Source organism: Jaculus jaculus, chromosome 2 (genome assembly GCF_020740685.1).
Source record: "Jaculus jaculus isolate mJacJac1 chromosome 2, mJacJac1.mat.Y.cur, whole genome shotgun sequence".
In the NCBI taxonomy this organism is placed as follows: domain Eukaryota; kingdom Metazoa; phylum Chordata; class Mammalia; order Rodentia; family Dipodidae; genus Jaculus; species Jaculus jaculus.
Window position 1 is genome coordinate 143,557,353 of NC_059103.1, and position 72,089 is coordinate 143,629,441.

The window sequence follows — 72,089 nt, forward strand, 5'->3', positions numbered from 1 at the left end:
TTTCACAAGACACTTTCTACATACACTTTTGAAAACAAGTCTAATGATTTTTTTGAGTAAATCATTATAGAGTGTCTGCAAAAAGTACCCTATACTAAGTGACACATTAGAAAACAATAACAATAAATCTTTAAATGTTTTGATTTCTAGCTTTGAAAATAACAACTTTTGATTCTTCATTAATCACTTGTACTATATTTTTCTGTTCTGAAAGGTTACATAGGGACTTTATACAATTAATAGCAAACTTTTCAAAACTGTTATTAAGCTGGGTGTGGTGGTATAATCCCAGCATTTGGAAGACAGAGGTAGGAGGATCACTGTGAATTTGAGGCCAGCCTGAGACAACATAGTGAATTCCAGGTCAGCCTGGGTAGAGCGAGACCCTACCTCAAAAATAAAAGAAATTTAAAAATTATTATTAAGTAGTTAAATCTTCTAGCCTATAAAATTTTCTCAAGAAAAGAAATATCAAAATACAACATCCACATGAAAGTAATCTGTGGTTATACACAAAAATGTCAAGGTTGACTCAACTATGTTATACAATTTAAAATTATAAATGTATTATAATTGTTTTGTTTTAGTTCTCATGGTACTTATATCTGTTAATTCTGAAGGATTTTTTTTTCATTTCAGTCTTCATTCTCTGAACAGTCTAGAAATTTTGGGTTATTTTCTACTCAAAAATGAAGAAATTGTGCTGGAGAGATGGCTTCATGGTTAAGTACTTGCCTGTGAAGCTGAAGGACCCTGGTTCGAGGCTCGATTTCCCAGGACGCACGTTAGCCAGATGCACAAGGGGGTGCATGTCTGGAGTTCATTTGCAGTGGCTGGAGGCCCTGGCATGAACATTCTCTCTCTCTCTCTCTCTCTCTCTCTCTCTGCCTCTTTCTCTGTCACTTTCAAATAAATAATTAAAAATAAACAAAAATATTTTAAAAATGAAGAAATTGTTATAAATATGACAGAAAGCTCATTTACATGTATAAAAAGTTAAGTAACATTGGAAAATATGCAGACACATCTTCAAAAATATTGCAAAATAATTGTTTAAATAGTTTTAAGTTGTTAATACAGAACTCATAGTTGAAGTTGCTAGCTTTGATGAAATTCATTTTTATTATTAATCTTCTATCAAAACAACTTTGACAGTTAAATGAATATATAGTCAGAAATACTGTTATTCTCAGTGTTAACAATCAGAGATGTTCTCAACCCTTGATGTTGTCATTCTGTCATTACATACTAAATTCTGTCATTACATAAGTACCAAGAAATATGTATGTTAGTTAACCATTTGTTAGTGAATTACTCTGTAATCTAACTGAAACCACAGGAAGTATAGATTAAATCTCAAGACACAATTCTCCAAAGAAAATCTTCTGAATTTGAAACCTGCTTCAAAACTAAACTATGCTAAGCTCATACTGTGGAGTCTTTGGTGTAATCAGAGTGACTTTCATTGAAGCTGACCATATAGGGCCTGACATGGCCTGACATCCCAGATTCTCAAACATACCATGTCATTCTGCCTCAAATTCATTGATCTTACAATAAAATAAGATTTATATTTTTCACCATGTGTGTGAGATAACAGCATTTGCAATGAAATTCTATGCTTCTTGTCATTAAAACATCTGCCTTTCACCCCAAACATAAGAAAATATATGCTTCAGAAAAATGAAATAAGTGTATTTTAATTAAACTCACAGTTGTATTCTAAAAGATTGTTTACTCTACTATAGGCTTTAACCTTTGTCAATAATTTTAGATACAAATGGTGGTAGAAATCTCATAACTACAACATTTGATAAGTTGGTATGAAAATTATAATACTTCATGGAATTTTTATGATCTAGAATGGGTGTTTGAACTTTTCAACTAACTAAAGAAAACTTCTTATTCAAAAATATTTTTAGCAATATTGTTGGCTTTTCATTACAAAATTCCTACTGAAATTTTAACAACTTTTCATATAGAAAACTATTTTATAAGAATATGTTTGAAATTATTATGGTACAATTTGTGGGACTAGTATATGGTAAGGATATATATGAGAGTTTATACATATTAATATACATTTTTAAGTTAGAAGCTTTTAAGAGATAAGGAATAGAGAAAAAATATATTGATGCCTTTAAATAACAACTTATTAAACACTGGACTTCGGGCTGGAGAGATGGCTTAGCGGTTAAGTGCTTGCCTGTGAAGCCTAAGGACCCCAGTTCGAGGTTCGGTTCCCCAGGTCCCACGTTAGCCAGATGCACAAGGGGGCGCACGCGTCTGGAGTTCGTTTGCAGAGGCTGGAAGCCCTGGCGTGCCCATTCTCTCTCTCTCCCTCTATCTGTCTTTCTCTCTGTGTCTGTCGCTCTCAAATAAATAAATTAAAAAAAAATTTAAAAACTGGATTTCGTGGTAATAACACTAAAGTAAACAGATAGACATGTATTGTGTGACTGGATGGAACGTGAAGGGCACAAAACCAAAGGAACTTCGAGTGTGAATACCCGAGTTAGTAAACATAAAAACATAGCTACCATGGTTCTTTGAGAATGAGCCCATAAATTGTCTTTTTCAGCAGCCAAGTGTGGCAATACCTCATGCCCAGAAATTTTGGCCAGACTTGTAAGTTTATGAAGGCTTAAAACAACTTATCAGTGTTTAGTATGTTTATAAGCACATTTTGAAGTATTTGCTCAGCAATCTATATAAAAATGAAACTGTGAACAGATGGACAAGAACACTGGTTAACTCGACGCACTTTTTTCCAGGTTCCTTGGCATCGAGGATTGTCAATGGCTTGCCAGTGGAGAGTCTGATTTCTGAAATGATAATTTTAGAAATGTTAATTAATGCAAAGCAAACCAAAGAAATTCTTACAGAATAAGAAATTAACGTGTTTTGAAAAATAGTGATCACAGTTTTTTTCAAATTCTTCAAATCAATCCTTTAAAATTAATTAATTAATTCAGAAAAGACAGTGAGGCAGATAGAGAAGAAGACAGTAAGCATACCAGGATCTCTAACCCCTGCAAATGACTCCAGATGAATGCACTGCCTTGTGCACCTACCTGGGGAATCAAACCTGGGTCCTTTGGCTTTACCAGCAAGTGCCTCAATCAGTAAGCAATCTCTTAAGCCCAAATCAAACTTCTTAAATCAAAGTAACTACCAATTAATCCCTCCTTAAGGACATCCTCTTGTTGAGATAATCCTTTGGGGTTACTGTGTCAATTTCTCTTTATTGATCCCAATACAAGGATCTAAACCAAATGGCCTTCTTTCATTCATTTCCAACTTTTGATTGTATAATGAGAAAAAAAATAGGAGAGGTAGAAAGAAAGCAAAGCCATATCATTAAAATTATTATTTGTTAAGTCACTTGTATTTTAGCTAGGGTTGAAGTGCTTTCTTTATTAAGTACAAATTGAATTATAAACACATTTAAGGCCAAAACATAGATGAGGTATTCAGAAAAATATTGAGACTGAATATTAAGTTTTATTTGATATGAATTCCTTACCCACTTTATTGTTCATGTGGTGAACTCAATACAACCTATTGGGCACAAGTGACTAATAAACATACATTCAAATTATTAAATATTAAAACATGCTATGGGCACAATGATTAACTGGAAAGGCTGATATTTTACTTTTTAATCTATTTCTACAAGCTCCATCTGACATGCCAAAAATCACAATTTAGGTGTGACTAAGTTGGTGCTTGTCCAACAGCTATTTCAGTGCCCCCTCTCTTAGGAGTTAGGTTATCAGATTTAACTGACAAGTAAGTACAGAACTAGGATAGGTTTGCCAGGTGGAAAAATGTCTTTGGAGTTAATTCTTTTGACAAACCTGCTCTATAATGAGGTGGTTCTAAAACATCACTGGGGGATTGAATCACCTGGCAGGGTCAGCAAGCTATGACCGCTTCTGGGCCTACCCCATCTTTTTGTATGCATTTGTGAGTAAAGGATGAATTTAGTATTTTTAAGAGTTAAAAGAAGCTGAGAATGGTATCTCAAGAGTGCCATGAGTTCCAAGCCAGCTTGACCTACATAGTAAGTTCCAGACCAGCCTTGGCTAAACTGAGACTTGTCTTAAATAATATTAATACAGCAAGGAGTTAAAAGAAAAATCAAAAGAATAATAATATTTTTGACAGACGAAAATTCTATGAAATTTTAATTTTAGTACCTATAAATAAAGTTTTGTTAGAACAAAGCCAAGATATCTTCGGCTCTCATGTCCCAGTGTCAGAGTTGAATTGTTATGACAGAATATGTGGGATGAAAAGCAGGAAACACCTACCCTCTGGAATTTTTTTAATGTTATTTAATTATTTGGGGGAGAGAAAGAAGCAGAGAGAGAGAGAGAGAGAGAGAGAGAGAGGAGGCGCTTCAGACCTCTAGCCACTGCAAACAAATTCCAGACACATGCAGCACCTTGTGCATCTGGGTTATGTGAGTACGGGGGAATTGAACCTGGGTCCTTAGGCTTCATAGGCAAGAATTTTAACCACTAAGCAATCCCTCCAGTCCTTAGCCTCTGGAATTTTATAGGAAAAAATTTCTAGCTCCTAACTAAAAAGAAGATTAAAATGTCACCCCCAAAGAGTCTAGATTCACTATGTCCAAAGTGGGGCCAATAATATTCATATTTTAAATTTCTATCCCAGAAGATTCAGATTCAAGTGGTCTTAAGAAGACCACTTTGTAGCAACTAGGCATTTTGTGGCTGTTTGAAAGCTTCACCTGAACCCCAGTATCCTAATTAGCCCAAGAATTTCTGGTCCAGAAAGCCTCTGATTGAATACTGGGGACTGAATCCCTGAGCTTGGTTTGCTGAAGGAAGGTTTTTTTCTCACTGTCCACATCGTGCTGATGTTACACGCAAGGACACAGAGGACAGATGGTTGGAATAAGACAATAGGAAAGCCACATGATCAGTTGCCCTCCCTTACCCACTGGAGTCCAAGCCATCTCCAAAACAACGCAGGCTCACAGAATTCATAGCAGGAGGTTGACAGTCCACACACACTGTGTATCCCTCTCGGAGATAGTGCATCCACCGGGTCAGGGGCCGGTTGTCCAGAGCACAATGAGGAGTCAGGGACTCTGTCTTGAACTCCATACAGTATCTAGGGAAAAAGAAGTAAAAATTTCACTTGGTGAAAATAAGTAGTAGCCTGAAAATGCTGTAGAGAGTCTTAGGAAGCCACACCAAACCCATGCAATAAATATTAATGCTCTTGTCATTGTTATTTTTTAAAGTCACTGTTATTTTTCATATAGGGTTTCACTGTGTAGCCCAGGCTGGCCTTGTAGCAATCTTCCTTCATCATTTTCCTGAGTGCTAGGATTCTGGGACTACAGGTGTAGCCACTATGACCAACTAATATTGTCATATTCTCTCTCTTTATCTCTATATCTCTCTGTCTCTCTTCTGACAGGGTCTCATGTAGCATAGGCTGACCTCAAGTTCACTACATAGCTGAGACTTATCTTGAACTCCTGATCCTCTTGACTTCCTCCTAAGTGTTGTGATTACAGGTAGGTACCATCATACCAGTTTGTTATTATTATTACTATTACTATGATGATGATATGATGTGTGTGGATGTGTACAATGCATGATTATGTGGTATGGTACACATTCCTGTAGGACATTAGGATCACAGACACATGTGTCATTTTTTTTATCTAAATTTTTGTGGGTGCTGGGGAATTGGGCTCAGGCAGGCAGGCTTGCAAGTAACTGCTTTCAACTGCTGAGCCATCTCCCCAGTGCCTACAATGCCAATTTCATATTCTCACTTTTAGGAATAAAAAAATTGTGATCTGCAACAACCCACAGATGGGAATGGGGATCTGCATATATGGCCATCTGTTCTCACTAGGCTGATAGCAGAAGGGACCTCAAGTGACCACGACAGCACCTTCCAGCCTATGCCATGAAGTGTCAATAAGAAATCCTCTGAGTGAAAGTGTGTGCCACTTTCAAAAGCAGAGATGATATAGGACCCCATGGTTTCATAAAGACTCTCAGAGGAGCATCTTTAGTGTGATTAAACAAATCATACTATCTCCTGTTTAAATAGATTGTTCCTTCTTGAAGATCAAACTTTTGAGTGGGATAATCATAGTCCCACATACTGAGGAGAGAATAAGTACTTCCCCATCTCTGTGGTGAAGTCATGTTTCACTCAAAGGTAACCAACATGTAACGGGAGAGTTGAGCCAAAACCAATACATCCTTTGAGGATATACTGGGAAAACATAATATTTTTAAAACAATACCAAGTTACCCAGCATCCTGCATGTGTGTAGACCACTGGGGAGATGAAGCTTGTCTTGTTCTTTCCTTGTTGAATGCAGAAGTAGTTATAAAGGCAGGAACTGGAAAAAGGAAAATCATATTGAATTCATGCAGCCAAAGTATTCAGAACAAATTTCCCAAACAGGGTCCTATACCTGTCTAAGGTCTCCAGTTCTAAATCCTAAGACCTTGGCACACTACTAAGACACATTGCAAGGCTGTCACAAGGTCCATGGGATCAAACTGAGTAAATATTTGTGAGCATACAGATATTTACAGAGGGGATTGCAGACATCAGATTAGCTGTCTGTAGTCATACAACTATGTGAAAGGAAGATGAGAGGATAAAAAGAAAATCAGCAGGAAACTGAAGAAAACTGAGAAGGGAGTGGTAAGGTAATAAAGATTGCAAAATGAGAAAGAGAAAGAATCTTATTTTCTAAAAATGAAAGAAAAGGAGGGCTGGGGAGATTGCTCAATAGTTAAAGGCGCTTGCTTGCAAATCCTGAAGGCCTAGGTTGGATTCCCCAGGACCCATCTAAAGCCAGATTCACAAAGTGGCACAAGCACCTAAAGTTCCTTTGCAGCTCCTGGGGGCCCTGCCATTCCCATTCTCTTGGTCTGTCTGTCTTCTCTCTATCCCTCTCTGTTTGCAAATATATAAATAAAAATATATTGAAAAGAAAAACAAAAACATTTTTTAAAAAATGAAAGGAAAGGGATAGGGTATCTCTCAGTTGGTAGAGTGCTTGTCTTGCTTACAAAAAAATCCTGAGAATAATCCCAGTACTGCATTAACCTGGACTGATGGCACATAGTTGTTATATTATGTTGTTTAGGGACCAGCTACTTAAACTACAGGTCATGATCCTATATGGAGTCACATAAATGAATAAATCAAATATGAAATGAATGTGAGGTGTTTCTGGCTGCACTTACCCATTTTGCATCACATAATTTCACTGTAGCCTTGATTCTGAACACACACCATGCACATTCGCACTGTGCACATCACATAACTCATTGTCCCAGCCCAGATTTGAGACTGGTGTATTTTATGACGTGTGGTGTTTTTTTAAATCAATAAGTGTTATTATTTATTTATTTATTTAAGAGAGACAGGCAGATAGATAGAGAGAGAATGGGCATGCCAGGGCCACCAGCCACTGGAAATGAACTCCAGATGTGTGTGCCTCCTTGTGCATCTGGCTAACGTGGGTCCTGGGGAATCAAGCCCTGAACCAGTGTCCTTAGGCTTCACAGGCAAGCACTTAACCACTAAGCCATCTCTCCAGCCCCTACCTGTGGTGTTTTTACAGTATATACAAAGTTTTCTGCTTTCATAGACACATAATGGATTAATTAAAAAAAATACCATTTAGTATTTTTCTATCATCATTCCTCAGCACATGTGCTGGTTTGAATGAGAAGTCCCCCAGTGACTCCCACATTTTTAATGATTGATTGCTAGGTGGTGGCAATTTAGGAGGTGGAGTTTACTGGAAGAAGTGTGCTTCTAGGGGCTGACTTAGGGGTTATAATAACCACCTTCCCCTTGCCAGAGCTCAGCTCACTCTTGCTGCTTCCTGCCAGTAGCTGTGGCAAGGGTTAGATGCCCCTGCCTCTGCTTTACCATCGTTTCTGGTGAAACTTTCCCTCTAGTCAGACCAGCTGCCCTTGGGCATGTGTTTTATCCCAGCAATGCCAAAGTAACTACAACAGAAAATTAGCACTAGCCAAGTAGGAATGTTGCTGTTAGAAACCTGAGCATATGCCTTTTGTACTTTTATAACTGATTTAAGAGAAGAGCGTGGAAGGCTTTTAAACTTTACGCTGAGAGACACCTCTCAGTGCTACAGAGAGCATGATGGACCATTCTTGAGAGACTTGAAAGACTTAAATGCAGAAAGAATTGTGTGGGACTTGGAGGCTTGGCTAATGAGGGGAGGAAGAATTTTGTCAGAACTGGGCTAAGCAGTTTGTGCAAAGAGGCTGGCTGTGCTCTGCCCATGTCTTGAGAACTTGTATGAAGCTGAATTTAAAAATAATGGACTGGCATGTTTACCAGACAAAGCAACTAAAGGATATGAAAGAGTTACAGTTGTCACAGAAAGAAATGAAAACTTCGGGCCATAAATTGTAGTCCAGTTCTGCTGTAATTTACTGAGAGATTACCAACATTGAGATGGACTGGCTTTTCTGCATTGGAACTCTGGGTAAGATGCTGACTCTTTTGAAGGGAGGGTACCTGAAGAAAGAATGCTGAAGAAGTTTTCCTCCTCTTCATAGTTGGCTTTATTCTCCTCTGTATTGACAATCCTTTTAGTCCACCTGGTACTGGTTTTGGAAGTATAAAATATGCAGGAAATAGAGGATCATTGGATTTGCAGTGTGGTCATTTGAAGGTGGCCAGAGGACAACATGAGGCAGGCCTCGAGGCCCTGGAAGGCCATGGCATGGAGTCACGAGGATGAAATATGGGAAGCAATGGGGACCCCAGGATTTTGAAAATGTCAGGACTATGGACTGCTTGCTAAGAATAGCTGCTGTCTTACAATGGATTTTACTTTGAGCCACCAGTAACCCAGCTGGTGGGACCAAATGTGGAACCCAGAGATTTCATTATGGGTTCTAGATGCTGGGCTTAAAGCTGTAGGATTTGATGTTTACCCTGTTGGTTTTTGATCTTACACTGATTTAATCTTTCTTTGCTAAGCCTTGTTTTGGCAGTGGGAATGTTTGCCCTGTGTCATTAGGTGCTGAAAGTATTTCTCTTGCCTTTAATTTTATAGGCCTCATAGTTAAGAGACTGTCTCAAGTTTCAGATTAGTACTGGTATTGTTAAAAGATTACAAAGATTTTAAAAAAGATGGACTGAGGGCTGAAGAGATGGCTTAGCAGTTAAGGAACTTGCCTATAAAGCCAAAAGACCCAGGTTTGATTCCCCAATACCCATGTAAGCCAGATGTACATGGTGGTGAATATGTCTGGGTGAATATGTCTAGAGGCCCTCCAAGCCCATTCTCTCTCTCTCTCTCTCTCTCTCTCTCTCTCTCTCTCTCTCTCTCTCTCTCTTTCCCACTCATTTACTTTTTTTCTTTATGTATCTCTCTCTTTCAAGTAAATTTTAAAAATTGGGTTGAATGCATTTCACATCATGAGGTAGATATGAGTCTGTGGCGGCCACTGGAGGAATGTGATTTGAATCAGTTGTTCACTGTATTGTGTTTTGAATGCTTGGGCCCAGGTGGTGGTAATTTGGGCAGTGGGGTAGAACCCTGCTAGAGGGGATGTGTTTCTAGGAGTCGTCTTAGTAGTGTTAGATCCATCTTTTCCCTTGCCAGAGCTCAGCACTCGCTCTCTCTCTCAATCTTAATCAATCTCTCTCTTTCTCTCTCTGTCTGTCTGTCTCTCTCTCTCCTGCTGCTTTCTGCCAGCTGCTGTGGCTAGAAGTTATGTCCAGATTTGGCTCTACTGTAATTGCCCTGTCATACTAAAACTTCTCCTTGATACTATACACCAAAATAATCTCTTTCCTCCTATCAGATAATTTTGTTTAGATATTTTGTTCTAGCAATGAGAAGTTTACTTCAATAGCATATAAATTTCAAATTAAGTATATCTCTGGATTATATTTTTTAAATTGCTGTTTGAGGGCTGGGGAGATCATTCATTTGTGAAATACACTTGCTTGCAATGCCTACTTGCCCAGGTTCAATTCTCCAGTACCAAATGTAAGTCCAGATGCAAGAAGTGATACATGCATTTGGAGTTCATTAGAAGTGGCAAGATGCCTGGGAGTACACATATCCAGGCATGCATGCAAATAAATGAGTAAATGATTTTTGAATGTTGTTTGAATTGCTGAGTTGAGTATCATAAAAAAATCATTCATTGAATTTTGACTTTGGATTAGAACAAAATTGCCATCAATTTCTGAAATTACCCTAATCGTACTTGTGCCATTTTGTACTGTGTTTATACAAAGCAGTGTTCTCAGCACTGGCTATTATAAAATCAAAATATCAAGCAATTTGAAAAAGTTGAAGATGCTCTATATCCTACAGTATCAAATATTTAAGTTTTCATTCTTTATATAAAAGTAAGCACATCTCATTAGTATGCCAATTTTTTTTCATGCTTAAAGATAATATAAAAACTTAAATAAATTTTTTTATGACTTACTATCAAGAAAAGTTCATTTTGTATGCATTTTATACACCTATTTATCTGGAGTCAAGTCAATTTTCAGAGTTTGTGAGTGTAAAAAGTTTAAGATGTCCTGGTTTACAGATTAATGAAGAAGGAAAACGTCAGCCCCTCACTCCCAGCCTCAAATATGTTCAATCATTGGCTGGCTGAATCTGTAGATGTGGGATCTGTGGATGTGGAAGGTTGATGAGCTTATAGATGTCTCAACAGCCCTTCCTACCCATAGCTTCAGAATTTGGACTATCCTGAGAAGGGAAGATACAAGTTGATATTAGATTTTGAGATGCCAAAATTATCATTAACATGAGTAAAACTGCATGAATGTACTAGTTGCTAAAATAAATAAATAAATAAATAAATAAATGCTGATTTTACATGGTACCTTACTGCCACAAGATGGCAGGCCTTTAATTCTTTTCTACATTTTTAGGTATCCTTAGTGAATTGTGTTTATCTTTTTTTTTTTTAGAAGTGTCTCACTCTGGAGCCTAGAATGACCTCAAATTCATGACAATTCTGCCTCAACCTCCTGAACACTGTGATTACAGGGGTAAGCCACCACAGACAGTGAAGGAAGAAAAGATAAGGGTAGCCTAGCCCTTGATTCCAAGGGTTGATTCTTGTTGGGTGGTCTGGTGCCTAGTCTTCCCAGTATGAAATGGATCTGCACCTGGAGGACAGGCTAGAATCCCAGTTTTGGAGGCGGTTCCTTGCTGCAGTGACATGACTCATAGTTTTCCACAGAGATATGTAAAACCTTCTAAAGGTGACTGCTGCTTTTCATGGAAAAAGAGCAAGTGAGTGCACGTATCCAGATCCCTCTCTGTTTCTATCAGACTCAATGATTAGAAACAAAACACGCATTTGAATTTCATATAAGTGGTAGTTAGAATGTATGCCCCCCATTGATTCAAGTGTTTTATTAAAGCTTGTAGCTTGGGTCTCCAGCCACCTTGCTGGAACAGGTATCACTGTGGAGCTGATCCTGGGGTCCAGCCCAAAGGTGTGTTTGAGGAAGGTCTGAATTCCAGCTCAAAGGTATGGAGAGCATGAATCTGGAGTTCATTTGCAGTTACTAGAGGTCCTAGCATGCCCATTTTCTCTCCCTCTCTCTCTCTCTCTCTCTCTCTCTCTCTCTCTCTTTTGTTTCTCTCTGCTTGAAAATAAAGAAATTAAAATCAAATACTTTAAAAAAAATGTGTTCAAGGCTCATGTTTAGCAATGGCAGAGCCAGGCAATGCCTCTCACAGCATGCTCCTGAGAACCACAAGTGACAGAGAGTTCCATGTTCAATGAAGCATGTTCCCCATTAAGTACTTAAAATCTGCCTTAGCTTCTTTTTCTGTCACAAATCACTATGTATAATGTGAAGTCAGATTACAGAAAGAAAGAGGGGGCAGTTTTAGCCCATCACTTGGCGTTCCATCCGGCCCTGTGAGAGGTGTGGTACAGGGGCAACAGTGGGCACGGTGGACTGCAGGTGTCCCCTCAGCGTGAAGGCCCCTTGTATCACCAAAGCCTGCTCACTTACAGAGGAATTTCACACCATACGTTCACACTTCACAAAACTGCTGTACAAAGGTGCTAAACCAATTTTATTTCTCATGAAACTAGAGCCCATAGCGATTCATTATGGAAAAATAGCTGGCAGCTGAGTGAGAAAGCTTCTCAACACAGAAAATACTTTCTGGTTTTTAAGACTTACTGTCCTAAGGCTGAGGATGAGCTTAGTTGGTAAAGGGCTTGTGCAGTGTGCAAGAAGCTCTGGATTTGATCCTCAGTTTCACACAAACCAGGGGTGGTGGTAAACACCTGTAATCCCAGAACTCAGAAGGTGTGGGCCAATCAGCAATTTAAGGTCATCCTTGGTTACACAAAATTTGAGGCCAGGCTAGCAGTATACATGAACCAGTCTCCTCCCTCCCTCCCTCTCTCTCTCTTTCTCTCTCTCTCTCTCTCTCATTCTCACACATATACAAAATCTATGTATATGTTCAGTTTCAGTGTTCACAGTTGTGCCTATGGTGCTTGTTTCTTTGAGACAAGGTCTTGGTATGACCCCGAACTCCTGATCTTTCTGCCCCAGCCTCACTATAGCTGGCATCTAGAAAGCAAGTCAGTTATTCAGGACCTTGCCGGCTCCACTCTGCCTGCTGCAGCCCCAGGATGTGGATCACTGGCATTTCCAGTACAAGGACCTCCTCACCTCCCCCCTACAAAACTTCAGCAAATAGACCAGAAGCCAGATTGCCTGGGGTGCTTTGAACCACAACCACTCCTTAATATTGCCCCAAATGTTTACTTTCATGTCTTAAGAATTGTAAATAATTTAGAAATTATTTTTGCCGTCAGTCCCACTCTGCTCATGCGTGGAGGCACGCAGCCGGTGCCCCAGGACAAAGGCTCTGCATAAATGTTGGCTCCCCTTCCCTTCCCCTTTCTGGCAGCAGCATTCAAATGTGATATGTGTTTTGTTCGCAGGCTATTTGCCAACTTTCCTGGCACTCCATGAGCCCACCATTGTTCATTTAACAACTTCCACTCTGAAAAAGCATGGCAGTGCACATAGTTCCTTTGAACATGAAAGAAATTTGCTTTGAGAATTTCATAAGCCCTGTGACACAATAGCATGCCACAAAGGCAGGCTTAGGCTCTCTGGTCTGTAGATACTGGGCAGAAGAGAATGAGATGGAAACCTGACAAATCACGCCTTCCTGGGAGCACATCATTTATCTTAATGCACATTGATCTTCTTGGAGGAAAAATGGCTCTGTCTCTTTATTTTTCAAAACAGGGTCTCACTCTAGCCCAGGCTGACCAGGAACGGACTCTATAGTCCCAGGCTGGCCTCCAACTCATGCTCGTCCTCCTACCTCTGCCTCTCAACTGTTGAGATTAAAGGGATGCACCACCATGCCCAGCGTAAAGAATGCAAATAAACATCAGTAATGTGTGATGAATTGAAAAAAAATAGCCTTTTACTTATTTTGTGGTGTGTATGTATGTGTGTGTGAGAGATGTATATACACATATGTAGATACATGTGTCCCATACCCAATGCATGCTGAGGCCACAGAAAGATGTTGGGTCTATTGCTTTTCCAGCCTGCCTTATTTCCCTAGGACTGAATCTCTCTCATTGAACCTGGAACTCCCTGTTTTTTCAGTTTTACTTGCTCACCAGGTTCCCCAGTGATCCTCCTATCTTTGACAACTTCAGCCCTGGGGTTACAGACATGCACATCCATGCCTGGCTTTTTTCTTGGGTTCTGGAGATCAGCTCATCTTCTCATGCTTGCACAGCAAGCCCTCTTACCTAATGAGCCATCTTCCCAGCCCTAAATCAGCTTTTTACATTTGTTTGTAGAATAAAATATGATAACTATTAATGAAGCAAGATAACATCCTCAACAAGAGAGTTTCAGAAATCTTATTTTGTTTACTGCTTTGTGGGGCTATCATACTTCTGCTTAGTCATGAGTCTCTAACAACTTCAATGATGACAATATGGGGGTGGGAAATTTCCATAGGAGTTGTGGCCATGAGATCCAGGTTTAAGTCCTGAAAGCCTTTCACAATGTTGTCACCTCCCAAAACTCCAGGGCCTTCACACATCAAGCAAGGTTAATGATCTTGTCCCATTCCTGGTGGTAAACAGAAAAATGGCACCTCAAAGCTGCCCACATCCTAATCCCCAGAACCTGCAAGTACATAATGCTACCTGGCAATGAGGAATTAAGGGATGAAGTAAAAGCTACTACTGAGTTGAATTTCAGTCAGGAAGACTCTCCTGGGTCTCCCAGATGGGTCCTAGATAATCACAAGGGACTTTAAAGAGGTCTGGTCACAGGCAAGATGTGCCTACTGTGCAACAGTGGCCTGACTACTATGGGGGTAACAAACTACTCTCTGGCTGGGTTGAAGACCACTTCATGGGAGAGAATGCAATCCTGGTTCACACTTGCTCCCGAAAAACACAGTCAAAAGCCCATGGTTGGGAAGACCATAAGCCCTGAGGAGGAAGCTGCTACCGCTGTTTGGCTAACTGGATATGTTGTGCTCATCAAATGGCCCCTAAAGATTTATGTTTACTTCTACAGACCAGTGCTGCTCTCGTCAGAGAGCATTAGTCAGAGCAGCTTCTTTTGCAGTTGGCTGTGACAGCTGGGGAGACTCAAAACTCATCAAAGTGCTCAGTGACTGTGCAGTGCTCAGCACTAAATAACACATTTATATAGCTTTCTGCAAGGTGCAGGGAAGCTGGGGGGTGGCGGTCAGAAAGCACGAGAGAGTTAGAGGACGGGGGGAGTGCTCTGGATGTGCTGTCACATTCATGACCTCACAGTGACTGCTGTTACTTTCACAACACCTGCACAATATTGGGCCACCAACATTTTGTCATGAGTGGTGGAGGAGGAAATAAAAAAAAAATCATCAAAGTAGAAGAAAAAGTATTTGGAAAGAAGAGGGGTGTTTAAAGAAGGAATTTGCAGAGGAGAGGCACAAAAGAAGATTAACAAAGGTGACTATGACCAAAATATATTATTTTATTCATTTCATTTATATGAGAAAGAAAGAGTCAGAGAGAAAGAGACAGAGAGAGAGAGAGAGCACGCCAGGATATTTAGCCAATATAAATGAAGTCTAGACACACGGGCCACCTTGTGCATCTGGCTTACTTGGGTCCTGAGGAATTGAACGTGGGTCCTTTGGCTTCAGAGGCAAAAGCCTTAACTGCTAATCCATTTCTCTATCTCGCAGATTAATTAATTTATTTATTCATTTATTTTCAAGCAGATAGAGAGAGGAGACAGACAGAGCGAGAGAATGGGCATGGCAGGAATGCTAGCCACTACAAATGAACTCCAGATGCTTGCGCCCCCTTGTGCATCTGGCTTACTTGGGTATGGGGAATCACACCTTGGTACTTTGGCTTTGCAGGCAAGTACCTTAATTAACCATAAAACCATCTCTCCAGCCCACCAAAATATATTATATGCATACATGATACTTGTGAATAAAAAGTTTTAAACTTTTTATTGTAAGAGTATTGTAAGAACTTTTTTTCAAAGAGGGACATCAGGGGAGAAGAAGGGAGATGCGACTTCAAAAGAATGCCATGGGCAGATGAAGCACTGCGGGGAGTGGAGATGGAGGAAAGGTCCATGAAAAAAGAAATGTGCTCAGCCTCCAGAAGCTGGAAGATACTACAGATCCGAGTCACGCTTTTAGTCTCCAGAAAGAAATGCAGAATGGCTAACACCTTGATGGCAGTGCAGTGAGACCTGCATAAGACTTCTGACTTACAGAACTGCAATAAAGAATTTGTGTTGTCACTACATTTCTAAGACATGCACACCTCCAGTGTTTTTCTAAGAGCAGATCTCTTAATTTTAGCACCTTTTGGCCATTTTAGTAGGCTGAGAATTTTCCATTCCATATCCTAGTTTCATTAAACTTTTTTTCCCCTATGTCTATATCTTTTTTGTTTTCCTGCACCTATTTTACTATGAGCAACAAGAATGAGGCTACCCTTCAACACTGTGCTTGGAAGTCACCTTAGCTAAATATCCAGGCTCACGTCATTACTTAACAAGTTCTGCTTTCCACAAAAAGGAAATCCTCTCCTACACTTCCTGTTTCTGTCTGTCAAGGATTCCGTCACCCACAAAAAAGCAAGGAAGTTTTCACCTGCAGAGGTGTCTAATCATGAGACTCATAATAATTATGCATGCCCAAACAAAATTCTAAATTTACTTAAAATTACTTACATCTTTGTGATTATTTTTGTGACTTCACTCTTGCAGTTCTCAAGTGTGAACTCCATAGATGATGATGTGTACCAGAGAAGTCCAAATGTTGGACATCGCTGCAGCCTTTAGAAAGGAATATACCCTTGCTGATCCATTGGCTTTGGTCTGTGTACAGCCATATTGAAATTCTATCCCATAGAACTGTCAGATAATACTTGTGCTTCTTTAAGTTTCGGGTAATTTGTGACAGAAGCCATAAAAACAAATACACTCCCTTTTAGGGTTTTTATGAAGACTGACTTGATGTCTACTAAATCTCTAGGTAATTCAGGTGTGAGGGATGAGTGTGCCATGAACAAAGGCTCCAAATCCATACTTAGGAAGTCTAGCAGGCTGGAGGGAAGCAGTAAGAGGCACACAGGTGATTATGCAGCAGAACAAAGTTTTCCTCCGTGGGTTTCCTCCATGCACCCACACCCACCTAAGTGTCTTTCTACTGTAGTGATAACCAGCCTGAGCTATTCAGGTTTGGATCTTCAAAACCCACCACAGTGATGCCACATAGTATGGGCTCAGTGAGTGTCAAATATTCATGGAACCAAGTGGCACAAGAGCTGGGATGAAATGGGACAGAGGCCCTGAAGAATTCACCAAATTGGATGTTAACATTACCATTTCCACTTCCCTTTGGTTTTCCCTTTAGTTATCTAGAAATTTCCAAAGTATATTTCATGAGCTCCAGTAATCTTAGTGAGACACCCTGAGGAAGAAAAGGCTTGTTTAAGCAAATAAAGAATATTTATCTCCCTCTTGTTGAGTGAACAAGCATCTATCATTGTTAGTTCTGAAAACTTCTGTGGTAGAGAAAACTAATTCTCTGCTTTGCAATGTCATCACAAAAGAGAATGCGCTTTGGAAAATTTGGCAGCAGTGACATAGGCAGGCGTGTGTGTCCATGCCTGGGCAACAGTGACACAGGCAGGTGTGTGTGTCCACGTCTGGGCAGCAGTGACGGGACAGGCGTGTGTGTCCATGTCTGGGCAGCAGTGACACAGGCAGGCATGTGTGTCCATGCCTGGGGAGCAGTGACAGAGGCAGACGTGTGTCCATGTCTGGGCAGCAGTGACAGAGGCAGGCATGTGTGTCCATGCCCGGGCAGCAGTGACACAAGCTCCAGTGAACATCTGAAACCCCAGCAGGACTCACTACACTAAGAGTTCTGGGCCCATGCCAGAGATTCTGAACCCATGAGTCTGGGTAGGTAGAGCCCCAGGAACACAAATAACAAATTCCCTGGTGGTACCAATACTGTTGATCCAGAACCTCATGTTAGAAAACACTAGAATGGAATACTCCAGGGCTCCCATCCTCTCCTTTCAGCCTAGGACAGGAGTTATCATTATGAAGCATCCTACTGGGAAGACAACCCTTGGGGACAAAGGTTAGGGCTAACAATGTGGAGACTTCTTTTCTTTTTGCAAACCAGAGGATTGTTATTTTTTGTAATTTATAAGAAAGACTAAATACAGATATTGCCATTCAATTTTAAACTAAGATCCTTAGCACTTTCCAGGAAGAGGAAGAAAAAAATTGGCAGCATCAAATCCTCTTAATGGGATACAGTAGCACAAGCAGTGATGGGAGGTAATTGGAAGACATTTGGAAGAAGGTCATTTGGAACCACAGAGCAGAGGAGTGGACATCTTCATGCACAGAGAAAGAATGCCCCCAGCTTTCTGGGCCTGAGCCTGGTTGCCCAGGGCTACACTGCCCCTTGGGCGAATGACAATCATGCTTCCTGGCACTCTCAGCTGTGTTCTCTGTCCTCTTCCTGACCTCCCTGCCACTCGGTCCTTTTGTAGAATCCCAGGGCTAAGGAGGGAAGTCCAACAGCCTGAGACAGCACTCAAGAACATAGTGTGCCTAAGAAACACGATGAATGAGTAGAGCGGATGATTTTCTGACATGTTGACTCGAATCTTGAGAGACCACAACCAACAACAACAAATAGCCAATGTTGTGCAGTGGCCTTGCTGAGGCTCTCCTGCTGTTTCTGTAGAGGACCTGTGCTCACCGTGACTGTGTCCTGATGCTGTCTGTTCCTTTGAGTAACCACTTTGGAGACACTAAATTGTTTCTCCATGAGTTTAAGGTGACTGCTGAATCAACAAGAAGCCTCCAGACCAGCCCACCACTATGATCCTTTCCTTTCATAGATCTGATTACAATAGTCCCTGCAGAAAACATGTCAGTGGCTTCCCAGGGCTCTTCAGAAAAAGACCAGAATAAAAAATAGGCCCCCCACATAACAGCCTTCCTCGGGCTTCTCAAATGGAACCCATGTTTCCCTAGCTACATTTATTACATAAATGAGCAAAAGATGGTCCATAGCTTGGCTATTTCCCTACCACAGACTGAAATTCCTTAACTCAAAAGCTGTTGGCACCAAACCCAAATTTTCACATATCCAGTTGTTTTAAAAATAGCCAAACAAGCAGATTTTTAGCCATTTAGGGCTTGCCTGCTTACATACCATGGCACTATACCCAGAATCCACTGGTCATTGATCAGACAGAACCTTATGTTTCTACAGTTCCAAGATGCCATTGTTCTACAGGGTTCTCTCATCCAGAAACTCCCCACTGTTATTGAGCAATATCACCAAGACACTAAGTCCTCTCCCCTGACCCTCTACTTTGCTACTTCCTATAACCCCCACTCCTCTGTATGCCACTCCTACCCTTCCTGGACCAAGCACACCATGCTGTGATGCCACCCTGTCCAAGCACGCACTGTCCAATAGAGCCTGCCTCTCTTGGTTCCATGGCTGCCCCTGATCAGCCCCCAAACCTTCAACCTCCTAGCCCCCCACACCCCCCACAGATGACTATCTAGACAGCTCTACATTTCTCTACTCCATCTTCCAGGAAACCCTCCCGCACTCTGAGACCAAGAGGAATGGCCATATTATACCTGCACTTCACTTGTTTGCAATTAGCTGGACCAATTATTAAGGATGCCAATTTATGGAATTAATTAATCCTGGGATCATCTGATGTTTCTGTCCCACCCACTCAACTTCAATGTATGTTGACACAGCAGGCCTCATGCAAATTGTCCTGCCCACCAAACCTCCAGCATCCAGCCCATGCCTGGTATCAATAAATACCTATTAGAATGTGGAATAAAGGGAGAAATGAAATTGTTGGATAAACTTGAGATAACATAAAACTATCCACATTCCCGTGAAGAACATATGGTCTTTGCATTCCTGAAAGGTTTCTGTTTTGCTCTATTGGATTCAATCCAGATCAACACTCTGGCATTGGACTCTTTCTCGGTGAGACACACGCAGTCCCTAGCACATCAGTGAGCTAGCTCCTGGACCTTCCACTAACTAACTATTGCACAGCAGAGATTCCCTTTCTTTTTTGGAACTGAGAGTCTGGTTATGTTGTCTAGGCTGGCCTTGACCTTCCGGACTTTAGTGATCTTTCTGTCTGTGAAGTAGCTATGAGTATGTGTGCTTGCCATTACATCCAGACAGGGCAATCTTTTCAACTGAAGCACAAATCTGACCACGTCAGCTCTCAGTCCAGTTAGCTTCAGAGGAGAGGGGAGTGTTTTAAAAGATCATTTTATCAGTGTTAATAAATGTTATCTCTTTTCTATCATTTTTCATGTTAGTGTATAAATTAAAATTTGTTTGATCTGAAATCACAGTAGCAATGAAATGGCTACCCAACTGAACACTCATTATCCTGTGTGAAATATCACCATCCTACCTAAAGCATTCCTTCAGCAGCGTAATTAACTTACTAAAACTCACAAGTGTGTGTGAGAATGCTGGGTGGGGCTCAGCGGCTGAGTGCTTGCTTAGTGAGTGAGCTCAGTCCCCAGCACCAGAAGCAAAGAGCCCAATGTATGTGCTTTATTTTATCACTGAGCCCATGCACACTAAGAAATGGGCCATTGGGAGAAAAAACACAACTGAGGGAAGCAAGGGAAAGGAAGGCATGTATGCAACTGGCCACGAATCCCTTCACTAAGATTTCCTGAACTCACTGCCCACTTTTGGTAGACTGGCTCATCCCACTCTTGGCACAGCATGGAACTGTCCCTGCACAACACGTGATCTTTTAGGAGGTGAAGAGGTCATCAAAGAGAACAAAGGCCCGCGGCCTTGAGCAGCTCAGTACCGAAGGAGTGCGCGCAGTCCCGGCCCTGCGCGCGGGCGTACTCCAGGCAGCCGGCTCTCTCCTCCAGCGGTGGGCAGGGCGCGCCTCCATTCCGCGGCTCCTGCTGCACCGAGCGCCTGCGCACGCGCATGGCGGGCCGGCACGGGCTCCCGCAGCCGCTCCACGGGCTCCATTCTCCCACGAAGCAAGGGCGAGCTGCAAAACAACAGGACAGGATGCTCACCTGTGCAAACCCAGCCAGCCAGCCGGGATGTTCCCCCCAACACAAACAGTAGAGCATAGCCAGTGCAAACTTTGCCTTGACCTGGCCAGGTATCAGGGGGAGCACAGAGCCCCAGCAGGCCCCAGTTCACATGGGCTCCACCCACCCTGATGGTTACATGACTATTAGGTACCTCTGAGGTGGGCGGATATCCTAGGATCCACCCAGGACACACACCCAAGTAAATTCTTTCCTTTTGTTTCTTTCTTAATAACTTTTGCCTGCCCCTGCTTAGAATATTATTTCTTTTCCATTTCAGATTTTTTTTCAGTTGTACATATTTATGGGTGTCGGTGTGATATTTCAGTACATATATACACAGTGTAATGATCAGATGAGGATTATTGGTATGTCCATTACTTTAAACATTTGACATTTTCTTACACTGAGAACTTCTAGCTATTTTGTTAGGTAAGGTTAATTTTAACCAGCCATAGTCACTCAACTGTGCTGTAAGGGGTTATTTCTTCTAACTGTATTCCATACCTGGTAGCCATCTGTTGCAGTCAAGTTTGCATTGCTGGCAGAAATCACCCAACCAAGACCAGCTTGTGAGAATAAAAGGGGTTATTTTGGCTTACAGACTCAAAGGGAAGCTCCATGATGACAGGGAAAATGACATGAGCAGAGGGTGGACATCACTTCCTGGTCAACATCAAGTGGACAATAGGAACCAGAGAGTGTGTCAAATACTAGCAAGGGGAAAGTGGCTATAATATTCATAAGCCTGCCCCCAACAATGCACTGCATTGAGGAGGCATTAATTCCCAAATCTCCATCAGCTGGGAACCTAGCATTCAGAACGCCTAAGTTTATGGTGGACACCTGAATCAAACCACCACACCACCCTTTCTTCATTCCCCTCTTCCTACCTTTCCAAAACACTTATATAAACATTCACTGTAGGAAACAGAGGAAAAGATATATAAAACCAAAAATGTTTGCTGCTGGGTGATAATGGTCACCAATAGTGTGAGCAAGCAGGAAATACTGCAAGCTACAAAATCAACTAGCTGGGCAAGATGTACACACCTGTGTAATAGGGGCACACAGGCTATAGGGAAATCAACTGCTCTCAGGTTGAATATGAGGCCCATGCAGTAGGAGGGAATTCATATCTGGCATGGAGAATCAAGTCAGAATCTTGCAGATAGGAAGGTCTTAGACTCTAGAGAGAGGCTTCCACTATTCTTTGGCTAAGAAGAGAGGGTATGTCAATCAAAAAGTCATTGAACAGGGCTGGAGGGATGGATTAATGGTTAAAGCATTTGCCTGCAAAGCCAAAGGACCCAGGTTCGATTCCCAGAACGCACATAAGCAAGATGCACAAGGAACACAACACGTGTCTGGAGTTTGTTTGCAGTGGCTGGAGGCCCTGGTGCATCCATTCATATTCTCTCTCTCTCTCCCTCCCTCCCTCCCTCTTTCTTTGTCAAGTAAATAAATAAATATAAAATATTTCTTTTTAAGTCATTGAACATTGAGGGCTGGAGAGATGGCTTAGCTGTTAAGGTGCTTGCCTGCAAAGCCTAAGAATGTATGTACGAAACTCCAGGTCCCATGCAGTCAGATTCAAAGTGATGCAAATGTACAATGTTGCACATGTGCACAAGGGGGAGCATGCATCTGGAGTGCATTCACAGTGGCTGAAAAGGCCCTGTCTCGCCCATTCTCCCTCTCTCGCTCTCTCTCCCTCTTTCTCTCTCTCAAAAATTAAATCATAAAAAAATTCATTTCAGGGCTGGAGAGATGGCTTAGCGGTTAAGCGCTTGCCTGTGAAGCCTAAGGACCCTGGTTCGAGGCTCGGTTCCCCAGGTCCCACGTTAGCCAGATGCACAAGGGGGCACACGCGTCTGGAGTTCATTTGCAGAGGCTGGAAGCCCTGGCACGCCCATTCTCTCTCTCTCCCTCTATCTGTCTTTCTCTCTGTGTCTGTTGCTCTCAAATAAATAAATAAAAAAATTTTTAAAAATTCATTTCAAAAAAATTCATTGAACATTGAAAGCAGTATGTTTATCAACTTTTCTTTAAAGTATTCAAGGTAGGGTCTTTCTCTAGCCCATGCTAATTTAGTATATAGTCTCAGGGTGGCCTCAAATTTCCTCCTACCTCTGCTTCCCAAGTGATGGGATTAAAGGCATGCACTACCAGGCCCATCTGTTTACCACCTTTGATCCATGCCAGTCTTACTTTTCATTAAAGAATCTGATGTTTTTTTGTTTTTTTTTTTAACAGATGGCAGCAAATACCAGGGAGAACCAAGATCCATCAATATGTCAAGAAAACATAGCTGACTGCCTATCATGAGATTAGTCATCTCTACAGGGACCAGGAAACACTACAAAGGGAGTGGCAATTTAAGCATGATTGCTGCTCTGACTGCTAGCCTGACAACCAGCTCCAGGGAGATGGTGATAGACACTAAGGACACTCAAAACTCATCAAAGCAGAAATTCAGATGCAGAGAGCTCAATACTAAACGAGACCTGTAACATGCCAGCCAAAGCTCAGGGAACACTGTGGGAAAGGAAGCAGAAAGATTGTAAGAACTACAGGATGGGAAAGTGTATAAGGAAACACTGTCCCTCCTCAACTGAGACTGACCATTGCATTCATGGCCCCGCAGTAAATACCAGCAACCCACTGAGGAGGACCTTCAGAGGAATGGGGATGGGATACAGTGGAAATAAGAATATAATCCAGTGGGAATTTGACCAATATGCAATATATTTACATTGTATAGTTCATAAAAATAAAATGAATATTTGTAAAAAAGAAAGAAGGGGGCTGGAGTGGTGGCTTGGTGGATAAGGCATTTGCCTGCAAAACCAAAGGACCCAGGTTCAATTCCCCAGGACCCACATTAGCCAGATACACAAGAGACCACACTCATCTGGAGTTCATCTTCAGTGGCTGGAGGCCCTGGTGTGCCCTTTTTCTCCTCCTCCCCCACTTTCTCTGTCATATAAATAAATAAATAAATCCCCCCCCCAAAAAAAAAAACAGGAAAGAAAGAAGGTTAGCGAGATGGCTGAGCAGTTAATAACAGTTGTTTGCAAAGCCCAATGGTCTGGCTTTGATTCCGAGTACTTGTGTAAAGCCAGATGCACAAAGTGGCATCTGGAGTTCATTTGCAGTGCCTATTCTGATTCCCTCTATCTCTCTCTCTCTCACACACACACACACATACACACACACACACACAAATAAATAATAAATAAAAATTTTTAAAAAGGAAGAAAGGAAAGAAAAGATCTGACCACAGTGGTACACTTATAGTCCAGTTACTCAATGGCTGAAGAGAGAGGATCACTAGATCCAGTAGTTCAAGACCAGCCTAGGCATAATTTAGTGAGAATCATTCTAAATGAGTAAGTAACCAACTAAAAGAAATTGTTTATGAAAATGCTGGAATAAATAATATCTAAATCTTCTGTACCAACTAAAATAAATAAATACTGCATAAAGGTAACCAGAGTTCTAAGGCCCAGGACAACAACATCTGCTTGGCATCATTGTAATATAAAATAGAAAGAAATTCACATGTAATTATATTCTGTAAAAAAAAGGTTTTTGGAAAATAAATCTCAGCTATTTATTCCTCTTCCACAGTGAAAAATGTCCCCTTGATTTGCTTGTGAACTTTTGATTATTTGACCTGGAAGCCATCATAGATCACAGAGATTTTTGCCCACAGAGGTGAGAGGAAGTACAGGACCTTCTGACAGATTTATTACCATATGTCATATATTTTAGCTCATGACACACATTTCCTTTTGAACTATTCCATTAGTATTCCTGTCCCTTTTCCCACCAATGCTTATCTAATTCATATCTAAAGACATCATGTTAGAATATTCTTTATTAAAATCTTTTTTTATCAGTTTTCACATCGACTTCTCCAGCTATTAATAAAGTCTGCCACTGTGGTACCTAATGAGCTACAGCGTGAGGACCCCAGTTTCCAAGCTTGTCATTGTTTCCCACTGGCTTAACTGTTAGGATTTGGTGACATCATCCTGTCCCTTTTAAGGGAAAGAAGGCTGGAATTGATGGATGCAGGAAATTCAGTGACTTTTCTTCTTTGCTTAAACTAAATCTAATATTCAGGTTGGGTTTCCTAGAAGCAGCCAATGGGATGGAGCTGTGCATGGAGTTATTGACTTGGGAGGTATTTCAGGAAACACCACCATGGAGTGGTGAGCAGAGGCACAAAGTAGATGTCTAGGTTCCTACTGGCTCTTGACTTCCTACAGAGTGATGCAATAGGTTCATCCAAATAGTGAGGAATGACCAAGTCTTTCTTACTGGCTGATTCTGTATCACTTCCTCAAGAGCTTTCTAATTATCACATATTCCTTACCTCCACTTACAGGAGACTAGCCAAGAACAGAAAAGTCACATATTTATGCATGATTGAAATACATTTTCATATGCTCTACCAGGGATAGCCAGCCATATCCAAGTATAATTATAAAATGAATCACTAAGAGTGTGTGTGTGTGTGTGTGTGTGTGTGTGTGTGTGTGTGTGAAGGGAGGCTTACCTTGTAAATCCTCATGCCATTTGAAATAAAATCCAAACACCCTGCCATGCCCTATGAGGTCCTGGGAGACCTGACTTGGACCTGACCCTCCAGGCCTATCTAGTGCTCCACACACTTGCTCTCACCCATGCCCCTCACCTCAGCGTCAAGCTCCAACCACACTGACCTCTTCTGAACACAGCAAGCATGATTTGACCTTGGGATCTCTATGCATGTTTTCATTCTTCTGGGAATATTCTCCACAGAAGCTCGCAGAGCCAAACACCCTGAGTCAGTCACAGCAACCATGGTCCTGAAGTGTCCCCTGGAAAGAAAGTGGCCTCTTATGCCTTAAAATTGGGGAGATCCAGACTCTGCTGGCAGCCAAGAGTCCTAATCCTCTCTAATCCATTTATATCTGTCAGTATCACATCTGGAAAGTAATCCTTCGATATTGTGGTGTGAAGTATTTCCTTTCATTCGATCCCAGTTTTCCTCACTGGAGAGCTTCAGAGCATACTGAAAAAGTATGTGTGTTTTCTTTCTGTGTCCTTCACCATCTTACTGTTTCTTATGCCCTTTCCCTATCTTTCTCTGTAGGGGACATCTCCTGTCTTGGGTTACCACTGGATTTCTCCAGGTCTACAGCTCTGTGAGTTGTGCAAACAGGATTGAACAAGGTATCCTCAAACTTTAGGGGTGTGTGTGTGTGTGTGTGTGTGTGTGTGTTTGTGGCCGAGGCTCTCCTAAAACTCAAACTCATGTCACTCTTCCTCCTGCAGCCTTCTGAGTGCTGGTACTACAGGTGTAACCCCCTACACTGGCTCCAAAAGGCAAATTATTTTTCTGCCAGGCAGTGTAGTCATTTGCAGTGGCAAGGGACTTTGGCATGCACCTCCCTCCATACACACATAGACACGCAAATAAGTTTAAACTTTAAAAAAGACATTAAGATTATTTAAAGGGAGAAACATTCAAAAGCAAATAAATATTTGAGAGGCAGTCTGTTAGGAGTTCCTCTCCCAGACAGCTGTCAGCTATCCCCATCTGCTCTGGCCAGGGGAGGTGGGCCTATGGCCACCCTGCTATGTCTGCTGAGTTGCACTTGTCTGGGGTTAAGGCGGCTGCGCTTCTTGGCACTGATCGTCCTCTTGGCTCTTGCTCCCATCTGTATCAGCACGAGTAGGCTCAGTCTTACCAAGTGGCTAGCTCCCAATAGTCTTGTTTCCTTTGTTCCTTCACAAGAAACATCAGACCAGAGAATGCACCAGCAAGAAGCCATTTCAGCCTCATATCTGCATCTTCTGTCTAAGCCCTCAAGGTCCTCTGTTGTAGACCCCTTGGGAAAGTACATTTAGGACTCCTGCTCATGGTTCTTTTAAGTTCTACAGAACACTGTTCCCTTCTTTAGCCTCAGCACCTTCATCCACCATAACAGCCAGTCTCCCAGTATACACTTGCCAGGATTTGCTGTGAGTTCTTCACAAGATGGTAATCTCACTTTATTTCTTCTCAATTTACTAACTCCAAAACAACTGATTTTACTATCTCTACCTCTTCCTATGTTGAAAGAAGGGGTTTCTTTGTGACCAAATAAAGACTTGGGGGGGGGGGTTGCAACTCCATGTTGCACTGTGGGGCCTCTTTACAAACCAGTTCCTATCAATTTCCTCCTCCCTCTGAAGTGGCTTAATCTTTCCAGATCTGGCTGCATCCACACTCTGTCCGGATCACTGTGTTTATTCTTAGGGCCTGACGTATCCAGCCTGTCCTCCATGGGCAACTGAACAGAGATGTTGGTCTTCCCTCCTAGAACCCCCTCCCTAACTCCTCTCCTTCAGACCTGTGCTCATTACGTCGACAAGGGCCCCATGCTTTCCTCTGCAAAGACTTCCTCGGATCTTCTACACGTTTTCTTCTAGATCATCTCCTACATCACCTATTTTGCTAGTAGTTCCCTCTTTTTCCCCTGTTTAACTTTCCAGGATTTCAGTTACCCACAGCCAACCACTGTCTGAAAACATTAATTGGAAAATTCCAGAAATAAGTCATAAGTATTCATTTGCATGCCATTCCAAGTAGTGAGACACAATTTCACAGTATCCTGCTGTTTCACCTGGGACACAAACCACCATCTTTTTTGTTGTTGTTGTTGCTGTTGTTTTTTTGGTTTTTCAAGGAAGGGTCTCAGTCTGGCCCAGGCTGACATGGAATTCACTGTGGAGTCTCGGGGTGGCCTCGAACTCACGGAGATCCTCCTACCTCTGCCTCCCAAGGGCTGGGATTAAAGGTGTGCGCCACCACGCCCGGCCTACACAAACCATCTTTGCCCAGTGTGTCAGTGCTGTGCACACTGTCTGCCCCTAAGCCATGTAGCAGCCCTCTCAGTTATTAGATCCACAGTGTTGAAACTATAGCACTAGTGTTCAGTATCTTCCATCTCTGTGTTTTCTACAAACCCAGACACATTATCTAAGCACCAGCAATTTTGTAATTACCTTATAATGCAGGCAAGCTCTTCCTGAGAGAGGCATTGCTTGTTACCCACTTAACCCAAGCACACAGAAGTTTAGGATGCTATAGACAGTGGCTGGACACTGTGTTTCCTGAATATAACTTTTTCTGCTTATTTCAGAGATAAAACATTCTGACCCTGGAGTAGGACAGGCAAAGAAACTTATCAAAAATAATATACTGGGCTGGAGAGATGGCTTAGTGGTTAAGGTGTTTGCCTGCAAAGCCAAAGGGCCATGTTTGATTCTCTAGGACCTATGTAAGCCAGAAGCACAAGGGGCACATGCATCTGGAGTTCGTTTACAATGGCTAGAGGTCCTGGCCTGCCCATTCTCTCTCTGTCTGCCTCCCTTCCCTCTCTCTCTCTTTCCTCTGTGCTTGCAAATAAATAAACTGTAATAATATTCAAAAAAGAATATTCCTATTCACAGGAAAATCTTTAGCTCTCAGTGCATAAATCTTCTTGTTTTCCAACTGCATTCTTCCAGTACTTGACCTGGGTGAAGGGGCTGTCCCAGCTGACAGCCTCTTTAAGGACTGGCCTGACCTAGGGTGGCAGCCTCTTCACTTGGCAAAGAGTGGAAGTGCTTGTCCCTACTAGGCATCTGGATCCTGGGAGATGGAACAGCTTTGTGGGATCTTTTACCAAAAAGACTCTGAGGACCCCATATTTTGGGAGGCCCGTGAGCTTTAACCCTAATGGATGCATGGATTTGGGAGTGATGTGATTAGCAAGGAAAATAACTGTTTACTTTCAGAGATGGAGTCTCCTCAGCAATACATTCCCTTTTCTGCCTTTAACTTTTAATTCAATTGAATCAGCAATTACTCGATTATTTAGAGGGGCCAGGGACTGTGAGAAATCTAAGATTTGAAAAAGACTTAGAGACTAAGACCGTGAGAAATAAAAAATAAACCCTGGACATGCTACACAAACTGGATTCCAAGAGCATGGTGGGACTCAGGAAGGGGCTGTGCTGCACGCTGGGGTCTAGGGTCAATCATGACTTCAGACCTCAGCGAACTTCTTTCCGGAGGAAGGGACCTTCCCAGAGCAAGTTTGGTACAAAGTGGGCCAGTCACACCTTTCTGTTCTCATCACCCCTCTCCAGCCCCAAACACTGCAGAGGTTGACAGAATGAATGTGACAGAGGCTGCTGGCCAAGGGCACATCTCTGGAACCTGTCAGTGCCATCCCGCAAGTTCCCACGTGGCCCAGTACAGCTAGACAACCGGAGTCACGGAACTCATCAGCAGAGGCGGCCCCACACCTTTCCAGAAGCACAGCAGAGGGCTCTGGCTTCTTCAGTCCTGCCCTAGTGGAGACAGGTGCTTCAGACAGTACAGGGAACCAGGAGACCCTGGCCTGGAGGGGCTGGCGGGGTCCAGAGGAGAACCTGGCTCCTGGGTCGCATTCCTGTACCCTGCCCTGTGCCTGCTGGCCAAGGGGCAAACGACTGGGGACCCGCCCTGGCTCCAGCCACCCACCTGGGCAAGCCCTGTCGTAGTCGAAGCAGCAGTCCCCGGTGAGGCGGCAGGCTTGGTCGCAGAAGCAGGTCCCGTAGACTCTGTCCAGCCTCCAGCCTTGGGCAAAGCAGGCTGGGTCCCTGCCTGGGCAGCAGCGCCCGGCCTCCGAGCAGCCAGCTAGCGCCCCGGGCCACAGCCGCGCCAGCGCGCACAGCGCCAAGCACAGGACCCTCATGGCCGGAGCTCTCGCGCCTCCTGCGCCGCCAGCGACCCTCGGGGCCCGGGCTCTGCCCGTCTGGGAGCCGCGGCTCCCGCCCTCTGCCCGCCGCGCCGCCCCTCGCGGTCCTGGCAGCTCGCCGGCCGGCTCGGGGCGGGGGGGCGCGGCTCTGCCCAGGTGGGGCGCCCCGGCCGCGCCCCGGAGCCGCCGCTCCCCGCCCAGCCGGGGCTGCCCCGACCCCGCGCGGGGCGGGAAGGAAAAGCAGGTGCTCGGGCCAGCCCAGCCCCGCCCAGCCCCGAGCGGCAGGGCGGCCACTCTCGGGGCTCCGAACTCTCTTCCCCAGGTCCGGGGGGCGGCGGCGCGCGGGGCGCGTCTCCCGGAGCTCTCAGCCCGCTCTCACAGCGCGGCGCCCCCCGCCCGGAGCGGCCCACGGCGCCCTCGCTCCGAACACCAGGAAGCAGCACTTCTTTTCTCTGCTGCATCTTGCAGTGGGAGTTTGCTACTTCGGGGAATATAGCGCTGTTTTTCACTGAAGGGGCAGTTCGTGAATCGAAATGAAATATATGAACTGCCTTGCTTTCTGTGAAAGCTGTTTTCCGGAATGAACCCCTCTTCCCAGGACCCAATGTACAGCCAGATGCCCCAAGTGGTCCATGCCACTGGAGTTCCTTTGCAGCTGCAGGAGGCATGGGCGTGCCCATTCTTCTCACACCCTGCCTCTCAAATAAATAAACAAATAAATAAGTGAATACCTTCTAAAAATTAAAAATCAAAGCCGGGCACAGTGGCGCACACCTTTAATGCTAACACCTGGGAGTCAGAGGTAAAAGGATCCTGTGAGTTTGAGGACGCTCTGAGACTAGGGAGTGAGTTCCAGGCCAGTCTGGGCTAGAGTCAGAACCTACTTCAAAATAAATTAAAATCAAAGATTAATTTTCTTCCTTATTCAAGCACTTCTCACAAAGGAATTTCTTTTCCCTATTGAAGAGAAGTAACAACAGTAAAAAAAAAAATAAAAAATGAAAAACATGACGGCAAAAGTCATAAAACAATGTAGCAACCAAACAAAAAATAAACATGCTGTGAGATGGAAAAAATTACTACATCGTAGGAATTATGTGCGATAAAAATCTAATCACAGATGAAATTTGACCAATGTAGAATGTATCCTTACTTGATTGTCCAAGGAAAACATGCTTTCAAGTCAAAAAAGATTACCATTCTTTGTGAACTTATGCAAATAAGCTCTCAGCACTGGAAAACTTTCCCCGACTCCTCTTAAGCAAGTCTCTCTCCCTTTTTCAGTTTAAAGAAATAAGTTCTCTTGTATTTTCAGTCCTTGCCATAAGAACTAATTAGACTTGCCCAGCAAATGATACTCTCCTCCTTTTTCTCCTGGGGTAGGTTTATAAACAGTTTCCTCCTAACTCATTTATATAATTTACCCTCTGCTTTCTCAGCATTGTCTCCTCTATGGAATGCCTCCAGGCAGATATTTCTTCTGTAATGTCATAGGAATATGGAATAGTTCCAGAAAGATGTAAAGGAAAGCTTTTCACTGACAAGTTCACTTTCCAGAGCAAAACATGAAATGAAGTTATAACTGGAAGAAGGAGATGAGCTCTATTTTAAGAGAGGTTAAAAAAAATAAGGTCAAATGCTTGTTTAAACACATTTTCACTCCATTTTTTCTTATACACAGATAGAACCCAAACCAGAAATTAAAAACAAAAATAACGAAACTTGCATAGCATGTGCTAGGCACAACACTGCCCCCACAAAACACTTGAGGTCTGTGCTAGGAAGGCTTGGGTTTGGGGCTTAAACATAACTTGGACCCAGTTCTGATACTATGATCTCTGTCAATCGCCTCCATGTCTCATCTTACACATGGGCAATGAATCTGATTTCCATGAGATACCCATATGAAACAGGGTGAAAAGTATACAAAGAGCACAAAGTGAGTGTTAAATATCTATAGTGTCCTAATGCCCACCCCACTTCGGAATTTAAATCTAAAGCCACATAAAAGATAAATGCAGTTGTATTAGTGTGCAATGTCAGAAAAAACACAGAGATTTATTTAAAAATAGGAAGAAAGGTAGTGTGGCTTTTGGAAAAAGTAAATAAATAAAACAGGAAGAAAACCACAAGGAAATGATCATTACTTAAAGCAAACATAACAGAGAGCTTTCCTCTGCAAAGTAATATTGAAAGAAACTCACAGCCTCAAGTTCAAGCTCCTGCTGTCTTGAAACCATCAAGATAAGCCTTCCCCAGCAGGCCCTAGCAAACACAGCAGTGTGTGCAGAAGGCCAAAGTCAGGGACACTGACATTTGAAGGCAGGGTGTCCACAGCCTTACTGGAAACTGGATGCAGTCAGATGTAACAATGACTTGCTTTGTATTATCCCATGCTGTGTGGATGTTTGGAGGACAGAAATCACCCCGGCAATCATGTGCATGAATCTAGGAAGTAATCAAATGTACCTTAAAAGCATCCTATCTTCGGAGGTGTTGTCTTTGGAAAGTATCCAAGACTGGTAAAAATGTAGAAGGGAACAGAGACCTACAGTGATTGGATGACACCTCCACCTGCCTGGTCTCATTTGATCATGCAAAACCACGAGGAAAATATTACCACTTCCATCTTGCAAATGACAGACATACTAGACAAATAGCTAAATAGTGACAAAATAGGTCTGGAACTGATATTACTGTTTCCAGTGCATGACAGGGTTTTCCCACTTACTTAAAGCTCGTGGAAAGAGTAGTGAAGGAAGATGTCAATGGAAAGTAAAATAGGTGACATTAAGAAGCACTATCATAAGTATGGCACATGGTGTGTGTGAAATTCAAAGCACCAATAATATTTGAAAATATTTGAATACACTTAAAATGAAAGCTTTACATTTTTGTTCATGTGTTTTTGCATGTGTAGTATGTGGTGTGTGTGTGTGTGTGTGTGTGTGTGTGTGTGTGTGTGTGGTGTATGCATCTGTGCGTGCAGATGTGCATGCGTCATATTCCTTGAGCTGGAATCTTACTCTGAACCCAGCGTTGCTGCTTCTGTGAGCTCTGGCGGTTTTCTGGAAGGCTCTATGCTCACCACTCTGCCACCCACACCCCAGGGATCCTCTGCTATCTGTTCCCACAAGCCTGGAGTTTACAGGCGTGTTTGGCCACTGTTCACATGGGTGCTGGAGAATCAAACTCAGACAATTCATACCCTCTTGGGCCCTGATGCAAGTGCTCTTACCTGCTAAGCCTTCTCCCCAATCCCAAGTTTTACATTGTAACCCATGAAAGATGGATAAGGAGTGTTACTACAACCAGCCAGAATGCTGTGAAGGCTGTAAGGGAATCTCTTGAGGCTGGCAAACAGAACAATTGACACAGTTCTCCAGCATTTGTCAGAGGCAGAATACTGCATGAGTTTCTGCAGGCAGACATCTTTGACTTCATGATGAACTATTAATTTATGGTCTACCAAGAGCAAAAGACAAAACTCTCACCACCACTTACCAGCTAAACTATGATCTATGAGGCAAACTCACAGTTTGTAGGACGAAAGAACTTCCATTTCAGGGATATCGATCCTGTAGTCAAGCATATATGTAGAAACAGCACCTTCATTACATTACATTTTATAACACAATTTCCTGGGTGTCTAGGAGGTAGAGCCTGGTAGCTTGTGCATTTTGTGGACGGGGAGGTTCATAAGAAGCCAGTGGCCTGCATGGTATCCTCTCATCAGAGCTGAGCACATGCCTACCACTGTTCTGTTTCTGGGGTGAGATGGCACTCCATGCTGGGAGTTGAAGGTGGGTAAAAATGGCCTTGTTTCAGGAGACAAAGATCTAAAGGACGAACTACACATGCAAATACTCCCTATAGCATTTTTTGGCAATAATTAATATTTAAAGTAAAGGGGGGGACTATGAAACAGGGGGAAAAGACTTGATAATAAAGATCATGATTAGGCTCAGTGAGGTGGCACACACCTGTAATCCCAGCACTCAGAAAAATGAGGGAGTAGGATATGAGTTTGAGGCCAGGCTAGGCTACATCCTGTCTCACAAACCAGAACAAGGGCTGGAGACATGGCTCAGCAGTTAAAGACTCTTGCTTCAAAGGCTGATAACCCTTATTTGAGTCCCCAGTAACCCTGTAAAGCCAGATGCACAAGGTGGTGCATGCATCTGGAATCCATTTGCAGTGGCTGGAGGCCCTGGCACACTCATTCTCTCTCTCCCTATTTTTCTGTCAAATAAATAAATATAAAATATTTTAAATAAATGTAGTGTGGCTATGGCAGTGGTAAAGTTAGCTTAATGGTGCCTATTATGTCTATTGCTGGGCTGAGGAGATAGTTCAGTGGTTAATGGCACTTACTTGTGAAGCTTGCCTGCCAGGAGTTCAATTCCCCAATACTTAGGTAGTGGTGCATGCAGCTGGAGTTCCTTTGCAGTGGCAAGAGGCTCTGGCATGCCTATTTCCTCTCTCTCTCTCTCTCTCTCTCTCTCTCTCTCTCTCTCTCTCTCACACACACACACACACACACACACACACACACACATGCAAACAAAGAAATAAATTTTTTAAGTCTAACATTCCTTTTTATTTCCCCTAAAAGCCCTTGAAATTTCATTTTTGGAGGAACACCCTTTCCTTTTCTTATTAGAAACATTCAAGGAGTGTCTATGGAACACTCTGTGATTAGTTCAATGAGAACCCTAGAGATCAGTATGCTTGTTCAATAATCATTTGGTTTTTGTCTTTGAAGCTTTTTTTTTTTTAAGTAAGCCCAGGCCTTCTTGGAATTCACTATGTAGTCTCAGAGAAGCCTTGAACTCACAGTGATCCTCCTACCTCAGCCTCCCAAGTGCCGGGACTAAAGGTATGTGCCACCATGCCCAGTTTATGTTTGCCTTTTCCAGAGGAGAATGAGTACCCACGTGAATCCAGCCTCAGATTTTATTAACAAAGAATGGGGGACAGAGCCAGGGACTAACAAGCTTTAAATGACAGAAATTTCATTTGCTCCTCCACACTCCCCTGACTCAACAAAGCCTTGTAACTAGTGCCAATTCCAATTGCAATTTGTGTGGCTGAAGAAAAAATTACTAAAATGTAAGAAAAAGAAAAACCTTTCTCAGTGGGGATGATTGAGAAGGTGAAAAGATCTCAGGTTTTCAGAAGCAAAGTAGATTTGAACTGTGGCCCTGCAACTTACTAGCTAGGTAACATGAAATAAATGATTGTAAATTCTTCAGTCTTCAGCTTCCTGGTTTGCAAATCAAGACAAGGAAAGTAACAAATCTTATTATATATTCATGTCTAGTATAGTTCCTGAACCTAAGAATAAGTTACCAATTAATAGTAATCATTGTACTTGTACTCTGGACAAAAATGTGCTTTCATTTTTAGTAATAGTTGTTTCTTTTCCCCCATAAACTATTGCGTTAGACTACACAATACAATTGAAAGGACTGTATTGGGAATCCAAGGACCTAGCTTTGATCTTGCCAGTAAGAGATCTCAGGCAGTTCAAATAGGTTCTCTTGGTCTCAATTGTGCCCCTATAACTTGATGTGAACCAAGAAAACCCACAAGACCCTTTTTTTCTTAAAAAATACCATTTTCAATTTAGTAGTAGTATAAGCCATGAAACAGAAGTAACACAGATGAGATAGTGAATTTATGAAATCCAAGTCTCTTCATGTTGAAGTCAGAGAGCTAATATAGAGATAGACACTTATGTTCTCAGATTAATTTCAAGTTCATCCTAGATGCCTTGATGTATATTGTATTAGTTTTGCATCAACATAACAAAATAGCTGAGATCACTTATGAAGATAAAAGGTTTACTTTATCTCATGGTTCTGGAAGTTCTAATCCAAGATCATTTACTTTGGGCAGCTGATAAGGAGGGCATAAGTGGTAGAACAAATCTCTCATTTCATGGGACAGCAAGCAGAGTGAGACAGGAAGAAGAGACTTGGTGCCCACCATCCCCTCCATATATATTCCTCCAATGACCTAAGAACCTACCATTAGTCTCTACTTTTCAAACATTCCCTCCTCTTAATAATGTGGACCAAACTTTTAGGGGACTCCTATCCCATTATAGCAAATATGTATAAATTATGGTAATTACTATAGCAATGAGTTGGCAAAAGTAAAAAAAAAAAAAATTAGTTGGGCACTGGTTTTCTTCCCATATGTCACTATCTATCTGATTTTGGGAAAATCATTTTACTTTTTTTTTTTTTTTTTGAGACATGGTCTAATTCTGTAGGCCAGGCTGGCCTGGAACTTACTATATGCCCAAGATGGCCTGGAACCCATGGCAGTCCTTTTGCCCCAGCCTTCCAAAGCGCTGGGATTACAGATATGAGGAACCTTTTTACCCTCTTTCTTTTTCTATCCTTCTTTCTTTCTTTCTTTACTTTGTTTTGGGCAAGATCTTACTAACTAGAGCCCAGGCTGACTTGCAAGTCACTCTGTAGCCCAGGCTGGCCTCCAGTTCATAGTGATCCTCCTAACTCAGCCTCCAGAGTGCTGACATTACAGGTGTGAGCCACTCTGGCCAGATATGTGTGTGTGTGTGTGTGTGTGTGTGTGTGTGTGTGTGTGATGTGTGGTACATGAGTGTGCAGATGAGAATGCCTCTTGTGCACTTGTGTGGAGATCAAAGGAGGGTGTTGGGTGCCCTCATCCATCTTATCACTCTGAGGCTATTTCTCACTGAACCTTGGGCTTGCACCATTTTTCAGTTAGACTGGCTGACTAGGAAGCAGCAATTACCCTCCGGTCTCTGCTCCCTCAGCACCCAGGTTACAAGCATGTGCCTCAATACATGGCTTTTTCATGTGGGTGCTGGGGATTCACCTCTGGTTCTCATGCTTGTGTGGCAAGTGCTTTTGTAAACTGAGTCATATCCCAAACCTTTTGTTTTGCTCTGCTTTTCAAGGTAGGGTCTCACTCTAGCCCAGGCTGACCTGAGATTCACTATGTAGTCTCAGGGTGGCCTAGAACCCACAGTGATCCTCCTACCTCAGCCTCTGTGTACTGGGATTAAAGGCATGAGTTACCGTGCTGAGCCATTTTTTGAGATACCGTTCCATACAAGAATATGGTGTGTGCATGTTGTGTATGCATTTGTGTGCGCAGATGAACTTGCACTGTGCACACCCAGGTGGAGATGAGAAGATGCTGGCCGCTAGCTCCCTCTATAGCTGCACATGATCTTGAATTCCTGTTCCTCCTGCCTCCACCTCCAAAGTGCTAAGGTTCTAGGTATGCACAATGACTCCTGACTTGGATCAAGTATTGAACTTGTCAGTACTCATAATCTCAGCTTCATTTGCTTTGAGGAGCTTTGTAAGCAAATCAAATACTCATTTTATAAATATAAGATTAAGAATAGGCAAATTACACACATTTGTGCCTGAACTGCAAGCTAAGATCAGTTTTATGAGGCAAATAAAAATCAAAAGAAGAACATTATTTTTGAAAATTCAACAAAATCCAAACTTCAGTTTCCATAAGGTTTATATTTTTTAAATAAAAGATAAAATATTTATTTGGCTTTAAAAATTATTCTAGCCGGGCGTAGTGGCGCAAGCCTTTAATCCTAGCACTCGGGAGGTAGAGGTAGGAGGATCGCCATGAGTTTGAGGCCACCCTGAGACTCCATAGTGAATTCCAGGTCAGCCTGGGCTAGAGTGAGACCCTACCTTGAAAAAGAAAAAAAAAAAAATTTCTAAGATTTAAAATCCTAACGTTTTCCTGAACTGCAGCTTTTGTCATAAGGAAAGGTCACATTACAGAACACCATGCCCCAATTTTCCACAAAGGCTTTTTACTAACAGAAAGAAATTATACTCACTTATATGCAATAATCACATCAGGTTTTTTCTAAAGTACCCAGACGCATACAATTCTATAATGTGAGAAGCAAAATGGGGGGAAAAAAAGCACATTATCTCAAACACTCAAGGTCATTTCTTACCTAGTTTCGAGTTCCTAGTTCTGTGATAGGTGAAGAACTTTACTAGGTAATAGGTGAATTAAAGTACAAGAAAATATGCTCTAAATTTTCACTTTCTGGTTCTTATTATTTAACATGTTAAAATATATGGTTCATTCAAACCTAATGATGTGGTTATGAGACTCAAGTGTGTTTTATAAAGGTTTATCTTCCTAAATCTTCACAATTCTCAAATAAAGTTTATTTTTTAAATTTTTATTTGCATATATGCATTGTAAATGGTGATAGATCTCCTAAGGACATTCTCTCTCTCCTTCTCTCTTTATCTCTCTCTCTCCTCTCCCTCTCCCTCTCCCCCCTCTTTCTCTCTCTCTCTCTCTTTTAAGGAAGGAAGGGTTTATTTCAGTGTGCAGTTCAAGGTTCCAGAGTGCATCGTGCATGCTGGGAAAGGCATGGCTGTAGGAGCTTGGGGCAGCTGGTCATATTCAGCCCACATCAAAGAAGCAGACAGCAATGACTACCTGTGTTCAGTAAGCTTTCTCCAGTTTCTGCAGTCCAGAACATAAGGCCAAAGAATGGTGTACCCCACTGCTTAGGTGGGTAGTCCAGGCTCAATAACCTAATCATGATAATCCCTCATAGTGAATTCTGGCTCCTCTCAAGTTTCAAGTTTACAATCAGAATACACCATCACACTTTTGACCAGACACATCCAACTAGCAGAGGCCAGTGTTAAGTATGGAGCCCTGGAGCCCTGGGACACATCGCTCTCTTTCCTGTAGTTGCCACCTGATTATACCTTGGTGCATAATAATTCATGCTTAATATTTAACTGCACTTTAAACTCTATAGCAAAAAGGATGGGCCAGGAGAAAATTGTTAAACCTATAGTAATGGCATAGCCAAATGCATGGACCAAAGCAAATAATGGAGTTAATGTGAAAATATAAATTAAAACCCTTATTTAATAAGATACTCCTCCAGTGCTATGCACTTCATTGACAGCAAAGACAAGCACAAAAGAAAGAAATCATAACAGTATCTGTATCAAAAAAATCTGCCACATAGAAAAAAAAATAAAGTTTCTAAGATGTGAGAAAAAGTTTGCATATTGCCCTTTTAAAAACATGAACATATATAAAATTTGTTGCAGGCAAATTATGTCTCAGTTTCATTGTGGTCCTTATTCTATTCATTCCTCCTACTTAAGGTAGTGCAATTTATGTCCGAGAGATGATTGAGCTTCCAGCAGTTTCTGGATTTCTGCTTTGGCACATGTTGAGTAACCTCAGCCTAGGTCTCCATCACCCTGACCCAGGTTGCCAGACTCCTCATGGAAGCAGCGCTCTTGCTCGTCTCACCAATTCCCCTGTGGTTTCACCTGGGCCCTAGCTGGTGTGCAAAGGGTGGTTTATCTCTTGCCAGTCAATCAGCTATAATTTCTTGTCTTGTTGACAGATTTAGGTTTTCCTTGGTTCTTGCTGCCTTCTGAAAAAGGAAAACAAATTCACCAATGGAGAGTAAGATCAGCACAGCTTAAAAGGAATAAGCATTATTAATTTACAAAGAATCTGATGGAGGTAGCCTCCTTTTTAGGCCAAAACCTAGTGGGAGCTTCTCATTGGAGTCCATAATCTTGGTCTCTACAGGATTCTGACTCAGTTCCCAGTCTTAGCTATGGGTTCCTTTCCACTGAGTGGGTCTTTTAGCTAATCAGAGAGCTACTGATTACCTATCTAGGCTGCGTGCCACCACTGCACAGGTATGTACGTCTTGTCAGGCTAGTTGCTTTCATATAGCTCTGTCCCCTACTTTCTCTCAACGTTATTGGCCTCAGCCTCCAAGTTCTGAGACTATAGCTATGAGCTAGCACACCTGGTTTCAGAAACCTTTAAATTTCATGCAATCCTCCCTCCCCCACCTTAAAAAAAAAGGCTCTTGCTATGTAACTCTGGCAGATGTGGGCCTCACTATGTAGCTTCATGTGTTGATTCTCCTGCCTCTGCGTCCTTACTGCTGGGATGTCAGGTGTGCGCCACTATGCATGACATAAAATCCCATGTGTCAATTGTTATTACTTTTTCCTGATTTATTGGAGTCCTTTTCAAAATCCCTTGCCTCTGTCCTGAAATGTTTTGACCTAGCAGTTTCAGATTTTTCAGGTCTTACATTAAGATCTTTGATCTATCTTGAATTAATTTTGTGTAAAGTTAGAGGATTTCTCATTCTTGGATAGGGCCATGTTCATCTTCTATGTAATGGTTCCAAATTTAGTATATATACCGTAGAAGTGAGCATTCTGGATAAATTTTAACTGCTTATATTTTTAAGCTCTATAAGATTGAACCAAGGGCCTTGTAATACTCTTTACCTCTGAACTACATCCCTAGCTCTTGTTTATTTGAGACAAAATATCACTATGTAGTTTATTTTTTTAATGTAGTTTAGTATGGCCTTGAACTTGCCATCCTCCTGCCTCTACCTCCTGAGTACTGGGAATATGGGCAGGTACCAGTATATCCAGTTTATTTGTTCATTTTTCAATTGTGCTATCTTCATTTTTTGCTTGTTCTGTCCCCTTTTCTTCCCATAAATTCCAGAAAATAATTTGAAAATGATTAGTCTTATGGTTTGTTTGGAAATAAATTTATCCCAACAATCCTGAGGTCTGTAGATGCCCACAGTGTAAATATGATAAGACAGAGGAGCTCCTCGAGCCACTGGAGCATTGTAGTAGTGGCATGTGGTCACCCCTGGCCTTTATCAGGTTCAGCACCTCAGGCAGGGCAACACTGAGCCATTGCTTGGTGTTTGCTTTGAACAAGAGTGGCATGGACTTTAGACCAATCAGAGCATCCCAGTTTTGGTCCTATTGTGCATAAATAGTATATCTGTGCCCACATATCTCCAGAAAGGCTTTTTAAAGAATAGATAAGCATACAGAACTCTTGATAGCAGACCATCCAAGTAGAACTCCCAATTAAGAATCAACCCACTGGCCTGGAGAGATGATTTAGTGATAAAAGGTGCTTGTTTGCAGAATCTGATGGCCCAGGTTTGATTCCCCAGTACCCATGTAAAGCCAAAAGCACAGATGTACATGCATCTGGAGATTTTTTGTGCAGTGGTGATAGACCCTGACCTACCCATTCTCATTCTCTCTCTGCTTGCAAATCAATAAAAAACAAAAATCTACAGAAATTCTGTTAAAAAAAAAAAAAAAAGAATCAATCCAAGGCTAACTGAGGCCAGGATGGAATTCTTGTCATTATTGCACAGAGGGTGACAAGAAGAAAGGATGCTGCTCACAGAGTTTACTCAAGTTATTCACACTCAGAATGCCCAGTGTCAAGGTCAGTTGTCTTCCGAGCTAAACAAAGGATAGTAAAGTTGAAACGTCTCCAGTGGCTATTGGGTGATTTACTATTCTTGTAACTTTTTATCATTAACAGAACAGCCTAGTCCACACATCAGAATGGCTTCAGTGCCAAAGAGGGATAACGTGTCCCAGACTAGAAAACAAGTTGTTTCAGCTGCCTCGTCAGCACTCCAAGCACAGGGCAAGCACAATAGCCAAGTTCCAAGGGGCTTGTCCATCCACATGGGAAGTGGTAGGAGGGAAGAGGCTCACAGCAGTGCCCGACACCCTGAGAAAGACTGGTGAGGCTACAGCTGAGTGAGGACTGCTGGCCCTCTCACTGGGTGTTCTGCAATAGAAAACTCCTGGTAGCAACAAGCACCACCGCCTGCAGACCCTCATGAGCATCCAACACACTCTTCTGCCCGGCGTGATGGTGCATGCCTTTAATCCTAACATGTGGGAGGCAGAGGTTAGAGGGTTGCTGTGAGTTTGAGGCTGTCCTGAGACTACATAGTGAATTCCAGGTCAGCCTGGGCTACAGTGAGACCCTACCTTGAAAATGCAAAGTAAACAAACAACAACAGAAAAAAAACAAAACAAAACATTCTCCTGTGTTTATCTGTTTTCTGTTACTAGAAGTGAAATACAAGCTGGGTAATTCTGATCAGCTTCTGGTCATGGCCTTCTTGCTACCTCATAATGTGATGTAGAGCGTCACCCAGTGAGACAGAGCTAGCAAGCTAAAGAAAGCTTGTCCTTGTAACAGAGCCATCCCCACAATAACCCAGAAGTTCATTAACACATGAAGAGTGCTCATAACCTCATCTGGCAAAGACAGAACATGTTAACATCATTGCTCTGAAAGTGAAGTTTCCAACACGTGAACTGCTGGAGAACACATGCCAGTAGCACATGTGCCAGAATTGTCCATGGCTGCTCTGTGCCTCAGGGCGCAGCCGAGTTATTACAGTAGACGGAAACTGTAAGACCCTCAAGCCTAAGCCATCATAACCTCGGCCTGGAGAAAAAGTCTATGAACTCCTACTCAGTGCATTCAGTTCTGAAACTGTGTGAATAAATGTACACTCAACACTTTGTAAATGGCATTGCATTCATCCCATTGCAAGGGGTTTGTGGGAAATGGAATTCTGAAATTAAAAATGGTACAGCCAAATACTTGTGCTAACAAACCCAGTTTATGAGGGCAAAGCCCTGCACAGTGCCAAGGCAACTCCTGGGCTGCAGGAAAGCATTTAGAATCATAAGCAAAGTTTAAAAATTAAGAGGGGAAAATCATCTGGGTGATATTAAGGAAGTCATGTGATTTTTCTCCTTTTACAGTAAAATAGCCTCTGATGCACAGCAAGGATCTTTATAGCAAAAAAAACTATTCTTTCTTCCTACACACAAACTCTCACTGTGTCAGCGAAGGGCACAGAGCCCTACAAGGAGGTCCATCATACAGAATGAAATGTGCCCCTTCCAGGGAGAGGAATGTTCCTACGCCTTAGTTCTAACAAGAAGTGGGAAGCGAGTGCACTCCCTGACTGGCAGGCAGCCCTGTGTGGGTGTGGAGGCAGTCCATAGCTGCATATTATGACTTTGACCTTGAACCTAGACATTTGCTTGAGAGAAAACATGCTCTTTGCACACTAAGCCTCTAAATAACTCTCATTTACTAGGAATAATGGAGTTGCCATTTTAAAGGTCTATTTGGTACCAGGAGCTGTATTAATACACAATATATCCTATCTTGCTGGAGCTTAAATGCAATATATTGCTATTCATTCTTCACAGCTGAAGAAATCATAATTTATGCTGTTAAGTAACTTGCCTAAATTAAGATACTTAAACCAATTCTGCATGACTTCAAAAGTTCATATTTTTTTCAGAAAAGTAATTATGTAATTAACAGTTGGTTTTTCTATCAAAGTCTTACAGAGGGGGCTAAGTGAATAGTTCAGCATTTAAAGGCACATGCTTGCAAAGTTGGCCAGCCCAGGTTCAATTTCCAAGTACCTACATAAAGTCAGATGCACAAAGTGATGCATGCGTCTGAACTTAATTTTCAGTGGCAAGAAGTCCTGGATCTCCCATACCCACTGTCTTTCTCTATCTCTCTGTCTCTCACTATCTCTTTGTTTGCAAATAAATATTTTTAAACTTTTCATAGAGGAGTGGAAGGATATTTTAGTTTAAAATATCAGTCAGTAAAGTGTTTGCTTTGTAAGGATAAGAACCCCAGTTTAATCCCCAGTACCCACATAAAAAACGCAGCATATGGCAGTGTCATCCCAGTGCTGGGGAGGCATGCACAGGAGGATCCCTGGGGCTCCGCCAGCCAGTCTTGCCTAAGTGGAGCTGCAGGCCAATGAAGGAGCCTGTCCCAAAGGAAGTAGATGGTGTTCCTGAGAATGACACCCCTCATGCTGTCCTCTGGCCTTCACATGCATGGGCACACATGTGCAAAAACACACAAATACACACTGCTCCCCACAAACACATGTGCACACACGCACAAAATATAAAAACGTGAAATTACATAGATATCTTATGCTAAATAAGGCATAGACTATTGAAAGCCCAAGGATAGGAATGTGCTATGATTGTCTATGAAGTGTTTCTTTCTTCCTGCTTTTTTTTATTAAGTAAAATCGTTGTATGGATGCATCAGGTGTTGATGCCATCATTTCCTTCATCCCTGCCCCATTCCACTGATGGCCCTACTCAGCATAAGTTAAAGGGGCCAGGCATTATTAATTTAGAGAGATTTTATGGCTGTTGCCTCTCTTTTGGCCAAAGACTAGTGGGAACTTCTCATTGGAATGCATAATCTTGGCCTCCATAGGATTTGGACTTAGTTCCCAGTTCCTTTCCACTGAATGGATATCTTAGCCACTAAGAAAGCTATTGGTCTCCCACCTAGGCTGGATGCCACTATTACACAGGTGTGTATGTCATGTCAGGCTAGTTCTTCTGTACAGCAGTATGCCCTGCTTGCTGACAAAAATGTTGGCCATTTTTCCCTAGAAGCTCATGAAGTGCTTTCCAGCACTATACGGGCTAACCATCTGGGAACTGGTTTCATTGCACATTTCAGCAAGATCTCTCAATGTTCTGTATCAGCAGCATGTGGTGTCTTCAGCAATAGTGGCTTATCTTTTACCTCAGGGTGGGTACTCAAGTGCTTTGACAGAAGCCTGTCATGTTTGGGGGATCTTGTAGGTCTCAATCTGCAATAGCGTTTTGCCATCTATTCCTGGTGAGAAACCAAGGGCCTTGGAAATTGCCTGTAATGTTTTGGGGGCATCAGGGACCTCCCTGGCCAACAACTCACTAGAAGGTATCCCATCCCTGGCACTGAATTTTTTTTAATTTTTAAGATTTTTTTAAAATTTTTTTATAATTAACAGCTTCCGTGATTGTAAACAATATCCCATGGTAATTCCCTCCCTCCCCCCACTTTTCCCTTTGAGACTCTACTCTCCATCATATCCCCTCCTCCTCTCAATCAGTCTCTATTTTATTTTGATGTCCTCCTATTATGATGGTCTTATGTAGGTAGTGTCAGGCGCTGTGAGGTCATGGATGTACAGCTTAATGTGGGTGGTGAACAATTCTGGCACTGGGAGTTACAAGCCAGATCCAAATATTTTAGGGTTAGGCTTCATCCCACCCTCTCTGGAGCCCTTCTTACCATATGGTCCCTGGCCCATACTCCTTTTGAGGTTTATACCCTTTAGTCTGCTATCCAGAAGGAAGGTTTCTATGGTACCAATTCATTTTGGATTAGTTTTGGTTGTATCTCCTCCCACCCTCACTTTCCCCCAAACCAAACCCTTCCATCCCTATTATCTGGCCCCCTGTCGCCCCTGCAACTCAAGCTGTTCCAGGTGAGGAACCACATATGAGGTAGAATATGCAACTTTGTCTTTCTGTGCTTGTGACAGTATGAACAGTTTCTTAAATTCTCAAATACTTAGTTAATGGTAGGAAATGTAGAACTGGACATTAGAAGAACTAGGTTCTAAATTTGTTTTCTTTATACACTGCCTGTATGAGTTGTGCATTTAGCAAACTCTGTAAGACTTGCTTCTCTGCCATTGCAAAATAGGAACAGCAGGATCTACCTGGAAATTAGCACAGGGATCTTGTGAGGATCATGTAAAATAGTAAATGTGAAAGAACTTTATAAACATCTTTGGTCTTGGCTACTTTTAGATGCTTTTGTATGTCAAAATTTACTTATATTAAGATGATTAAAATTTAAAATAAGTAGGAAGATACCTCCAAGGTTGATTGATAATTGATTGATTGATTGATACAGTCTGGCCTAAAATTCACAATCCTTGTGTCTCAGCTTCCCAAGTGCTGGGGTTACATAAATGTGACACTATACTTAACCTCAAATATTTAATTATTTATTTATTTGAGAAAGAGAAAGGGAGAGGGGAGAGTGAGAATGGGCACAGCAGTGCCTCTAGCCACTGCAAATAAACTCCAGATGCATGTGCCATCTTGTGCATCTGGCTTACGTGGGTACTGCGGAATTGAACCTGGGTCCTTAGGCTTCACAGGGAAGTGCCTTAACTACTAAGAAATCTTTCCATCCCTCAAAGATTTTTAAATGCAAGCTTTGGACATACTATTAGCTCAGAAATGTAATTTTTAAACATATTTGTCTCCTTTAAGAGATAAAATTGTTATAATAAAGACAAACGTTCTAGTTTTTGAAGCAGGATCTTGCTCTGTAGCCCAGAACTCACCATGCCTCCTAAGTGCTGGGATTACAGGCATGTGTCACATTGCCAGGCCAGAAAAACTATTATGTAACTTTATATAAGATTATATGTAAACACAACAACACCACAAGTCAAAAACCCATTAGGATTTTGTGTTTTAGTCAGAGGTGGTTAAAGTTAAAAAAAAAAAAAAAAAAAAAAAAGGTTTAAAAGTTTAAATCCATGTCCACAAACCATACTGCACCTTCTAGATTAGAACAAGCAAAAATATTTCCCATGGGAGTCCCAGTCTTTGCAGTATCCCAAGAATTGCAGGGGCGCTGGTTGGCAGCAATCTGCAAGCTCAGCACCATTACATCCAGGCTACATCACCTGTAAACTCAAGACAAATTGGAAAGACTCACTTCAACTAACCTTTCCACCTACCACAGGGAACCGCACCAATCAACAGCGCCATCTGCTGGTTTGTGCAGGAATGAAGTCACTGTCATCTCCCTTTGCTTCCTGCTCAAGCAGAGCCTTCCTCAAGTCAATGAACTTTGCTTCCTGCTCAGAGCCTTCCTCAAGTCAATGAATCCACGCCAAAAACTCATTCTACCACAAGTGCACACAATGCTCTCTCATTCTTGTATTCATTTTCTAGAACAAAGGTAAACTACAACAAACATGGTGGTTCAAACAGAAATGTATTGTCTCCGTTCTGCAGCCTGGAAGCCTGAGATCAAGATGTGGGTGGGTTGGTTCCTTCTGAGGCTCTGAGGGAAGAATCTGTTCTGTGTTTTTCTGTTTCCTTCCTTCTTTTGTAGATGGCCATTATCACGTTCATGTGGCCTTCTTCCTGCGTGCATGGCTCTGAGTCCAAATTTCACCCTTTCATGAGGATAACCATTATATAGGATTATCACTTTTTCCCAAATTTTAACTACTCACATCACCATGACTTTATTTCCAAATAACGTTATATGTTGAGATATTAGGGTTAGAACTTCAACATAGAAATTTGGGGGAAGCACAATACTATCCATGCCAACTGCCTTTCTTCTTTCTTCTCACAAACTGATGATATTTCTGGAGAGGATCCTTATTGTCACTGGCCCTCTATGCTTCCTCTACCTACTTTTGTCAGCCATGAATGACCTCGTGGATGGTAGCAGCTTATAAGAATTGCAATTTCTAGGGAGAAGAAGGCCGTGTGCTTTGAAATTAAATTGTACCAGGGTGTAGAGGTAGGCAACCCTTAAGATTACCCAGATGCTGTCATTTCCTTTAGACATTCCTAACCCATCCTTTTCCATTTAAGCCAGTTTGTTTTCTTTTCCTCAGAATAAATATTTCCTGTGCAACATTTTCCCATTACAACCATGAATATTCAAATGCTATTGGATTCTGGTGTATTTTCATTGCCAGTATTTTATTTTTTGAGGCAGGGTCTCATGTATCTCAGGCTGGCCTGAAACTTGCCATGTAGCCAAGGATAACCTTGAGCTTCTAATCTGTTGGCCTTTACCTCCTGCTGAGAAAAAAATGTATATTCTTCAGCATTTGGACGGGATGTTCTGTAGGTATCTGTTAGATCCATTTGTTCCATGACACCATTTAATCCAGACGTCTCTCTATTTGTTTTTTGCCAGGATAACCTGTCAATTGATGAGAGTAGGGTGTTGAATGCCCACCCAACCCCTCCCTGTTGCGCTGTGAATCTGGTGCTCTGATCAACTGTGCTGGATGCCCTGCCACCAGGAGCTGAATATGTTCTCTGGAGGGTCATGGTTCTGTCATTGGGGGAATGGCAGAGTGCAGGAAGCCTGGAGTTGTACAGGAACTGCTCAGCTGGTCCTGCCTGTGTCCCACTGTCTCCCCTTCAGATTTCTTGACTTTGCAAGGAGGCTGATGAAGTTGAAAAATCCCCTTGTTTCCTCTCTGCTCCTGCAACTGGGCACGGGAGAGTCTGGGTCTATAAGCTCCTTGGTGGGATTACCCCCTTTCTGATAGACCTTAGTCTCTCCTGCTTTTCCTCTGTGGCTGATAAAATCCTATACACCTCCACTCTTCAGATGAAGAGTGTATTTTGCTGTGGTTTTGCTCAAATCTCTCCCTGGGCTGGATTGGTGTGACTCCTATGCAGCCATCTTACCCAGAAGTCCTGCAGCATTTTTAAACGTTATAATAAACTGGAGTAAAATCCCTATGAATTGATGGCTCCCATTTCTCTCCTGTCCCTGATTCCCCACAGTCATCAATACAATCAATCCTCTAAGTCATTATTGAATACCAATCATGTGCTTGGTATTTGGGTAGATTGTGGAAGTACAAATACACAAGACTCATGATGTCTGCTATAAAGTTGTATAATCTAGAGGGGTAGACAGATAGTTAATACTGTAAGAGTGGTATTTATAACATGATTCAACACAGATGAGTTATTAGGCTTCAGGAATCAGAAGTCAGCACATCTATCCCTCTAATAAAGGTAGTCTTCTTGGTGCGCATGCAATTTCCTAGGGTGTTGAGTGAGTGAGAAGAAAGAAAGGCCAGCCTGCAAAAGAGACAGACTTCCTACTGCACTGGGGATGAGCTAGGAGGAAGGTGAGGCATGCAAGCAGAATGTCAGATGAAAGGACCTTTGAGCAGTCTTCCACATAGCCACTGGTTTTAGTCTGGTACTATGGATGCATGTGGATTTGTTAAAACCCTGGCCTGTTACAGTGAGGGATGTCATCTTTGATCTCAGGGACATGCACATTGTTCAGTGGGAATGAATGAAGTGTTTTCAGGCTTGTTCTAAAAATCCCACAGCACGAGCCTCTTCATCACCTCACAGAGCCATTCTAGTCATCAAACCAATGAATTGTTGACACATGATTTCATCCACCCTCCACACAAGGCATGACAGAAACTTTTACTTTTCTTTTGGTTGTTAGTTTCACATTATTTTTACTTGAACCAATTCCCAAAGTTGGATTGGGACTGAATTATTTCAGTACTTGTCATATCTTCACAAAGCTAAAACCCAGATAGCCTCAAAAGTCGATTTTGGAAATATACTTTTGAAAGAGTGGTCTAAGAACCACAGTTGTCCTTAAACCTTTAACTGTGTTATCAGAAGCAGGAGTATACCAGTGAGGTTTTTTTTTTCCTGCAATGTCACATTGTGTCAATAAATTATACACTGAATCTGCTATAACTGCTGCTTTCCCACTTTTACTTTTTATCAGTTAAATGGAGGTGAATTCATTTGTTGTGAGTTGAATGTGTCCCAAAGTCACAATGTGTTAAATTCTTGGTCCCTAGGGAGGTACTATTGAGAGGCAATGTGATCTCTAGAAAGTGGGGATTTTCGGGAGATCCTTGCATCATAAGGGGCATATCCTTGAAGGAGACTGTGGGACCCAACCTCGACCTCTTCCTTTTCTTCCTTTATTTCCTGGTCATAAAATGAGCAATTTGTTCCACCACATGCTCATGACCATTGCCACCCAGCATCCCACCTACTCAAAGTCTAAAAGCAACTAGACACTGGAGAGGGTAGGATCAAGACTAACCTAAATCTTCTACATCTTCCCTCCCTCCCTCTCTCCCCCTCTCTTCTTTCTAACTCTTGTATATTAGTTATCTTTTTCCTCATTTTCTTAGTGGGCACTGACCTGTAACCCCCACTACCAGCATGGGGCTATCATCCACAGTGAGCTTTTGATCAGAGAAACCTACAAGGTTTCCTAAAACAATGACAGACTTCTGTCAGAGTACTTGATGACCCACCAAAGGTCATTGGTAAGACCCTATTGCTGAAGACTCCATATGCAGCTGACACGTAAAATGGAACGGCATGGCTGGAAGCCAGGAGAGAATCAGTCCCCAGTCAACGTGTCTAGTGCCAGAAGGTGCTACATGGGTGACTGGGGGAAATGACCAATATCTGTCCAAGCAACTCATGGTCTAACCTACTTAGCAACAAATAACCTGGTGTGATGCCCACACAAGTGCAATAGTGGCACACAGCCATGGTAGGGAACCAACTGCTCTTGATTTGGCTAACTGATCCCCTCAGTGGTACGAGACCCATAGCTGGAGCTGGGAAACAAGTCAGAACCATATCCAAACATAAACCCATTCTCCAATATCAAGCTACTATCAATCATGGGGTACAAGAGGGCCTACACCCATTAAACTCTCTATCAAACAAGTAAGTGTTATCTCAATTTTCCGGGTGCTAACTTACTCTCCGTTGGAGAATCTGCTTCTCTTTTTCAGATAGATGCAGATCCTAAGGAGAGAGCTGCCCCAACATACCTCAAAAGGGGCCCGACCGAAACTAAAGAAAATTGGCAAAACAAGCAAGGGTGCTGTTTTCCTGATGAACTGGATACCAGCACAAAGGGGAAGGAGACCAACACAGAGAAAAATCAACTCCTACCAAATCAGAGAGCCAGAGCCTCAGAGGCCCCCAACAACTCAGCACTGAAGCAGACCAAAAATGAACCCAACATGGCTCAGGGAAATTTTGTGGAAGAGGGGGCAGAAAGAATGTCAGAGTCACATGTTGGGTCATGATATGCAGAGACATTTATCATACCAATAACTGTGGACTAACTCCACAATGCACGACCCATTTACATCAACAAGGAGGGTCCATTGGGAGGGGATAGATCATGTATGAGCCTAAACAATGGTACCAAACTGCCTGTATTTGCTGAAAAGAAAACTAATAAATTAAATTTAAAAATAAATAAATAATTAATTAAAAATGAACAAAAAGTAAGCAAGCAAGAAAAGGAAAGAAAAAAATTGAGGAAGGATGGAGGGAAACAGAAAACATTTAGAAAAGTCTTATCATTGTTTGGCCTCACAGTGAGCCTTAGTGCAAGTTTTACTGACCTGTTGGTTCTGTGCAGAGCTGATCTCAAAACCGTGTGTGTGTGTGTGTGTGTGTGTGTGTGTGTGTACGCATGCACATGTGTTATATACCACCAAGAAGGGAGAAACAGAGTGAAGCCATCTGCACATGGAGAGCCTCCTCGGGGAAGAATTTTCTCAATAGTAAAAACACTTTGTTCCTGGTTCAAGTTTAAATTATAGCCACAGCACTACTGAAAGCTCCATGAAAATATGGTTCAGGTCAACTTCAAAGTGGGGCTGAGGTGTGGCTGTGGGCTGTGGGGGAGCTGCCACACCTCCATGCTGGCAGGGAGGGCCTCACCCAGCTTGGCTGCAAACAAGCTCAACTCACTTTGTTTGTCCTCCAGGAAATTTGACTGATGGGATCAAGATGGGGAGACTTCAAACACATCGCATCTTCTGTTGTCTTTGTCCCTCTTCTCTCCCTTGCTTTTTCCCTGTATGTGTTTAGTCTTTACAGATATGTGCTCCCCACACACACCACCACCATACCCAATGTCTAGAATGGAAAGATGCTAAGACCAGGAACTGCATGATGCATGTACACAGAATGTGATTCTGATTTGCAAACTCATTTCTAGGTGACTAGCAGGTAGATGGTCTCCCTTGGGTTGTGATCCCAAGCTGGGAATTCACCTAGAGTTAACTTCCCACTAGAGTAATCATTAAATGCTTTAGGTTCATTAAGAATCATTTAAATTTCAATTGTTAGGTTATTTCAAGGATCCCAAAGGACCTTGATATTTTTATTTAGAAAAAAAATGTGCTTATTTTAATTTTTATTTTAATGCCTGGCGTAGAGATAATTCTAAAGGTCACCCTAAGCGGGCAAGATTTCAGAAGAAGTATTTCCTTCTTCTACTAGTAACAGTATGAGAAACTGTATTTTGTTTTCAGTGCATACAAGCGTTCTTACATAATCTTATTGACCCAAGGCCCCATGCATGTTCAGCAAGCAGTCTACCTCTGAGCTAGTTTCACACACCCCAGTTTTAAAAATTTTGTCCCCTCTCTCCATCTCATTCCACAGAGGGTCCTCCTCAGTGGGGTTGCTGTGGTTCCCTGTGAGGCCCTCATTTTACATTGTCTGGAGTGAACCTTTCTATAACTCTGTGGAGGAAAACAGGGCACGTATTGTATTAACTCCGGTTTGCGAAGATGGGGACCTTTGACCTTTGGAAAACGGCAGCCAGCTGGAAAATAATTGAAATGCAGCTGTTTGGCCTGTGTTTGGGGTTCTTTCCTACATAGCTCCTCTCCCAAAGAGAATGAAACTCCTTCCTGGACGTCGCCTTGCTGCCCTCAGTCAGCACCATGATTAGTTCTGGGGAGAAGCTGGACGCACCAAAACACAATTTCAATAAAAGTTTATATTTTATACCTGATAATTATTTCACAAAAATTTGAAAACATATGCATTGTTTTGAACAAATGACTTCTAATAATAGTTGAGAACTAGTTTCAGAATAAAATTGTTAATAATCTTAGAAAACTAAGAAATCAAAGCATTTCCATGAATATGTCTACTGCAGAAAATTATGAAGGAGTGGTTAGTAAAAGCTTTCCAGCACAAGACAACTGGATGAAAATTCTATGGGAGAAGTGAAATGGAGAGAGACAAGTCTAAGGAGGAAAAGGATGATGGCAGCCTGCCCACCACTAGGGAAGAACTTTTCCATGAGCTGCACATCTAAAATAGCTGTGCTATTTGTAGTTGACTAGATAGAGTTCAGAACTGTAATAGTGTTATTTTTTTAATTTTTATTTATTTGAGAGTGGGTGTACCAAGGCCTACTTCTACTTCAAGCAAACTCCAGAGGCATGTCTGGTTCTACATAGGTACTGGAGAATTAAACCCAGAATGTTAGGCTTTGCAAGCAATGCCCTAACTCCTGAGCCATCTCTCCACCCCAATAGTGTTTTTTGTAATATGCCAATATTAACAATATGATGAAAATTGTATTTTTTCAAATCACATTAATGATTAAAAAAATAGGTATAAAAGTTTTAAGTGTGAAGGATATAAAGTTTTTCAAAATTCTTGTTTTTTAATTTTCTTTTTTAGAGTAGGGTCTTCCTCTAGCTGAGGCTGACCTAGAATTCATTATGTAGTCTCAGGGTGACCTCAAACTCGCAACAGTCCCCCTATCTTTGTCTCCCAAGTGCTAGCTTAAAGGTGTGTTCATCACATCTGACTTCAAAATTCTTCTAAAGTAAATATTTTGAAGGTCCTTATGCTAGAAAGCCCATGGCCTCATCTGAGAGTGGAAACAACAGTGAAAGGTGTTTTTTTTCTTAATAAACTATATAACAGGACGGAGAGAAACTTTCCATGCATTAATAAGGCCAATCATTAAACTAGATCTGAGCTTAACTTTAGATCAGACTGGACCCCCTTATTTCAAAAGCCTCAAGTAATCCAGAAGTCTTGGCATAATCAACTTTACAGTATATATGTATTTTTAAACTTTTAAAAGTTTTTATTGACAACATTCCATGTGTGTAATGCTGTATTTTGACCATAATTTCCTCCCATTACCTTCTTTTGCCGCCTTTCCTCCTTCCGATGAACCCCTGTGTAGTCCTCACCTTCTTGATGCGGGGATAAAACCCTCAACCAGAAGCAGCTGATAGAAGAACAGTTGACGTCCAGCTCACAGTTTCACGGGGGAGATTCATCATGGTGGAGAAAGCATGGCAGGAACAGACAGCTGGGTGCCACATCTCCACATCATCAGAGAGGAAGTAGAGTGAGCCGATTAAGGCAAGTGGGGCTAGACCAGCACACTCCAAGGCCTACCCACCTTGACACACTTCCTCCAATAAGGCTCTGCTTTATATGTATAGTTAGGGACCTTTACCTTTAGTTAGTTCAAGTGAACAGTGTGAACAAGCACAGGAGAAACCGCAGTTGGTTGCTAATTAGGGAAGCCCTTAGGCAGTCTGCACACACCAAGGTAGGGGTAAGACAGTAAGTGCTTTCCTTATCCATAGAACCTTCAAGAATGCATCCCAGGGATACTAGGGTATTGTGTGTGTATGGGGGGGGTATCAAAATAGCTCTGTTGATGTTATCAAGAATAGTTTTTAAAAAATAGGGTCTGGCCGGGCGTGGTGGCGCATGCCTTTAATCCCAGCACTCGGGAGGCAGAGGTAGAAGGATCGCCGTGAGTTCAAGGCCACCCTGAGACTACAGAGTTAATTCCAGGTCAGCCTGGACCAGAGTGAGACCCTACCTCAAAAAAAAAAAAAAAATAGCGTCTGGAGAGGTGGCTCATTCTCAGGTACTTGCCTGCAAAGCCTAGCAACCCTGGTTTAATTCTGCAGTGCCCACATCAAGCCAGATGCAAAGTGGCGCATTGCATTTGGCCTTGGTTTGCAGTGACTGGATGCCCTGGTGCACCCACTCTCTCTGTCTATCTCTCTTCTATTACTGTTTGCAAATAAATAGATAAAATATTTTTTTTAAAGTCATGTATCTAAGGGTAGTATGTTTATTGTGGGCATAACGTTTAGTCCATTTTATGGTTGCACTAAAAACATTTGTTCTCATAAATAATTATATGAGAATGGGAAGTTATAAAAGTGAAGTCCCTCATAGTACCGTGAACTTCTTTACGACATTCGGTAATCAAAGTTATTACTGTTCTGGAGGATGGAACAGCATTTAATAAAGTTTATGTTTACAAATAAAAGTTAATACGAGCAGTTCGGGCTGCGTGAGGAGCGGCCGCGGCGGCCAGGCAGTGTTCCTTCGGGAAGGTTCTTGTGTACCTCAGCACGCGCTGCCCCTTGCCCAAGAGGAAGGTGAGCTCTTGCCAAGGGGAGGGGAAGCACCAGCCCAGGCGCAGGGCGCAGGGCGCAGGGCTGTAGTGGAAGCGAAACCAAAAAAAAAAAAGTGCAAGCAAAAGGGAAGAGGGGAGCCAAGCGCAAGCAGGCCAACTAAGCCAGAGAGCAAAGACGTGCCTGCAGAGAGCAGCTAGGCAAGAGGAGGAGGGTCCAGCCTCTGAGGAAAATGAGAGAGGAGCAAGTCTGACAGTCACCCCCGCTGTCCGTCAGCGCCCCTGTCTCCCTTCTTGTGCAATCCAGGGGAACATTTCTATCCACTATTTTGTAAATGCAAGTTTTTTTAGTAGCTCTAGAAAAATTTGCTCAAAGGAGGGAATCCTACCTCATCCCATTTTTAAGTGTAAATGATTTTTTTTTTAAGAGGTGAAACAATTAGTAAATTGTTTATTGGTTATTCCTTGGTACAACCAGAAAATAGTGGGACATTGAATTATGGAAGGCTTTGATTGTCTTGGGTGTCAGCTTAACATTTCATAGGTGGGGAGTTATTTTATATCCTACAATGCAAATCATGCTAAATGGCAATTTGGAGTCACATTTGTCCATTTAATATGTCTTGAGTATTTTCAATCACTCCTAGTCTGTGTTTTTAGTAGAACCGTTTCCTAAGAAAAAAAAAAAAAAACACTCCTTGGTCACTGCCCTGTCAGCACCGTGTGCCCCAGTGACATCTCTACCTGGGGTAATCCAGTGTTCCCAATAATTTGGATAATATACTGTGAAAGATTAAACATTTATGCTTGCAGTGTATATGATACTAAAATTGTGAAGCAGTGGGAGTAAAGATTGTGAGCATTTGCAGATGCTTGTACATGAGAGCCTCTTAAGGAAAAATGCCTCTAAGATTGAAGCTGGGTGTCCCTGGAATAACTTCTAAAGAAACAATACATGGTCTTTAGATTTTTGGTACATGTGTTAAGACTTGTGTTCAATTGAAATGTTTGTGTACTCTTTCTCAGCACCAACAAAATTATGAAAATATTTAAAAAATAAGTTATTACTATAGTTTCTATTATTTTTAGAGACAGAGTGTCTCTGTATCCCAGGCTGGCCTTGACCTTTCAGTCCTCTTGACTCTGCTTCCTGAGTGCTGTGATCACAAGTGTGTGTCACCACACCAGGTCTGAAGGTCACTGCTTAGGTTACCCTTCAGAATCCATATCGCAGCTTGTCTACATCTTTCTTTTCCTGTTCACTGTTGCTTCTACTCCCATCTGCTGTCTGAGAAGTCTCCTTTCGTCCTTGCTTGAATCCCCACCTGCTTTCTGAGGGCTGATCCTATCCCGTCCTTCTTTCTAGCCAAGCATCTCAAACTTCAGCTCAATCCCAGCATAATACCAAGCTAAACAAAATTTGATGAGTTGGGCTAGAGGTCAGTGGTAGCAGCATATGCATGCCCCTGGATACCACTCCCAGCTCCACACAAGGAGGAGGAGAAGGAAGACAAGAAAAGGGAGAGGAGGCAGAGGAGAAGGAAGAAGGAAGAGGAGAGACTTGTTCAGCTCAATTTCAAATAGTTCAAAATTAAATAATGCACAAGGTCATCTCTAGGACCTCAGCAAGGCTCCTCTTCTAGAAGATTATACCAAAGGGGGGCATGGGAACAGAAATAAAATGGAGTAAAGGGCCACATGAACAGTAATTAGAATGGTATTAGTCATTTAGGACTTGCAGTGTGAGAGAAACATATATTAATTTGTTATTATTGCTGAACAATGCAGTATGACATCTCCTTTTTGTAAAACAGAAATAGAAAATTATTAAAGGATAGATGGGGGCTTCATAATAGCAAGGACAATCTGTAGTTAATTTTTTATATGGATGAGGAAACTATGGAGGTAGGGGTAATATAGCTTGCATAAAGATAGCCTGTGTAGCTGAAAAAAATCTTGAATTCAAACCTTCTATGCTCTGATTTCCAAGTCCACGATTTCAACCATGATGTGAAGCAAACACATGAAAAGCAACTGCCCATATTACTACTACTTGTGGTTAGATGTGGTGCTGTAAGAGCTGCTGTGTTCTTATCACTCTTTTGTGCTGCCCCGGGATCTTTCATTTTTGCCTTCCTAGTAGTTTTTAGTTATACCAACATTTCAGTCTTCTAGAAGTGCTCACAAACATTGCACCATGCCTCCAAGAACTGAAAAGCTCTGTGTACTTCATCCTGTGGGAAGGGCACTCAAGACCTGGACCCGTTTCTATGTCACATTCCATCCCTGGACCATTTATTTTTTTGCACTGAAGCCCACACAGAATAATTAATATCAAATAATAAGACAAATTTTTCAGTAATTAGCAGCTGGAAAAAAGCCAGCCAACTACCATCACAGTCAGACACTGTGCAATGAGATTTAATAAACTGGAAGAAAATGAAGAAGATAACGCTTAGTCACCACTGGAGTATTTGGGCTATCGTGGAGTAATAAAAGATGGACAACAAGCAAACTCATGAAAGTAGGAGACAGGACTTTGAAAGCAATATAGAGTAACAAGGTAGACATAGGCAGCTAAACTGAAGTGTATGAACTGATGATGGGACACAGTGCATTTTCCACTGGTCCTGGGGCAGTGGAAGTCTTTATATGGTTAAAACCACAGATCTAATGGAATTTTCTGAAGTTCTATGCTGGCAGGGTGCAGGGACATTTGGAGTCACTAGGCAATTTTTCTGAATTCAGTTTTATTTCATAGGGCTGGCTGTGCCCAGGGGCATAGTAGGTATGGCATGTTTGGGGGGAAATGAGTTGAAAGTTCCACCCTCACAAATGCCATTTTCTTTATGTACTTCCCCAATGTGATGTCCCAACTTCCTTCACCAATTCCTTTCTGGTGGGAGGAAGCATTAAAAGTGTCTTATAATGTGTTAAATTACCCCTGCATTCCTGGGATGAAGCCTACTTGATCAAGATGGATAATGCTTTTAATGTGTTGTTGAATTCAGTTTGCAAGGATTTTGTTCAGGATCTTTGCATCTAAGTTCATTAGGGATATGGGCCTATAATTTTCTTTCATTGTTGCATTTCTGCCTGATTTTGATTCACTGGTGTCCAATTATGTGGAATAGTTGGAGAAAAATTGGTTTCAGTTCTTCTACAAAGGTTTGATAGAATTCAGCTAAGAAGCCATCCAGTCCTGGACTTTTCTTTTGGGGGAGATTTTTGATTACCTTTTCAATACCTATGGATGTGATAGGTTTGTTTAGGAGATTAATTTGCTCTGAGTTTAGTTTTGGTAGGTGGTATGAGTCTAGGAATTCATTTATTGCTTCCAGATTAGTTAATTTTGTGGAGTAGAAGTTTTGGAAGTATGCCCTGATGATTCTTCCAATTTCACAATGTCTGTAGTGCTCTCTCCTTATTCATTTCTGATCTGTTAATTTGAGACATCTGGGGTTTTTTACTTGATCACTTTGGTCATGGATTTGCCAATTTTGTTTACTTTTTCAAAGATCCAGTTCTATGTTTCATTGATTTTTTTTAAAATTGTTTCCTAGTTTCCAAATCATTAATTTCTGCTCTAATCTTGATTATTTCTTTATGTCTGCAGCTCTTTGGGTTGTACACTTCTTGTTTTCCCAGCTCCTTTAGGTGGACCATCAAGTTAATCTTTATAATGAGGGCATTTAAGGCTATGAATTGTCCCCTTACGACTGCCTTCATTGAGCCCCATAAATTTTGGTAAGTTGTGTTTTCATTATCATTCAAATCTAGGAATTTTGCAGTTTCTTTTTTTATTTCATCCATGACCCATTCATTATTTAAAAGTGTGGCATGCCTTATGGCCTAATATATGGTCAATTTTGGAGAATGTTCCCTGGCCTGCTGAGAAGAATGTATATTCTGTAAAGTTGGGGTGGAAGTTCTGTAGATATTCATTAGGCCAAGTTGATCTATGATATTTTTGAGCTCTGTTTATTTTCTGCTTGGATGTCTGTCTATTGATGATACTGGAGTTTTGAAGTCTCCAACTATGATGGAGTTGGTGTTTATTTCTGTTTCATTGTCAAGTAGATTTTGTTTTATAAACTGTGGTACCCCTATGTTTGGGGCATATATATTTGTGATTTTTATGTGCTCATGTTGGATCATTCCCTTGATGAGTAATAAGTGGCCTTCTTTGTCCTTTTTGGTTACTTTGGTTTGAAGTCAATTTTATTGGATATTAACATAGCAACACCCACAACTTGGAGACTCCTGAAAGGGATGAATATAGAGCTACCAGCAGACCCTGTTATTCCCTTACTGGGCATTTACCCTAAAAGCACCTCAGTTCAGAAATATTTATTCAACCATGTTTATAGCTGCTTAATTCATAATAGCTAAAAACTGGGATCAACCCAGGTACCCATCGTTGGATTAATGGGTAACCAAGATGTGATATATTTGCACATTGAAATTCTACTCAGCAGTAAGAAAAAAATGACGCACTGAAATTGTAGAAAAAATGGTCTAACTTGGAACAGATCTTTTTTTTTTTAATTTTATTTTAATTTTTTTATTTATTTATTTGAGAGTGACAGACACAGAGAGAAAAACAGATAGAGGGAGAGAGAGAATGGGCGTGCCAGGGCTTCCAGCCTCTGCAAACAAACTCCAGACGCGTACGCCCCCTTGTGCATCTGGCTAACGTGGGACCTGGGGAACCGAGCCCCGAACCGGGGTCCTTAGCCTTCACAGGCAAGCGCTTAACTGCTAAGCCATCTCTCCAGCCCCAGAACAGATCTTTTTAAGTGAACTCTCACAATCACAGAAAGAAAATTGTCACATGATCTCATTCATCTGCAGTTCCTAACCTGGATCAGCCTAAGTTGCTGACATAACTGAATAGCATCTTGAGGCTTGGACAATAGGGAGGGTAGGGCATGGGTGAAGGGAAAAGGTAAGCAGGGACACAAAATTTGAACTCAAATGGAACTGGTGCTATAGAATATTATATCCTGAAAATCAGACTAAAAGGTGGAACCCTCAAACAGACCTTAGAGGGAGCACCTGAATTGAAGGGCCCTGGAGAGAGTGAGATGAAACCTTATCTCAAATTTCTCCTGTTTCTCTTTCTTCTCTGGCTTTTTCTTTTTCTTTTTCCCTTGGCACTTGCCTATAATTCCCTGTGCCAGGATGTGGTCTACATCCACAGTGAGCTGTTGATCAGAGAGACCTACTAGATCTCCCAAAACAAACAAGAAAGACTTCTGTCATAGCACTTGATTACCATCCAGAGGTTAGTGGTAAGACCCTACTGCTGAAGATATCTAACACTGTTGGCACAGACCATGGAGAGACCTGGTTGAAATCCAGAGGAAAGCCACTACCCAGATAATTAGCCCATGTAGTGCTGGAAGGCACTACATGAGCTACCAGGGGAAAGTGGCCAACATCTGTCTAAGCAACTCAAACTCTAAGTGACTCAGAAGCAAATAACCTGATACAATGCTCACACAAGTGCAATAGTGGTACACAGCCGTGGTGGGTAACCAACTGCTCTTGAATTGGCTAACAGATCCACTCAATGGAAAGGAAACCATATCTGGAACTGGTAAAAAAAAAAAAGTCCAGATAATGATTCCACTTTCCATTGTCAAGCTCCCACTAATCTTAGAATATAAAAGTGTCTAAACCCTTTTAACTCTCTCTAAATTAATAATGGTTATCCTCTGTAACTGGCACTGACTTCACTCTCCATTGGAGAATCTGCTTCTTTTTTCAGATGAGAACTGGATTTGAGGAGAGAAATGACCCACCCCAGTGCACTCCAGCCTGGCCCCAGCTGAAACCACAGAGGAACTGGGGAAATGATCAAGAATGCTGCTCTCTTAGTTAAGCTAATATCACACAAGGGGATGGAGAAAGATACTGAGGACACTCAACACCTACCAAACCAGAGATTCAGATGCTGCTAAGTGTCCATCACTGAAGTAGACTTAAAATGTTCCCAGCATGGCTCAGGGAATTTTGTGGAATAGGGGGCAGAAAGATTGTTAGAGTCTAAATCTGGTACATTTTGCACAGAGACATTGCCTCTCCCCCATAACTGCTGCCCCCATGATGCATGACCCACAATCCCCATGGGGTTGACCTGCATCCCCAATGAGGAAGGCCTTTTCAGAAAAAGGGCAGGGAGGAAGGAAAGGATGGTACCAACATGTGATGTTTACATACAAAATATGTCCATATCTAATAATAATAATAAAGAAAGACAAAAATATTAATCTAAAACTGAGTGAGCACTGTTAGATATATGGTCAGCCTCTATATGTGTGAATTGTATATCCATGAGTTAAACCAAATAAGCATTGAATAAATTAGGAAAAATAAAAATTGCAAATAACATGACAAAAAAAAAGAAGTGTCTTATAATGTGTTCCTTGGGAGCATGTTAGAGGATCCCAACAACACTCTTCACCTCTTCCCCTGTCTGCTGGGGTTCCTTATTTTTCCAGGTGAACTGCTTCCTGGCCTATGCATTACAAGAGCATGCCCCCCATCACCTATTTAGCCATCCATCATTTCTAGGACAGCTCCATCAGCAAGAGGCACCACATTCCATGCTATTCTACCATGCTACAGAGATTGCAACTGGCTTGGAAGAGCAGTTTAAAGCCCAGAGTTTGCAACCAGTTTTAAGATTTTTGTTGGATTTTTTGTTGTTGTTGTTTTATTTTTTATTTTTTGTTTTTTGAGATAGATTCTCACTCTCTAGCTCAGGCTGACCTGGAATTCACTATGTAGTCTCAGAGTGGCCTCAAACTAACTGTAATCCTCCTACCTCTGCCTCCCAAGTGCTGGGATTAAAGGCATATGCCACCACTCATGGCTGAGATTTTTGCTTTTTAAATAAAGCATTTTCTTAATTGTTCTTAGGTTTATCAAAATAATGTGTCACATGGTAATGCATGCGTCAATAAAAGGCCACCTAGCCAACAGTGGTCCTACTAAACTACCACCTGTTACGTTATAAGCATCAATAACTTGTGCCAGTACACTCTGATATTCACTGAACAGAATTCTATGACAACATAGTTCTTACACCATCTTACATCAGCACAATTGCACCTAAGAAAATACCTAGAATATACCCACTACTTCAGCAAAGTATTAAATGCCCTGAAAAAAAAATCATCTTCACTGGCAACTGAGTGATTCATTTCATCTTATTTTAAATTGAGGTGGAATTCACATCACATAAAATTGGTAATTTTAATATAAATGATTCAGCCAACTGGCATCAAAGATGGACTTGTTGCAATTTGGTGTCTAACTGCACAGATAGTGAAGAAAATGTGTACTTGATAGTCAGGAGAGTCCTCAGGGCTGTGAAGAAGTCATGAAAGCTGAGCATTGGTAGTACTTAGTACATTCATACCATTGTGCAACCATCAGCCCCATATGGAGCCAAAGCATTTTCATCACTCCAGAAGGAAAGTGTATACTCCTGAAGAGGTTAGTCCTGATTCTTCACTTCCTACTGCCCTTGCCTCTGTGGATTGAGAGATTCAGGCCATTTCATGAACAGACTCATTCTTTATGAAACTCTTGATAGCTGGATTTTTTTCATTTAGCCTAATTTTTTCAACATTAATGTTCAATGAAGTATATTTCAGTAGTTTAGCCCTTACTTGCTAAGTGATACCCCATTGCACGGCTATACCACCTTTTAAACTTTTAAAGGGGCTGCTAAGTGGCTTGCCACAGCAACTTCCATTTTTCACTCTGACTATCAATGTACAAAACTTCCAACTGCTCCATAACCTCACGATGCTTATTTTCCCTTTGAAAAATTACTATAGCTATCCTAGGTAGTGGGAAGTGGTAGGTTACTGTGGTCCTGATTTTCATTTCCCTAATGATTCTACATCTTGAACATCTTTTAATATACTTGTTGGCCATTTGTATACCTTCTTTAAAGAAATGTCCTTCTAAGTCCTTTGCTTATGTTTTATTTGTATTGTTTGCCATTTGTCTTCAAAAATGATGTATTGTTGCCTCATGAAACCATGCACAGTTGGGGACAAAGAGCATCAGCTTCCTGACTTGCTCTTGTTAGATCTCTCAAATCTCTCACAGATTCCATTGCAAAAGAAACATCAGGTACTTTCTTTGCATCAGTTCTCTAACAATAGTTCTGATGTAGATGGGACTTGTATTGAGTCTACTACATTCTCTATGTCCTTACAGTCTTAGGTGTCTCTACATTTATTAATTTATGTAATCCGAGTGACAATACAGTGAACTATATTTCATAAGGGGAGATACTTGCTCTAAAACACAAGCTGTAGAATGAGAGAGAAATTTTATCTTAGGAAAGGTAAAATAGTATTGGATGGAAGTGGTCTGCATCTTAACTCTACCCAGGTCACGATCTTTAAAGGGGGGGAGGATTCAGGTCATTATATGCTCAGAGTTGTGTGAAAGAGAACAAGATGACAAGTTCCTCTATGCAGAACTGACATGTGCTCAAGACAGTCAGTGAGCTGAGTGTATTACAAGAGTGTCTATCAATATAGAAAAACAGTGACAACAATGTCCACCCTCAGGGGAAAATGGACACGTTTCAGTGAAAACGTGTGAGAATTTTCACTAATGAATAGGCTCAATGACATCAGAGAGATGAGGAGGAGAACGGCTGAGACAGGGTCTCAATAAAGAGAACTCACAAGCTGTGCCCCCCCCCTTCCTGCTGAGGTCTCTGAAATGCATCTCCAGATGCAAACTTAATGAAAACCAGGCCAACAAAATGCTCACTAGGGAATTTTCTAAGAGATGAAAGCTCAGTCATCTAGTCTCTGTTTTAACACAGAGGAGAAAGCCATTCAGGATAGAGAAAGATATTTTCTTTTCTTTTTGTAACTGCTCTCATAAGCACAGGATGTGCCCAGACTTCTCCCTGGAAGGATGTGAAGTGGACTTTGATAATGTTATTGGCTCAACACTAAGTGTAATAATACACCAAAAATATGAATATATTTTGACATAACTAGGCCCTGGAGTTGAGATACACCATATTTCCCCAAATCCTTCATTTTCTATCTCCTTCTATTCCTTTAGTGCTTACTTTTTTAAAATTTTTATTTATTTATTTGAGAGCAACAGAGAGAGAGAGAGAGAGAGAGAGAGAGAGAGAGGGAGAGAATGGGCTTGCCAGGGCCTCCAGCCACTGCAAATGAACTCCAGACGCATGTACCCCCTTGTGCCTCTGGCTAACGTGGGTTCTGGGGAGTCGAGCCTCGAACCGGGGTCCTTAGGCTTCACAGGCAAATGCTTGACTGCTAAGCCATCTCTCCAGCCCTCGTGCTTACTTTTAAGCCTTTTCCCCTCACTGGAAATTACTTGTAACTTGATAGCCAGAATTTAGTCATAGAGAAATGAGGGAGCTAAATGCTAAACCAAAGAAAAAGGGGGGAGAAGTTTAGAAAACGAAACTGGTGCAGAGAGCAAAACTGGAAACACATGGAGAGAGAGCAGACGACACTACATTCTGACTCCATCTCATATTCAATACATTATAAATAATCACCTTCTGCATAGATGTTATTTTCTAACTACCAGTAGACATAGAATACACAATGCATGGCCAAGATAAATATGAGAAACAGCTTTGAAATTCACCTATGCAAGGCAAACTTCTCACATGCATGTCTTGGCTGTTCTTGCTTATCTATTTTTCCAGAACTTTAGGATTACATTGTAAATTAAACAACAACAAAGTGTACTTCTATTGTAATGCTGCACACATCCATGTATTAGTCTAGTCTTCCCTCTAGGAGTTCAGTAAGAAGGGTGGTTTGTTTGTTTTGGTCTTTTTTTGAGGCAGGGTCTCACTCTTAGTCCAGGCTGACCTGAAACTTGCTCTGTTAGCAGGCTGGCCTTGAACTCATGGCAGTCTTCTACCTCAGTCTTCCAAGTGCTGGGATTAAAGGTGTGAGCCACCATGCCTATGAGTATCTCTGTATGCTGTCTTTGTTTTTATAAATGAGACTTTTCAAGCCGGGAGTGGTGGCACACGCCTTTAATGCCAGCACTCGGGAGGCAGAGGTAAGAGGATCACAGTGAGTTCAAGGCCACCCTGAGACTACATAGTGAATTCCAGGTCAGCCTGGCCTAGAGTGAGACCCTACCTCAGAAAACCAAATATATAGAGAGAGATATAGATATAGATATAGATATAGATATAGATATAGATATAGATATAGATATAGATTTAGATTTAGATATAGATATAGATATAGATATAGATATAGATATAGATATAGATATAGATATAGATATAGATATAGATATAGATATGACTTTTACATTGTAGGTGTTTGGGGAGTAATACTTTATTTTAGTCCTAAAATTTAAAAAAACAATAGCATTGACAAAAGAAAGAAAGACGGGAAAAGTGAAAGAAAATGAAGGAAAGAATGAAAGAAGGGAAGAAAGAGAGAAAGAAAAAAGAGGGAGGGAGGAAGGAAAGAAATGAGAAGAGGGAGGGAAGAAAGGTAATGAAAGAAAAGAGATGTTTAGAAAAGAAAAGAAAGAGAAAAAGAGCTTTGCATAATGGTGCATGCCTTTAATCCCAGCACTCAGGAGGCAGAGATAGGAAGATTGCTGCGCGTTCAGGGCAACCCTGAGACAACATAGTGAATTCCAGGTGAGCTTGAGCTAGAGCAAGACCCTACCATGAAAAACAGAAACAAAAGGAGGAAAGAAAGGAGCAGCAGAAAGCAATGAAGTTTTTTCTTAATTTTAATGAATTGCTTGCTACTCCATTAGGCAAGTGATCAAATTATGTTCATCTCAGTATCTGTCCACGGAGGGCAAACAGATGTGGCCATGGAAAAGATTCAGGAGCAAAGAGATTTCTAGGCAGAGTTAGGAAAGATGTCCCTGTGGAGTCAGGTTTGGAACAGGTTCTGTGAAAAAGAGACAGGGTTTGGGCGTGCTGGGCAGGAAGCATGTGGGAGCTTTCCGCTGGGGTTGGCGCTGGGAACAGACCCTCTGAAGAACAAGGGCGAGCTCAAGAGTGCGTCTTCCCAGACGGAGTACGAGAGGGGAGCCCTCCAGGGTGAAGCGAATGAGGGTGTCATAGTGTCACAGAGTACAAGTGCAGAGGAGAGACCTGCCTGGTGAGGAATATCACAGGCTGGGTACTATAATTTATTCATCTCCCAAGTTCATTCATAAGCCAACTCTGCAAGTGAGGCATGCTCAGTTTGAGTTCCCAGAGAATGGAAGAGTGACTGGTCACATACCTCCCTGGGGTCACATGGCCAGTCCCCCTCCACAGAGCCAAGCTCTGCAGATTTGAACAATGACTAGTGACATTATGTACACTGTGAAGCCTGGTCCAGAAGCATTTTGCTGTGGAAGACAAAGAGGCAAGAAATGCTCAGCTTCTGTTTACCTGATGCCATTCTGTCCGACTGCACTTCTCTGAGAGCCTGAGTGGGGCTGAAACTGAGTGAACCTCAGGGATGGACTGAGGCATGAAGAGAGACCCAGAAATACATGTTATTTCACGTTTTATGAGGTTAAAAAAAAACAAAGCAATGTCAAATCAGCCTTATTTGTCCCTTTCCTCTGAACTATGCTACAAAGTTCTTCCATCATATGTTGTCCGGTGGGGGGTGAGGGGAGCTGGGGAGCCTACTTTGTTCTCATATACAACAAAAGGTTCTCTCTTCCTGACCACTCCTGCCTTTTCCCCATGGGCTCAGGGCTCCCTGCACACAAGCCCTATGCCCTCGGGAACCACTTCACCCATTGGAGCTGCTCTGACTTATCTCTTCATCACTGCGGTTACGTGAAGCTATCCTGTATCCTGGAAGCCAAGGACAGTCTTCCTTTCTTTGAAATCTGCCTATGGGCACGTAGTTGACAATCAACGGGTTTGCTGAGTGACTATTAAGGGAAATTAGACCTCTAGCATAGGGGTGGATGGTTTAGCAGGCCTAGTAGCTACCTTCACTCAGCACTCCTGTTCCTCAAGGATGTGCCCTGGTCCATCAAGGCCTCAACACTACAGAAACACGGGGTTTGGGTGACTTCAAGCATGGCATTTGGCCACTGCCTACAGGACAGAGGAAGGAAAACGGTATTTATTAGAAGACAACTTGCTGGAGATACACAGTTTTCCTTGAGTTTACTGCTTGTGGTTTGCTTTGATTTGGGCTTTATGCTATACTACTGGGGCTTGAATTCAGACTCTCATAGGGTCAAGATAAATGATCTACCACTGTTCTACACCATGGCCACCCTAGTGTTTGTTTTCTTAAAACCCCAAGTAGCCTAAATAATAAACATCTGAAGCTTATTTTAAAATTAATTTTAGGGGCTGAAGAGATGGCTTAGCAGTTAAGGCATTTGCCTACAAATCCAAAGGATCCCGGTTCGATTCTCCACGACCCACATAAGCCTGATGCACAAGGGGGTAGCCACGTCTTCAGTTCATTTGCAGGGGCTGGAGGCCCTGGTGCATGCATTCTCTTTCTCTCTCACACACAAATAAATAAATAAAATATATTTTAAAAAATAATTTTAAAAACTTGTGCTGGAAAGATGGATCAGTGGTTAAGACCATGAGGGCCAAAGACCACCAAGTTTGATTTCCCAGTATCCAATTTTTAGCTAGGCATGACATGCACATCTGTAATCACAGCTTGCTGGTGGGGGCAGAGAGACTGGAGAAACACTGGGGCTGGCTGATGGTCAGTAGTTCCAGGTTGAGGAGACCTTATCTCAAGAAATACATGGATGAGAAATAAGAGAAGGAAACCTGAAGTTCTCCTCTGGCCTCTGTTCCCACATTGGGTGTACATCTTCACACACATACACATGCATGCATACACCATATATCACACATAACACACACACACACACACACACACACACACACACACACACAATTTAATTCAAATCCAATAAAAAGAGAGGAAGATTTAATCCCAGCACTTGGGAGGCAGAGGTAGGAGGATTGCCATGAGTTTGAGGCCACCCTGAGACTACATAGTGAATTCCAGGTCAGCCTGGGATAGAGCAAAAACCCTACCTTGGAAAACCAAAAGAGAGAGAGAGAGAGGAAGGAAGAAGAGAAGAAGGGAGGTGTAATTCTAATTGCTCTATTATTTTGTAGTTTCCAAAAGGATGTGTGATTAGAAAGTTGATCTTGGAGCTGTAAAACAGGCAAGATCTTATCCTGAGTTAGAGTACCTTGCTCTTTCTTTCTGTCTCACCTTTTCTTTCTTTCTTCCTTTCTTTCTGTCTTCTTCCTTTCTGTCTGTCTGTCTTTCTTTCTTGTATTGATTTTTATTGCACAAATAAAAGAACATTATTTTTGTAGTACTTGGAAATGATTCTGGGATGCTAATGATTGTAAGAGATTCTTGAATTCATTACTTTCACTTTGAACAAACGCAAATCTTTCTTCAAAGTATGTCTTGAACCTGGCATGGTGGTGCATGCCTTCAATCCCAGCACTCGGGAGGCAGAGGTAGGGGGATTGCTGTGTGTTTGTGGCCAGCCTGGAAACACAGAGTGACTTTCAGGTCAGCCTTGCCTAGAGTGAGACTGTACCTTGAAAATTGGAAAAAATAAATAAATAAATAAATAGAAAGCTACCTTTAAAGAAAATGTGGCATCTTCAACCAATAATATTGTAGAGGAAAGAAAATTTCAACATTTATTTCATAGTCATTTCAGCATGTCACGGGCCAAGTTTTAAATATCTACAGCCCACTGGATATGTGAGCTATTTAGCATGAGCATGAAGATAAGACTAGGTAAAAGAAAGCAGTCCATTAATAGGGGACCGTCTCCATGTCTGACAGGCAAAGATGTGCCCTTGGTAAGGGACTCCTTCTCTGGGTCCAGGGCTCTCATCCGAGATGTGAGCAGGTGGAACCACAGGTGTTCAGCCCCTCCTGGCTGCTATCAACCCACTCTGCTCACTCTATTCTATTAACAACCTCGTAAGTCACATATACTTCCAATAATGCTGACCCCTCTGCCCAGCAGTTTGATGAGCTTTGTTCTAGACAGGAGTTCTGTCTAGGGATATTAGCTCACTTGACAATGGTGCACTTGATAATGGACTCCCAGGGGGAGTCAGGGTGAGAGAATGGCCAGTTCTGCTGTGATTTATCATTTGCAGATTGATACCAGAGCCCTGATAGGAAAGCTTTCTCAGGTCCTTGCCAGACTCCTTATCCCTGTGGGGACTGTCAACTGTCCAGGACTAGCCCCACATTCCTACTTGGAGTCATAGGCTTCTGTTCCTGCCCTGGTTACAGCTCTGGCCTGCCTCTTAATGCACATCACACTTCTTCATCAGGGCCATGTGGGCTGTATTCTTTGGAAATTTTTTTTGAAGTTGAAGGCTTTTTATTTTATTTTATTATTTGCAAGCAGAAAGAGAAAAATGTGAAACAAACCTGTTTTAGGGGTATGATAAGGAAGGCCCTCTGGTTTCACAAGGAAAGCGATTTCGAAGCTGCCAATCCACTTTTTTTTTTCTAGTTTTGCCTTCATTGGCCCTTTCTATTCATAAAGCCCTCTGCTGAGCTCATGGAAATACTTATTTTATTTTTTTTAGGGTAAGGTGTTGCCAGAGTTTAGGATACAAATAACAAGGCAATTAAGGGCTGGTGAGATAGCTTAGTGGTTAGGGCACTTGCCTGGGAAACCTAACAACCCAGGTTCGATTGCCCAGGTCCCACATAAGTCAGATGCACATGGTGATACATGTGACTGGAATTTGTTTGCAGTGGCTAGAGGTCCTGGCATGCCCATTCTCACACACACTCTCTCCTTCTCTTTGTTTCTAATAAGTTAATAAAATAAAGTCTTTTTTAAAGAAGTCAATTAAGATCTTTAAATTTGCTGTAATTTTGTCTTCTGGCAATATGAAAAAGAAGTCTGAAAAGTTTCATTAAGTATGGCATCAAAATAAACTCTTATTCAACAATGAAATTAATGTTAGAACAATCTCCAAGTCATACCTTTAATGTGTGTGATGCCTCCTTTGTATTGGGTGCCTGATAAATTATAGCTTTCAGATAGATCCAAGTTAATAGAGTGGTGGGAATGACTCCTTCCTCTCCCAAGACCTCCCACCCATTCTTTTCTCCTCACCCAAAACATCTGGCAGTCCTTTGTAGTTCTGGATGATTTGATTTGGAATTCATTAGTAATAATTGATGTGCTTTCTGGAATTCCTTTAAACAGTTAGTCGTGTAGTGGGTAGCTGAATTGAAAGGATTGTTCAAAGGGAGTTTGCCAACGTGGTTGAACTAAGATGGGCAATTGCCAACCTCTGGCCCAAGGCTTCAGGAAGTTCCCACAGCCCTGCCTCTGGCCCAGTTTGGGTGAAGGAGCTTTTCTGACACTGAAAGTAATATTTCATAGAAGTGTTTGGCTTAAGAGTTTTCTTTGGCAAAATAAGGAGAGCAGTCAACTGAATACATGTATTTTCATGACCAAAGGTGAGGCAGCCACACAGTACAGAGATGGATTGGCATCTGAGAAATTTAAATCCAGGTAAGGAGGGTCCATGCAGGCAATGCTAGGCAGAGGGTAAAGGACTGATCTAAGGCCATGTCAGAAAAGGGGCTCTTTGTGCGTCTTTGGGACATAAACCTCTATGTGACTCTGATGAAAGCTACTGACATATGTGTGTAAGGTCGGGAATGAGTTTGTGGGCTTTGTGTGCAATTTCACTTGGCACACAATTTCAAGTTGCTCACTGCCCCTGAAGCACATCCAAGAAACCAGGCTAAGAAGACCTAGCACTTTGGGAAGAGAAAGCAGGAGGAGTCAGGAGTTCAAGGCCAGCTTTGACTAAATAACAACTTTGAAGCAAGCTTGAGCTGCATGATACCTTGTCTCAAAATCAAAAACAAAGTAACAAAGAATAAAACATGAGTCCTATAAAATGGTTTGGATGTACAACTTTTGGTAGAGCACTTGCCTAGTATGTGCAAAGTCTTGAGTTTTGTCCTTAGCACTTACTTCAAAGCCTCTTGCTTCAAACTCCCATGTTCTGGGATTATAACATGTATGACCATGTGTGATGAAACCCATTTTGTAAGTCCCATTTAAAAAGTATTCAGGGGCTGGAGAGATGCCTTAATACTTAAAGGCACTTGTTTGCAAAGCCTGACAGCCCCAGGTTCCATTTCCCATTTCCCATGTAAGTCCAAATGCACAAAGTCATACATGCATCTAGAGTTAGTTTGCAGTGGCAGGAAAACCTGTCATGCCCATTCTCTCTCTCTCTCTCTCTCTCTCTCTCTCTCTCTCTCTCTCTCTTTCTCTCAGATAAATAAATAAATAAATAAAGATTTTTAAATTGAAAATTATTGGCTGGAGAGATGGCTTAGCGGTGAAGTCATTTGCCTGCAAATCCAAAGGATCCCAGTTAGATTCTTCAGGACCCACATAAGTTAAATGCACAAGGGGTGCATGCATCTGGAGTTTGCTTACAGTGGCTGAAGGCCCTGGTGTGCCTATTCTCTCCCTCTCTCTCCTTCTCTCCCTCTGCCTCTTTCTCTGTATCAAACAAATAAATAAATAAAATACATTTTAAAAAAATTAAAAAGTATTGAATGACTATAAAATTATTTTGTCAAATGTTATAACAGTTTACAGAAGTGTAGTCTCAACCTTTGTTCTTTTCTTTCTTTCTTTTTTATCATATATTTATTTGAGAGTGCCAGAGAGAGAGAGAGAATGGGCACACCAGGGCTTCCAGCCACTGCAAATGAATTCCAGATGCATGCGCCCCCTTGTGCATCTGGCTAACGTGGGTCCTGGGGAATCGAGCCTCGAACTGGGGCCCTTAGGCTTCACAGGCAAGCACTTAACCACTAAGCCATCTCTCCAGCCCATGTCCTTTTCTTATTGAGGGCCAGTAGCCAACACTTTGTAGGAATCTTGGGTCGCTGCAAGTACCTAGCCTAAACCAGATCACAACACTAGCTGGCTACTTAGGAGCATGACTCCAGAAATCTCCCCTTTTCTCTCCTGAATCATCAGGTTTTCTCTGTTTGCTCAACAGCCACCATGAACATTAAAATATATGGTTAAGAAAATAGTTCAAACTAATTTAATCATGTTGAAAATTTACTGATGTTTATATATACACCAAACCCTGTTTCAATATCTTGATGGCTGTCTTACCCCTAGTGAGTCCAGCTCTCCATCCTAAAGGTTAAGAGAAGTTGCTTTCATAGCTACTATGTTAATGTCACACATAACAAATAAAACAATAATTCCATAATATCATCTCAGCTACTGAAATTTGCCCAACTACTGCCCACATATTTTTGACTGTTTACTTTAATTAGGACCCACACAAGTCCATACATTCAATGTGCTTGTCCTGTATCCTTAACCTCATAATCTCTAGCAGTTTCTCCCACATCAACACACGCGCTGTTTTTCGCCATGCCATTGACTTCTAAAACGATGGGTCAGCTATATTGCAGACAGTCACATATTTTGGATTTCTTTAAATCCTCCAAATGTTGTTGTTTGACCAGTAAATGGATATTTTCTCCATTTTGTTGTCTGTAAACTGGAAGTTACATCTAAAGGCTTGATTAAATTTGAGTTTAAAGTCTTTGATAAAAGTACTTGACCATTATGTGATGTATTAGTAATGCAGAATATCAGAAATATAATGTCATAGCCTGCCCACCACTGACATAAAACTCAGTCTGTGCGTTCAGAATGTGACAACTTATCTCTCCTTGGTAAAGAACCACTTCTCCATCTATGACTGTCAAGCCACCAGTG

General features: G+C 41.9%; 1 protein-coding gene across 1 annotated transcript; it reads right to left on the reverse strand.

The window, feature by feature from the left end:
• Positions 1-2,287: 2,287 nt before the first annotated feature.
• LOC101611952 (somatomedin-B and thrombospondin type-1 domain-containing protein-like) lies at positions 2,288-29,495 on the reverse strand. Its single transcript, XM_045144229.1, has 5 exons — positions 29,276-29,495; positions 20,487-20,681; positions 6,313-6,403; positions 4,969-5,145; positions 2,288-2,825 (listed from the first exon to the last, which is right to left on the reverse strand). The coding sequence occupies exons 1-5, from the start codon at positions 29,487-29,489 to the stop codon at positions 2,708-2,710; spliced, it is 795 nt and encodes a 264-aa protein (XP_045000164.1). The 5' UTR covers positions 29,490-29,495; the 3' UTR covers positions 2,288-2,707.
• Between the last annotated feature and the right edge of the window lie 42,594 nt (positions 29,496-72,089).

Coding starts and splice junctions, on each gene's coding strand:
- LOC101611952 (XM_045144229.1), bottom strand. CDS start 29,489: ATGAGGGTCCTGTGCTTGGCGCTGTGCGCGCTGGCGCGGCTGTGGCCC. Junction 6,404..20,486: donor GGACTGCGCGCACTCCTTCG/GTACTGAGCTGC, acceptor TCCTTTTTCCAG/TTCCTGCCTTTATAACTACT. Junction 2,826..4,968: donor GATGGCTTGGACTCCAGTGG/GTAAGGGAGGGC, acceptor TTATCATTTCAG/AAATCAGACTCTCCACTGGC.